This window comes from Vigna unguiculata, chromosome 3, assembly GCF_004118075.2.
Source record: "Vigna unguiculata cultivar IT97K-499-35 chromosome 3, ASM411807v1, whole genome shotgun sequence".
NCBI lineage: Eukaryota > Viridiplantae > Streptophyta > Magnoliopsida > Fabales > Fabaceae > Vigna > Vigna unguiculata.
In genome coordinates, this window is record NC_040281.1 from 2,104,146 (window position 1) to 2,171,954 (window position 67,809).

Here is a 67,809-nt window from a genome sequence, read left to right on the forward strand (position 1 = left end):
AACGGCTCAGGCCAAGGCTTTCACCGCATCAACACTTGTTCACATCAACACCTGTTCACATACGTGGCAAACGCAAACTCAACGTCTGTCACACACCAGCGTGGTGAGGGAAGGAAATCCCGCGTGAACTTTAACCGCAATGGAGTTCCGCTGGGTTCATTCATTTCGAAGCCAACCACGGTTAGAGTAAACCCAACCAGGGTTAAAGACATGTACTGAGGTAGTTTATAAAGAGACACTGACAATGCCGGAAGAGGCGTAAACATCTAATCCAAATAAAACCAAAACACCTTCAAGGGCACCACCACCACAACCACCATGATGTTGGGGGAGACCCACCGCGCAAATCCAACCGTACACGTGCCACCGTGGCCGCTCATCCACGAATCCTCGCCGGAGATCTTTTCACAGTACACCGCCAATGCCGATTACTCTCCGTACTCTCTGCAGGAAGCGCTCAGCGCGCTTCAGCACTACGACTCAACTGATGCAGAGTCAGATTCTGATGTCCCTTCCCTGGAATCGGATGTTCCCGTTGACGCCTACTCCTGCGATCATTTCCGCATGTTCGAGTTCAAGGTTCGGAGATGCGCACGTGGCAGGTCACATGACTGGACCGAGTGTCCGTACGCCCACCCCGGCGAGAAGGCTCGCCGCCGTGATCCCCGCAAGTATCACTACTCCGGCTCGGCCTGCCCCGATTTTCGCAAGGGAAGTTGCAAGAAGGGTGACGCATGCGAGTATGCGCACGGGGTTTTCGAGTGCTGGCTCCACCCAGCCCGTTACCGTACTCAACCGTGCAAGGACGGCACCAGTTGCCGCCGGCGCGTGTGTTTCTTTGCCCACACGCCCGAGCAACTAAGGGTGTTGCCGCAGCAGAGTCCACGCAGTGCTGACTCGTACGACGGTTCTCCTCTAAGACACGCGATCGAGTCCTCCAAGGCGGCGGCGCCCTTCGTGTCTTCTCCCGGGTCGGTGTCGCCGCCGGTGGAGTCTCCGCCTATGTCTCCGATGACTCGTTCCGGGTCTCTGTCTGTTAACGAGATGGTAGCTTCGCTGAGAAACTTGCAACTGGGGAAGATTAAGTCGTTGCCTTCTTCCTGGAATGTTATAGGGTCTCCCGGGTTCGGGTCACCCAGAGGACCCATGATCCGGCCCGGGTTCTTCAGTCTTCCCTCGACCCCAACCCAGGCTCCGGTTCGCGGTGGGGTGAATTACTTTGATCTCTGGGATCAGAGTTGCGAGGAGGAGCCTGTGATGGAGAGGGTGGAGTCCGGGAGAAACATAAGAGCGAGGATGTTTGAGAAGTTGAGCAAAGAGAATGTTCTTGACGGGTCGGGTTCGGGTGAGCCGGCGGTTCCGGATGTTGAGTGGGTGTCGGAGCTTGTGAGTCGCTGATTTGATTTTGCTACTGTTCCCTCGGTGTGTATAGAATACGGGGGAGAAGAAAACGAAGAATGGTAGTAGGAGATTTATTTTGGAGGAAGGATCCACTTGTGTTCTGTAAATAGCCTATTCCAAAGGTATGGGTGAAACCGAAGAAGTTATTAAGCGAAAGAAAGAGTATAATCGTTTTTTGCAGGGATGAACATCCTAAGCATTTGTATAGGTAGCAGCGGATGATGATGATGATGAAGTTATATAATTCCCGTGTCTTAACTACCGTGTTTATTTTCACTGATCTCATCTCATTCATGTATAAATTTCAGATATTTCTCATATCTTATGAACAATTCAATCCTCCAAAATAAAATCTTTACACATTTGATCTCCATTTAGTGTGTTCTAACATGAGATACATCGAAAATAGAGATTTGGAGTTTGCGTGGCAAGGGTGGCAAACGAGGAAACTAAACTAAACTACCATTCTTGTTGGATTGGTATCAACAATTGATGCAAAGGTTTTCCCTCATCACCTCTTTCAGCGTACATGGTCCCCATTTCCTTTTAAGGACCTCACCATTTTTCTTTTTTCTTCATCAAAGAGTATTTATCACTCTATCTGTAAAGATTGCTTCTGGTTTCTCATAAAGATAGTGTTTTTATATAAAATGAATCCCCCGGTTTGAGGGAAGAGTGTTGGTTGGATGGCAACAGGTTTTTGCTTAGAGAAGAAAAGATAGTGTTTGAAATGAATTATTAATGGGAGTGAAACAACAACAGACAAGATGATGGGGGTTGTTGCACTTTGGAGATAAGATTCTCATAGAATTGACTCATAAAATATGATACATACAATTGCAAGTGCATATTCATAAAACTTCAAACAGAATATTAATATCCTCCACATTATCCCAAACATCCAAGCCCACTGAGATAAAATCCACTTTCTTGTGTTTTGAATTGGATTCATACCTTCGTTTTTGTCTCCCCGATTTACTCTCCAACCCATCATTTTTCGACTCTATTCTTTAAATTTAAAAGCTACGTATCATCATGCTATGCTAAGTTTAATTAACAAAAATTACCGAGCTGTTTACTTGATTTTTTTAAATGCTTATACTCACTGATTCACCCTTTAAATAATAATTTGTAAATGTTTAGGATTGATATATATTGTATAATGCACTTCATTTCTTCGTCTTTTTTCCTTAACCTTATCCTTTTTCATTTTTAATTGTAAAGTCTACAGTGAAATCCCTCTTCGGATAAAATATAGAAAGAAAAAAAATAGTAAAGAAATCTGTTCCTTATCAAATCTCATTCTCTTGCTTTTCCCATTTAGGGAGGTTGGGAATGAGTTTTATGGAATTTTATCTAGCATAAGAATATCATCAACTTGGTATATGCAAGTTATAAAGATTTGTAATGGTCTATAAATTATTGATTTGAGTGACATTGTTTTTGTTATAGATTATCTTTGCAGATTCTGTGATGTTTGAATTTGGGTTGTGGATAAGAGGAGCATAATAACAAATGAAGCAATGTTACCATGTTTACTTCGGGTCGGGTGCGAACAGCTGGTTAGCATGTTCACCCATTTTTATTATTAAATCAAAAATCAAAATCCACAATTTAAAAATTAAACATTTTATATATTATTTTAAATTATAATTTAATTTATCAACACTTAAAAAAAGTTAGAATCAAAGTTTGCCTATATGTTGTATAAGTTTATTAGGACTTAGCAATAGGCCCAGCAAGGTTAAATAATCACAATCAATGAAAAAAGAAATGAGAGCTTTTTCTTCCTGCACTTTCAAGATTTTCTCTGTATCTTCGAAAAAATTTTAAATCACAAAAATATCCTTTCAAGGTTATACAGATCACATCTTCAAAAATCAATTTTCGATATATATATATATATATATATATATATATATATACCTCCAAAAATATCCTTTGTCTGCGTGGTATTGTTCAAATAATTAAAGAATGTTTTTGAAATTTGAAAAATTTTTGAGATGCAAAAAAAATCTTAAAGGTACAGAAAGAAAACCTCAAAAAAATATTGTACAATAAGTTAAATAAGTTTAGATTTATTTTTTCTGGCTATAAATTGCTTGACTTTATTAGTTAGTACTGTTTAGTGAATACGTTTTTTAAATAGCTTGTGTTGTGATGTAACCTTTTTCTAAGACAATGATGAGTCATTTTTTAAAGTATTAGTTTCTAATTTAATTTTTTATATTTATTTTCACTTTAATCCTTAAAATATTTAATTTTTTTATGTAAAACATGATCTTTATTATATATTTAATTCTTCATTTACTCATAATACATTCACAATGATTTATAATATTTTATATTTTGAACGTTATTGTTTTCATCGTGTCTTTAGTATTATATTTTAAGATATTTTATCTATTACATTAACAAAAATGTTATATTGTTCAAAAAATATGTTATTTTTATTGATTTTAAATTAATATAGAAATATTGAGATATAATATAATACTATAAAAGTAAACTCACTGTGTAAAAATCTATAACAAGTAGAAGTAAATAAATTATTTAACTATGAAAAAAATATTATAATAGCTTTAAATTAATTACAAATTACAAATTCGAATTAAAAATACCCTCCAAAGTATAGTTTATGTGTAATTAAAATTTAAGTACCAAATTATATAAGCGTATCCAATTCCATCATTTATATTTATGAACTACTTTAACTTATGAGTTTATTAAGCAGTAATAATTTAATTAGTCAATTAACGACTTCAACAGCCACTAACTTTTAAGTATCTGTCTAACTTAATTTTCAACTCATTTTACATTTAAAGGTTATATTATTTTAATGTAAGGATTAAATTAACAATGTGTGGAGGAAGATGAAGCATTTTTCCTAAAATGATCTCTATGTTTAATCATATATATTTTTTAATATTGTAGCTTTCCCTATACTTTTGAACGAGGATTTGTGTGCTTGTTTGGACTTTGACCTGATTGTTACACTAAATTTAGATGAAAAATAATAAATATATGTGGAATAGACGAATATCACTCTATAAAAACTACATTTTTAAACAGTTGATGTTTTGACAGTCATGTGTTGTGGAATAAATGATTCAATATTATTAAGAAGTAAATTTTCAAGTTTAATACACACTTGAAAAGTCGGTTTGGAAAAATAAAATATTTCTTTATATTTTTAGTTGACGTGAAACTTTTAACATATTCTCTCATGTTAAGATATATAAAGCTTGAACGTGAGACTATTTATTAATGGATAATTCGATAATAGGTAGAATAATAGACTCAACAAATAATAAATTTGGTTAAAATAGATTATAATTTATGACTCAGATAACATGTTATAATTAAAATGTAGACTTTAAGTCTAATTTAGTCTTATAAAATCAATTTATAAGTTGAAATTTACACTCATTTATATATTATAAATCTGTCTTATTTATTACTGATGTTATAATTAAAATGTAGACTTTAAATCTAATTTAGTCTTATAAAATTAATCTATAAGTTGAAATTTACACTAATTTATATATTATAAATCTCTTATTTATTATTGATGTGATATCTTTAACTACTATTTTTTATTTTTAACAATCTTTTATATATATATATATATATATATATTATGAAATTAAATATAAATAATTTATGTAATTTTACTATAAATATTTTTTATTTATAATATAAGTGGTTTTATATTTAAAAAATTATAGTCAAATTAAAAAAAACGGTTAAATTAAGAAAAAAACGGTAAAATTAATAAAAATATTTTTTTAGAAAAAAAATATATTTAAAAGATGAATTTAAAAAACAAAGATGAACACTAATTTCTTTATATATAAGGATAAATTTAAATTTTTTTATTTAAAGTTAAATTTGAGAAACAAATATCAACACAATATGTGAATATAGGTGAATATAGATAGATACTTACTTAAAATGATCATGAGAAAAAAATATACACTCTTAAAAGAATGATTTGTACAATTTTTTTTTATCATCGATGTGAGATCTAAAATAAGTTTTATGATCTATATCTTAAAAGTGTCTACACATATTAAAGTACAAACAAATATCACAACATTTCAAATTTATTTTCTTTTCCGGGGTGAAAAAGTTAAAAGTTATTTGTTACTTTCTACGTTATCTGTGTACTCGTAACGTAAAACACTTGTATTATTCTAAAATTTTTCGTGTACATCTTTCTTTTTATCTATCTCTTTCCGATATGTAATAAAAAATATTATACGGTTAAATATATTTTTTATTTTTCAACTTTTAATAAAAATTAAAACTAATTTTTTTTAGAATCTTTAACCATTTTAGTTTTTTTATTTTATAAATACATATATTTAATTTTTTTAATTAAATTTTATTAAATTTTATTAAATTTATTTAATGTTTCAAACACATTTTATTATATTATTTTAATTTATTTATATTATTTAAAATATTTTTATTTTAATATTAATTAAAAAACGTGTTTGAATTATGAAATAAACTTAATAAAATTTGAAAAGTTATTAATAACGTTACTAAACAATAACGGTATTTAAAATTTTGAGATGAATATGAAATGAAAGTTGTTGAAAAGGTGAAAGAGCAGGGACAAACTGCGACCAACAAGGTTGGTCTCTCTGGCATAGTCAGTGTTTTGATGATATGTTATAGTACACACTAGAACACTAGAACACTACAACACTGGACACTAACACTATAGAGCCAAATTTGCGTGTGTTTGGCAAAGTCCTTTGTCAGAGATTATAATAGCCTGCAACAACTGCATGGCATGTGGTAAGACCCAATTCCACACGTCCTTTTAGTGCATATATTTTATATAACACTCACCAACTTATTTTGAACTAGGATCACACCCTTCAAATCCTACACTCCTATCGATCGGTGTTTCATCGTAGGGTTACATATTCATACGAAGATTTATTAGAGAAATATAATATCAATGAGACATGAACTCAATTATATAAGGTATTGACATTATTTCTAACTAAAAATCTTAAGATAATGGATTTATAGATTTTCATCTTTATACAGTATCTCATTTTTTCATTCTAACTTAATGTGAAATTTAGACTCACTTAAATTTAAAAAAAAAACAATATACTTGCACAAATACACAAAAACAGAAAATGGATATCACTTTTAAATTTCAATCAACACTACATTGTAAAATCCTTAAAAGAACTAAACTACCAGAACATTGTTAAATTAAGATCAAATTAAAATCTTTAGAAATATGAAATTTGAATAGAAAAAAGAAATAAATAAAAGAACTAAAATACCAGAACATTGAGTGAATCAAATTGCAACACACACTACACAAACTCCCTTCTTGTGTAAATTGTTCTTCAACTACGATTGTATACATGGTACATTATATTTTTGGAGACCTCTTTTAAAATGTTAGCCAAGAAATAAAGTAAAAGGAGATGTGTAGATGAAAGAAAAAGAAGAAATGAAATGAAAATAGACAAGACAAAAATAAAATAAGTATAAAATGGATTATATTTATTTAATAAAAAATTCAATTTTAATTCTTGCAGTTAAAAACACTAAGTGAATAAAAATGTCACTCTCTCTATCTCATTTTATAAAGTCATGTAAACCTTTTTTTTTATAGTTTTGCAAATTGATGTCATTTAAACTTTTATTTTTTATATATATTTTCAAATTGATTTTCATTTACTTCTTGAAATATGATAACAATAATTTTATTTCAATACTATTCTTTATAAATCAACGTAACTTGTTCATTCTTAACCATGAACCAATTAGGCTAACGATAATATTGCTCAACGATTATTCTTGCATTGCAATATTATTCTAAACCCTGAACTATAATTAAGTGTACTTATTATTAAATAAAAATAATATTTTTTTTGTCATATTTTCATTAAGTAAATTTATGTAATAGTTAAAACACTTAAATTAAATTTTAAATCTTTCATAAATTTGAAATTTTTTTTAGCTGAATCTATTAAAAATTACTTATGTAGTTTTTTTAATGAAGTATATATCGTTTAATTTTTCTATTAATTAAGTGATGTGACTTTGATATTACATATTTATTCTTGTAAAATTTTGTAGTTAATATAAAATGATGTATATTGTTGTTAATATAAATCAATAAGTAATATTTTATTATCTTTTAAAAAACATATTTCAAAGGACCGTCATTATAATATTAATAATAATAACGATCTCTTAGGTGATGACATGAAAGTCACGTCACCCAGAAACATGACTACTTCGTTATATCAACATGTTTTTACTTAAAATAAATTAAAATCATTTTACATTAATCACAAAAACCTTAAAAACCTTATCTCTTAACGTATAGATACAAGTATATATATATGTGATAGAGTAATAAAATAGTCACTTCATTCGGCTAACAAAAATTTGGATAATAGAAACTGAATTGAAAAATAAATTTTGGATATTGAGTAAAAAAAACAATCAAAAAGAAACTCAATTAAAAAGAAGAGTTTAAAACTTAATTAAATTTAGTTAAAACCTAATATTTGAGTAGTATAATGATAAAAGTAAATTGAGTAAGAATGTGAAGAAACTTATTGTTTAGCAGCCGCCGGTTAGATATGATTTGGTCTGTCAGCATTTCATAATTAACGTTGTCGTTTTCATCCAACTAAGTTACATCATTAACACAATATCAAAATATTAATCTGTAGACCTAATTCCAAGCATATTGTAAAACCAAAACTTTGTAACTGCTGATACTATTAAGCACTCACTTTCAAAGGCTAAAACATCATATCTTTCAAATCCCTCTGAATTTTGTAATTCTACAGTGATAAAATTGAGGGAGAGAGAGAGAAGAAGAAGAGAATATGATATGAGTACTTTTTGTTGCATTCCATTACACTCATTGACTCAGTCTTTGCCTTGTTTCATAAGATAAGCAGCTCCATAGGTTACAACACTGAGCAAACTGGCTAGGAGTTAGGACACAACAGCAACAAGTAAAACAAAACAAATCATACAAAGGAAAAACGAAACAAATAAAACACCTCTATCACTGTCTCTGTCTCTGTCTGTGTCAGTCAGACAAAGTCAAACTTTTCAAACCCTCCACTTCCCAATCCATTTTATATAATACATTTCACTCTATTGTGTTCTTCACTTTCAAATCTTCTCTCTCAGTTCATAGCCATGGGAAGAGCTCCATGTTGTGACAAAGCTAATGTCAAAAGGGGTCCTTGGTCTCCCCAAGAAGATGAAACCCTAAAAAACTATCTCAAGAAGCATGGCACTGGTGGCAATTGGATAACTCTCCCACAAAAAGCAGGTTTTTTCTCTTTCCTTTTTCTTCCACTGTTTTCTTTCGATTAGGTCTTTCCTTATTTTTCTTTAATCATAGGCCTAAAGCGCTGTGGGAAGAGTTGTCGTCTGAGATGGCTCAACTATCTCAGACCTCACATCAAGCATGGAGGTTTCACCGATGAGGAAGACCAACTTATCTGCAACCTTTATTCAACCATCGGAAGTAGGCAAGTTCTTTCTTTCTTTCTTTATAACTGTGACAACATAGATTCTGCAGTGGCATTGTTTTACAAGGTTGTGGTTTTTGGGGTTAGGTGGTCTCTTATTGCGGCTCAGTTACCTGGGAGAACAGACAACGATGTGAAAAACCATTGGAACACTAAGTTGAAGAAAAAGTTTTTGGTAGCAAACACCAATGCCACTGTCGATACTGTTTCTCCACAGTTCACGACTTCCACTGCTCCTCACTCTCAAGTTGAAGACCGTGTCTTCGATCATGAGAACTTCATTCCATTACCTTTAGGATCTAATGTCTCAGGTTTTGGCAGCAGTTGTAGTGTACCAGTACCCAATGAAGTTTCAGTTGTTTCAAACTCAACATTGGTGAAACAGGAACACGAGACTCAATGGTTTGGCTTCCATGACGATATTGAAGGTGAAAATGAAGCACTTTTGCTTGATTTCGTGTACCAAGATCTCTTGCTTAATAATGGGTTTGTTTCTCAAGAAAAAAACAGCGAAGTTGCCCCATCATTTGGCTAACAAAAGCTTCTCTCCAAACAACAGCACCATTTCAGAAAGAAGAAGGAGACATCATGGCATATTGATTTCATATAATGTATGGTATTAATGATATATGATTGTGATTTGAATTTGATTGAAGTAGTTAGGTGTGTAAGAAATTATGCGAGGTTTTCAGTGAAGAATTCTACATCCTTTTTTAGTTTCTTTATGAAATCTTGATTGAAAAATGTTGATGAACGTGAATGGCAGTGGACATGAAAGTTGCGTTGGGTGTTGAGGAATTTCTAAGCTTAGAAAGAAACAAAAAGAGGGGTCCCCATCTGACAGTAACAATAACTACATAGATGAATCGTGATAGTGTGTCTCTTTCACCATTATCACATGTAAAATGGTGAAAAACAATTCTTTCACATAACCTTACGTTTAGTTGTTTACTGCAAAAGTTGCTGTGTTTTGTTGTTTTTTTTTTCAGTCGGAACATTATATTTTTGCATGTGGGGTTGGTGGATTGCATAAATAAATGCATCATTTGAACAAACATTGGAGTAATGAGTAAAAACTAAGTATTAATGTTTTTTATTCACCTACTTAGGCATGTATTAAGGAAGATAGCATTTTACAGGGAAGGTGGTTTTCAATGAATTATCACATAAAACTGTGCTATCACCTCTTTATTTCTTTTCACTGTAGATGAATTTTTTTTTTCAATTATTCAGGCTCCACAATTTAGTCCCTCGCGTTACAACACTTTAAAAATTACCAACACATTGGTTTGATAAAATGAAATTGTACCATATTCGGTACGATTTCGAGTTGTTTTTGTGAAAATTTTTGAAGTTAATTTCCTGTTTAAGATCTTTTTAATTTCAAATATGTGGTTTTTAATTTTCATTTCAGATAGAAACTACTACTTTTAGTTTTGGGAGATTTAAATTGAATTACAAGATGTGCAAATATACTGACAAAGAAATTAATCATTTTGAAGTTATAATTATTCGACATATATAAAAATAACGAATAATGTATTTTCTATGAAATACAAGTTTATAAATATAATAGTTTTAGTTTGCCCTTTATTAAACATCATTTATGGTTCAACTTAGGTCTTTTTTTCTCTTAAAAATAATAAGTATTTCTCTTATCGTCAAATCTATAAAGGTTATATTTCATAGATACTAAGTTGAAAAACATGAGCAAACATAACTTTTACGGCTAGAATAACAATATTCAGTTCTAATAAAAAAAACAATATTCATATTTTATAAGGTGAACTAATGTATTTTTAGCCAATAAAAGATAATTGTTTCAATTTTTCGCTTGTTTTAAAAACATTTTTTATTTTTAAGTCTATAAGATCTTATATTTGAAATATTAATTAATTCTTTCATAGTCAAATATTGGAAGTTTTTTGAATTGTTCAAAGCTAATTTGACTACCTAAGTGGCATGCTTACAAATCAGATTTGAATTTATTTTTTTCTATTATTTTAAATGTTTAGCATTTTTATTCAAATATCTTGTATCCTCCTCTGATTTTAAAAATTTTCATTTTTCTTTGACATAATAAAAAAATTGAAGTGTACACATTAACTTTTGGACATTCTCTAAGAAAATTCAATCCAATAAAAAAGTACACCGATAAAAAAAAACAAAAAAAACTAATGCTGATGTTAACCATATTTTTTTTATTAAAATTGTATTGGTTCCGATCAATTTTCCAGTGGGTATTTCAAAAACCGAAAAATTATTTTAATGTTAAAAGAACGTTTGTCTGCAATACGTATTTATTCACCTTGAAGAAGACTACTCGGTAGCTGCTGCGTTAATCTCTACGAATCCCCATGTAAGTATAGTAGATTATTAAGATTTTTTATATTTCATAAATGGACATTTCTTTTTAGCTTAAAATAAATAATAGGATTAAATTGAATGACACCAATTCAAAACCAAAATCTGAAATCAGAACCTCAACATAATGACGCATGCATATTTCTTGTTAAAATAAAAGTTAAATATATTTTTTATCATCCGTAAATTAGAATTAATTTTTCTCCAAAATTTTGAACCAATTCAGTCCCTTGTCTTTAAAAATATGTAGATTTAATCTTTTAAACCAATTCATTTTTAAAATTTATTTAACATTTCAAACACATTACTCAACTAAGATTGAAACGAACAGATGTTAATCTCGATGTAAATAAACTAAAATACTATAATGAAATATGATTGAAACATTAAATAAATTTAATAAAATTTTATTAAAAGAACTAAATCTACAATATTAAGAGACTAAATTAATTCAAGATTTTCAAGAAGAACTAAATCTACAAGATTGAGAGACTAAATTAATTTAAGATTTTCAAAAAAAATTAATTTCAATTTTCACTAAAAAAATATATGTAAACCTTAAAATAATATTTCCGTTTCTATTTTCTGATTAAAATATTTTCTTTTTTAGCTTGTGATTTTCCAATAAACTAAAGCATTGTCTGACCTAGATACAACCAAGATCGACTATTTTTCATTCATTATTGTCCACTATGACTTAAATCTGAGATATCCACGGATCACTCCGAAGAATAATATTTAAAGGTAACCAATGCATCAGCATATAACGAGAACTACACCGTATAAAGCACGACATTGAATAGGGTGACGCATCCCAGGAGAAAGTAGAAGTTTTAAAGGGTTATTGAATTTAATAACCTTTATATACATTTCTGGTCTGCTTAATAATTTCATAGATAAGCAAGCATGAGAGGGAGCAGAATTCTCCGTGTCACTGTTTTTACAAGATCATGCACGTAAATGCCTGCAAAGTTCTAGCTTAATCAAAGCCAGCAGCAAAATCAATAAGAAATGCGTAAAATAAGGTTGTCAAACTTTTCCTGAGAAGCAACTTTAGACGATTCATTCCAAACTATGATTATACAAGTGAACTCAACTGTGCAAAGGTTGATATCGAACTGGTGCACACACAAACCATTCAACTGCACATTGATTGCAATACCAACCAAACTGAAACAGATTAATGAATATAGCATAAATCAATAGTGTCGCAGCTGAGAAAAGGGACCTGCTCAAAGTGCCATCTCAGCCTGCAAAGCTGCCAACTCATCTTCCTCAGCAGTGGGCTTTGAGGATGCAGGGCGAGTGGGTTGTCGCCCAGCAGGAACATGCACTGGAGCTGCTGGAGCTGTAGTTGCCGGCTGAAGAAGCTGCTCTTCCAATTCAGCACCCTCCAGCTCTTCAAGTTCTGCTTCCAATTCATCCTGAAATGGAAAAGAAATTCAGATTTTAGAATGCTCCCCCACATGTGACATAATACATTATAACTACGCTCAACAACTAAACAGATCATTCTAAGTTGCAAAGAGGACAAATGCTTATAAAGGTAAAATTAGAGCAAACGACCTCGTCAAAATCAGCTGCTGCACCAATGGGAGTAGACAATGCTTCCTGAATTTGTTTCATGTTCTCTGTCTGTTCGTTGATCTCATCCATGGTCTTGTCAACATCATCAATATTCCTGAAAAATAAATACCGCAATTCAACAATGTCGCAATCAGAAGCCCATTAAATAAGACGGATGCACTAAACAAGACATCTCTGTAACATGCATAGAGATTTTCCATATTACAAAAAATACAGTAAACTTGTCAGGCTTTCGAAACAAGCCTAAAAATCAAAGATGTAAAATGTGGAAGAGTATATCAAGAATGAAATCACAAATGTACGTACGTTGCTTTTTGCATAGCCTTCATAGCAGCTGCACCAGTTCTCAATGCATCAACTGTTTCAGTGGTAGCCTTGGCACCTTCCAACATTATCATCTGTAACACATTGTCAGCAGAAAATATAAATGATACTCCATGCACTGAAACATTATCATACCCATAATTGTCAGAACTAGTGTGGACTGGCTCTTGGACAGAAAAAACCGGTAACTGATCCAACCAATCCTCAAAAATAAGATTTCAAAAAACAGACAAAAAAATAAAAAAGGAAATACAGGTCTTGAACAAGCTGACCCATGTAAACTAGTCATGCATGGTTCACATAACTGATTGAACAAGACCCTTCTACTTTCTTTTGAAAAAATTAGAAACTTATTTTACATCATATTGATTATTCAGTTCCGATTTTAAGACCAAAACTGACTTATTCTTTTCCTAATTTGCCAGATGAGAGACAAATAAGAGCTTGAAATTCAAAGAGTTTAACTCACTACTTATTTATTACCAGAAGTTTCACTTCATCCATCCACTTTTACCAATTCAATGACACTAGTATATTTTCATGTATTTTTATAAAAGTATGCTAATATTCGCATACGCTGTTAAATTTAATTCTTATTAATATAATAATAATAATATTTACACTTTTCAGCCTAAAACTTTTCCTTATAATGATTCAAATGACTAGGTCAGTTTCAAAAATATTTGTTGCAGCTGCTGAATTTAAAGTGCATTCACACACCTGGTCATGAATACGCAGCTGAAAATTTCCAAGCTGTTCTATTTGCTGTTCATATAGCCTCTTCCTCTTCAAACACTGAATCGCCGCTGCATAAAGCAGAAATTAAAAAACAAAAATTCATAATGGATTAATACACCATTATGAGCGAACTGGCTCGCATTTTAAAGAATCCTCAAGACTTGAGGACAAAATTTTATTTTCAGAAAAAATATGCATACAAGCTTATCCATGTAAGTTCAGTGAGAAGTGGTGATACAAATGGCAAGAGTATTGGGGTTCAAACATGCTGCATCTAGTGGAGTTGCACACTCCAGCTTATCAACTGCATTTCTGATTTTTTTTTTAAACAAAAGGTTCAACAAAACATTAATGGATAAAATAATTTCTTTTATTATTTTTTAAAATTAATCTGGCCTGTGCCTCTCATTTGTCACTAAGCTAATTTTATCAAAATTGCCTGCAACACATAGGATTTCCCAAATGACATGCACATCCACTGAAAAGCATTCTATGGTTGGCTTATGCCGTATCATTGCTCCAAATAGTGGAATTGTCAGATTGCCACACTTGAAAAAAATGAGGTTCCCGCAGCAAACAATCTGGGTGAGGTCATAGAAACCTTTTGAAAGAGACCTTATTATTTTGTTTGATTCCTAAATTGTTGTGTGTTGGTACAACCCTCAACTCACCTCTGCTGCCATCCTTTTACACTCCTCTGGTTCTTCCCTCGCACTAATGGTCCTTTCTGGTTATTTCCTCACTCTTCTATTTGGCCCCTATTTCTTTGGTTCCCTTTCTTTGCTGCATGATCTGTTTTGTTGTCAAGGAAAATGGATGTTTTTCTGTGTGCTCTTTATGAGTAACTGTTAGGTTTCTTAGAGCTAGAAACCCAAGCTACTCGGGCAGAACTCACTCACACCAACACAGAAAGAAACAGAAACAAACTTTTATTATTCTCTCAAAGAATGCGTCCAGGGAAAGACAACAATTCCCCCCTCACAGGATCTGTTATGACTCCTGTTTACACTTACAAAAACAAAACGAATACCCCCTTTTACAACACTACCCCCCTTCTTATTTATACTTTTCCTAAAACAAACTTTCATTCCCCAACAACCTACTAACAGACTAACTAACTAACTAACTCAGTTCTTATTTCTTCTCACATACACCTTTAATATTCTATCATTACTCCCCTCTGGCTGAGCAACCTTGTCCTCAAGGTTGAAGTCAGGGAACTGCTGTTGGATAGTTGTGACGTCTTCCCAAGTAGCTGCTTCTACCCCTTTATCCTTCCACTGAATTAAGACTTGCGGTCTTGCATCTTCCTTCCCTGGTATAGGTCCCCATCTGTTATCCAATATCTTCTCTGGAAACCAATTAGAGGTCCTGCCTTGCAAACCTTCTGGCAGGTCTTTCTCAACTTGATGAGTGCCTACTGCTTTTTTTAATTGTGAAACATGAAATACTGGGTGGATCCTGGCAGTTTCTGGAAGTTGTAATCCAAAGGCTACTGGACCTACCTGTTTCAGCACTAGAAAAGGACCATAATTTCTAGCAGATAGCTTTGGGTGCAGTCTGGTGGCCATTGAGACCTGTCTATGGGGGCGAATTTTCAGAAAAAACCCAGTCCCCTACTTGGATGGAGGATTGTTTCCTGTGTTTATTCGCATATTTCGTCATATGCTCTTGGGCTCTTGCGAGGTGGAACTTGAGTTGGCTCAAAGCTTCATCTCTGGTCATGAGATCTTGTGCTACTGCTTCCACAATGGTTTCTCCTGGAATAAATCTGCTGATGGAAGGAGGTGGTCTGCCATAAACTATTTCAAAAGGGGATTTTTGGGCTGCCCCGTGAAAACTGGTGTTATACCAGTATTCTGCCCATGAGAGAAAGTGAGGCCAAGATTTGGGTTGTTCTGAGCTAAAGCATCTCAAATATGTTTCTAAGGTTCTATTTAAGACTTCAGTTTGGCCATCTGACTCAGGATGGTACGCAGTGCTCATGTTTAACTGTGTTCCCTGCATTCTGAATAACTCCTTCCAGAAGAGACTTAAAAATGTAGGGTCTCTGTCACTAACAATAGATGCAGGAATCCCATGTAGTCTCACTATTTCTTTGGCAAACACCTCTGCTATGCTCTTGGCTGAATAAGGGTGTTTAATTGGTATGAAATGCCCATATTTACTTAGTCTATCCACCACCACCAAAACTGAATCATACCCATTGGATTTTGGTAGCCTGACAATGAAGTCCAAACTAATGTCCTCCCATACTGCATTGGGTATGGGTAAAGGTTGTAGCAACCCTTGTGGTGAAGATGCTAGGTACTTGTGTTGTTGACACACCAAACAAGCAGCCACAAAATCTGTTACCATCTTCTTCATTCCAATCCAGTATAGTGATTGGCTTATCCTCCTGTAAGTTCTGAACACCCCTGAGTGACCTCCTGTAGATGTGGTATGGTATTCAGCCAGCAGTCTTGGAATCCAAGCAGAGTTGGCTGATAGCACGAGCCTGCCTTTATGATGAAGTCTTCCATGTTCTAAAGTATACTGCCCCTGCTTCCCAGGGTTCTCTTTCAGCCCTTTTATGATCTTCTGTAATTCTGCATCTTCTTCCACTTCTGCCAATATCTTCTGGAAGTCCTGCCAGAATGGTATGGACATTATAGTCAATTCTTTGTCATCCTCCTCATTCTCCCCCCTTCGAGAAAGGGCATCAGCTACTTTGTTGGATGCTCCAATTTTATAAACAATATTAAATTCATATCCCATCAATTTGGCCAACCAATTCTGCTGGTTTTGTGTGGTGATGCGCTGCTCTAACAAATACCTTAGACTCCTCTGATCTGTATATACTGTAAATTTTTGCCCCAATAAATAAGGTCTCCAATGCTGGATGGCTAAAACTAAAGCCATCAACTCCTTTTCATAAATGGACTTAGTTAAGGAAGTGTCCGATAGGCCTTTGCTGAAGAAAGCAATAGGACGTTTGTCCTGTGTTAGCACAGCACCCAGCCCACTGCCTGATGCATCACACTCAATGGAAAAAGGTTGGCTGAAGTCTGGTAGTTTTAGAACAGGGGCTGTTGTTATAGCTTTCTTTAGAGCCTCCATAGCCTTAGTGCTTTCTTCATTCCAGCAGAAACATCCCTTCTTTAATAGACATGTTAATGGTTTTGCTACTTTTCCATAGTCTCGGATGAATCTTCTATAATACCCGGTCAACCCAAGAAAACCCCTCAAGGCTTTAAGATTTTTTGGCAAAGGCCACTGATGAATTGTTGCCAGCTTGTCTTGATCCATCTCTACCCCTTTTTTAGATATTATGTGGCCCAAATATTTCACCTCTTGTCTCCCAAACTCACACTTCTTTTTATTTGCAAAGAACTGTTGCTGCTGCAGTGTATGCAACACCTGTTTTAAGTGACCCATGTGATCCTCCCATGATTGGCTGTAGATTAAGATGTCGTCAAAGAACACCAATACGAACTTCCTTAAATATGGCTGCAAAACTGTGTTCATGGCACATTGGAAGGTTGCTGGCGCGTTGGTTAGCCCAAAGGGCATGACCAAGAACTCATAGTGGCCCTGATGTGTGCGGAAAGCTGTTTTCTGTATATCCCCTTCATACATCCTGATTTGGTGATAACCTGCCTTCAAATCAACTTTGGAGAAATAGGTAGCACCATGTAGTTCATCCAATAACTCTTCTATCACGGGTATTGGAAATTTATCAGCCACAGTGACCTTATTCAAGGCCCTATAGTCTATGCAAAACCTCCAACTCCCATCTTTTTTCTTTACTAGGATGACTGGACTGGAATATGGGCTATTGCTGGGCCTGATGATTCCCGATTTCAGCATTTCCTCCACCTGTTTTTCTATCTCAGATTTCAGCAGATGAGGGTACCTATATGGTCTCACATTGACAGGGTTTTCACCTACTTTGATAGGTATTTTATGATCAATCCCCCTCCTTGGTGGCAGCTCCAGTTTTTCTTGGAAAATGATCTTATGTTCCTGCAAAACCTCCTCCAATTCCTCTTGCTGCTTGGCTGACAATCCTTTCCCCCCTTCTTCCTCTTCGTGACTGATTAATCCCAACTCCCACACTAAGGAGACTGCTTCAATTTCAGTTTCCTTCAACAGGGCTTGTGGTGTCACAATTCTTTTTGTCAGAGTGGGATCCCCCGAATGTTCACCACTTTTCCAGCCACATTAAAACTCATGGTTAAGGTGTTCCAATTTACCTTAACTTCTCCTAAAGATGCTAGCCATTCCACTCCTAAAATCACATCAACTCCTCCTAATTCAAACAGGAAAAATGTCTCTTTAACAACATGATTCTCCAAATTAACTTCTACATCTTTGCAACACCCTTGTGTTTGCTTCTTGTGTCCATCCCCTAATCTGACACAGTAAGGAGGGGTAGCTTCCACCATTAATCCCAATTCTGTCACCAATTGTGCTGAAACAAAATTATGACTCGCCCCACTATCAATTAAAATTAATACCTTTCGCCCATTGATATCTCCCTGCAATTTCATGGTATTATTTTGCGTTAAGCCTCCTGCTGAGAACAGAGATAGCTCCATTCTTTTGTTTTCCAACACTCCAATTTTCTCCTCTCCTCCATCCTCCTCTCTACCCTCATTGTTCTCCTCATCTTCTGCTAGAATCACCACTCTCAAGCTTTTTTCTGGGCAGCGGTGGCCTGGCCCAAAAGCTCCTCCACAATGAAAACATCTTCCTTCTTCCCTTCTCTTTAGGTACTCTGGGTAAGGCAAGTTTCTGACTGCCCTGTTTATACTCCCTCCTGTTGTTGGATTTCCACTTGTCCTAGAGCCCATAGATGAGGTTCCCCCTCCTTCTTTCCTTGCTGTACTCATATTGCTGGGAGAAGACTGAGAGTTTCCAGCCCCTTTAAAAGTCTCAGTTCTTGATACCACACCCATTCCTCTCTGAAATCTGGTGTCTGCTGCTGATGTTGTTCGATAGGTGTTTGTTCTTCCTACCCCTGATTCATTAAGAGACTCCTCCACATCCCTAGAGATCTCCATTGCCCTCATTAAATCCCTTGGATCATGTGGCTTTACTTGGCTTCTGATCCGGCTTTGTAATCCTGCAAAAAAATACCCCAGTAGTTGTTCTTCTGATAAATCTGGAATTTGAGCCACCAATCTTTCAAATTCTTGTACGTATTCTTCTACTCCCTCATTCTGCCTTATGGATGCTAATTTCTCAAAGACTGTACTCCTATCCTTGCCTCCAAATCTTTTATTCAAAGCTTCGACAAAACTCTCCCAAGATGGGTTCTTGGATTTCTTTTTCCAGAAGCTAAACCAATGACTAGCGTTTCCTTCCATACTTATGAATGCTAATCGTAATTTCTCTTTTGGAGAAATATTTTGAATCTCAAAGAACTTTTCTGCTCTAGCAATCCAGCCCATAGGATCACTGCCTTCAAAAGTTGGTAACTCTACCCTTTTCATCCACTGCTTCTGGACCTCTTCTTCACTGTCAGAATCAGACTCCTCCTTTCTGATCATCTTTACAACTCCTTTCTTGTTGTTAACAGAATTCTCCCCATTTTCAGAACTCTTCTCAGACCCTTCTTCTGATTTCTTTCTATTCTTGATCATATTTCTGATTTCGTGAAGATTTTCTTGAATCTCCAAGATAATCTTCCCATTCTCGCTGGTCCACCTTTCCAACGCAGCAACTCTTCCCTCCATGATAACAGGCCCTTGGATCCGGCAGGTCGGACCAATTGTTAGGTTTCTTAGAGCTAGAAACCCAAGCTACTCGGGCAGAACTCACTCACACCAACACAGAAAGAAACAGAAACAAACTTTTATTATTCTCTCAAAGAATGCGTCCAGGGAAAGACAACAATTCCCCCCTCACAGGATCTGTTATGACTCCTGTTTACACTTACAAAAACAAAACGAATACCCCCTTTTACAACACTACCCCCCTTCTTATTTATACTTTTCCTAAAACAAACTTTCATTCCCCAACAACCTACTAACAGACTAACTAACTAACTAACTCAGTTCTTATTTCTTCTCACATACACCTTTAATATTCTATCAGTAACCTCCGATGTTATTTAAAGGTTATTTTTCTTATTTATGTAATCTTTTATGCATATACATAGATATACACATACGAACATGTATATAGTGCTGCATTTCAGATAAATCTTATTATTTTCATTACACCCCCTTTCAATACAACATTGAAACTCAATCTAGACCAAGCTTGGTGTTTAATGCATTGTAGCTCAATGTTTAAGTGTTTAATTATAAAATACTTCAATTCTGTTACAAGCAGTTAATATCTGATCTCTATGTTTAGAGAGATTCCAAATATCAATACACCTTTCTGCCAATTCTTAATCTCACTGATTCCTGAACAGTACCAGAGCTTTTAAGTCATACACATGACATTACTACCCTACTGACTGTGCATCTAAAATTGTGTCGCTATGGGTCAGACTACTCAGAGGACCCTGGATTCCACAAATCAATGGTTGGCAGTAGCAGCCCTGCGTACATTAATATTATCAGACTTGAGATTGGGTATGCTGTCAACGAGGTTTGTCAAATCGTGTTCGTAACCTCACTGGACAGTTGTTAAACAGATCCTTCTATATCATCAAGGTGCAACTAATTTTGGCCTTGTTCTTCAACCTTGCTCTGCTCAGCTGCCTCTCAGATTGCATGTCTGATTGGGGGTATTTGACATGGGTGACAGAGAGTCTAATTCCAGTATTCGTTTCTCAGCTTGCATCTCCATGGAGTAGGATATTTTCTTTGTTCAGGAGAAGGTTCTCAATAAGTCATTCATTCTGAATATGTTCCTGTTCAAGAGCAGGTGGCTGATATCCGTGCCAAGCCTTTTTGAAGGCACAGCTCTGTACTCTAAGAGACAAACTCAGGCATGCTCACAGCTCTCACCTTGAGTTAGTGGGGGTGCAATAGAGTATATGATTGTAAGTAGCTTTTTGTATTTTAGCTTCTGTAATGAGCAATAGGCTAGTTCAGTCACAGTTCAGCAGTTTGTTATCACCAAAGTGTTTATAAGGCTTGGGCATCCCTCATCTTCCAAATTGGTTGAGAGAAACTAAAATTATAAGTCAGAGTCTATCTTAAATCCATAGTTGAGTAACCTGCATTGACATTCTCCAGGCCCATGGTCCTGGTTGTGATAGGTGTGTTGGAAAGTTGCTTTAGTTGCAATCACCCATAGGTCACAAACAGTATTTTAGAAAAGGCTACCTACAGTGGGGCTAACAAAGCATCAGTGTGAAGCCACTAGGATGTCTACTATTACATAAGATATATGGCCTAAGTAGTGCTTAATAAATTCTATTGGGTTGTGAATCGTATAGCTTCTTTCCTTGGACATGTTGGTTGCAAGCACAGCCATGACCAGAAAAGAAGTTAGAATTCATTGCAATGAGATTTGTCCACTCTGGCAATCTTTTTTTCAATTTGGGCAACAAAAAGGTCCACTCCAGCTTGGCACAACAGCTCTTGAAGACACAGCAGGATGTCACAACTTTTGAGGCCTGACATAACTGTATGATTCTTCTCCAGATTGCGAATCTGGTCCAATTCATGCAACTCGTGATATGATTCAAGCACAAACATATTTCACTTATCAATTTGCGTTCCCAACAGCTTGAATCATATCAAACTGTATTCACCAATTCTTATCCCAGCTGCTCGGATCATATTGACACGTACATATTGCATTATGAATCATATAATACTAATAACCACCATGCTTATATCAGGAAGTCCTCACCTTACAAACTAATTTTATAAGACAGAGTTAGACTATAAGCCCAAATTGTGAGAGAATATGACGTAAAGTAATCGTTCAACGATAGCAGTAGGTGTGTCAATGGTGTCCATCAGTGGTGGCAGTAATAATAAAAGATCACGATAACAAAATAATTGGAGTGAAAAGTAAATCTAATCAATCTTGGTGGAATGAAGTAGTCACATTCTCTGAAGATAGTCCCATTCAAATTATAAGGGATCATCCAATCATAGAGTAGACTGGCTTTTCACATTCTAAAGTACCTACAGAACTTTTAGTTCATTTCAACTACCACCATGCAGATGTCAAAACAAATGAGACCGCAAGTCTTGTTGAGAAGCTTGACATTTTTTTTTTCTATGAAACTATCATGACAATTTTTTACTAATGCATGCAAGTAGTAACACAAATATAAGTGGAGAGTAGGGAGGCAGTGTATATATAATCGATAACAAGCATAAATGAATTTTGCTACATACCCCTTTTATTCTTTGCTCTGGTGAACTCTTTGGCCCTTTCAACTTCTGCTGCGGCCTTTTTAAGAAGTACTTTCTCTTTTTTCTCTAACATTTCAAGTGTCTGCAGCATTCAAGGAACAAATCACTCAAAATGAGAAAAAAGTTTCTTCAAACAGCAAGTAATTCACAAATTGATCCTTTTCTTTATCAAAGGATGTCTAGAAAAACTATGCAACATTATAGAATACCTGCAAATTGATGCACAGGTTTTAAATGAGGACAAATTAGATAACAGAAACAGAAACTTGGCTACTGAAGCAGTATCGCAACAATAATGTGAAAATAAATATCAAGCAATTTCCTTAACACTAACTGGATAAAACAATTATAAAAGGGCCGAGACGAGACTGAGCGCAAAATAAAATTTGCCTCTATTCCTCCAATTTGTAAATTGCTAAGACTTGACATATGGGAACATCCACCTCGTGAAAAATAAAAATGGTAAAACTACTCAGATTTCACAATATAAATATATGAAACGCAAATTCATCGACTATGCACAATTCTTTCTGTTGAAAAAAAAAATCTCCAATTTGGGAGATCCAAATCCAATTTACCTCGTTTAATTTGTCCAGGGTCGTCAGAGTATTGGCTTCTTGTTTAGGTTTACCAAAAATTCGGGTAAACATGGTTGATTACGAGACAACGATACCTTGCTCGTCTAATAGGAAAATAGATGGGACTCTGTGCACTACAATTCGCAACTCGAACTCCCTGGAACAGCAAAAGAATTGATTAAAATCAAATTCATAGAAAAAGAACGGTGTTGAAAGAAGAGTGGAGATGAAGAACCTCTTGAAAAACTTAGGGTTTATTTTAATTTTTGTTGAGGTTAGATGTCAAGATTATTAAGGTTGGAAATGAAACAGAATGAATAATGACAGATCTAGCAAGAACACCTACCCTTTAGAGGAAATTCACAAATTCAATTGAATGAAGAAAAAGAAAAAAGAAAAACTAAATGGAACTTGATCTGCCCTTTCTCGACTCCTCCACGTGGTGAGCAACTGTTGATTACAAAGTATGATTCCTAATTAATATATATATATATATATATATATATATATATATATATATATATATATATATATATATATATATATATATTATGGATCGGTTAACTGTTGGGTTGGTTAACTGCTTTTAATATAGATATAATTTTGGTGATTTTATTTTTATTGATATAAATTATTTTAATTTTTAAATTTAATAAATGTCATTTTAATTTAATAATTATATATAATTAAGATATCTATATTATATTATATTCATAATTATATAAAAAGAATTTATTTCGATTAATTGCTCTTTAATGACATAGATAATTCTAATTCTTATTATTTTATCTTTGTAACTATATTTTAGTTTACTTTTATAACTGTTGTGTAACTTTATGTTAAGGATTAAATATATATTTTTTTCATAATTTTTAGTAAATTTTTAAATTAGTTTATGTTTTGAAACACATGAATTTAGTAATTTTAATCAAATTTTGTTAAGTTTGTTTGATATTTAATATGCATTTCAGTATTATATTTGAGTTGTTTATATTGTTTGACACAATTTTATTTTAATGTTAAATAAAATACTATTATGAAACACGCTTGAAATATCAAATAAATTTAACAAAAAATTTGATTAAAATGATTCAATCCACAAATTTTTAAAAACAAATGACTAAATTGATTTTAAGTTTCAAAATTGACATTTCAAAAAACATATTTAACCTTTATTTTAACTAGCGTAAACACAGGCGTTATCGCGCTTGTATGTACGCATTTTTTGAATTATATTAATAATTGATGATATTGTAATGTTATTAAGTTAATAAACAAAATAAAAATAAAGTAAAATGTATGGAGAAAATATGAAAAAAATAACTGTTGATAATAGTAGGAGAAAAAAATAAGAAAGAGATAAGTAAATAATTTTATAAGGACTTGTAAAAATAACCATTAATTTTTAAAAATTTAATAAATAATTAAATTATAAAGGATAAAGTTAAAATTATGAAATGTGGACACAAAAGAGAGAATTTTCTTTTATATATAGTTTATACATAGTTATAGGTATAAACCATTTTTTATCAATATATTTCATTTTATTATTTTATATTTTAATTTTTTATAAATATATTTTGAACTCAGTTAACTATTAAAATTATACTATAATATTTTATTTTATTAGAAAAAAAAGCATATAATATATGTGTTTTTACTATTATGATTACCCGTAAAAATACATGTGTTATACATGTGTTAATTTTTATATCATGGTAAAGGTTTATTAGGTTATAAAAGAATTTTTACCAAAATTAATTATAAAAATAATTTAATTGTATTACTTTTTATTATATAAATAGATTTTATTATAAATAATTGTTTGAGTTTAAAAAAATAGTTATTCGTGAGATAAAACTAAAATATATTTTTTTTATTATAAATAATTGTTTACGGATAAAATTGAAAAAAAATATATATATATATAGACAATGTATATTGTTTTAATAATAATGACAAAAATTGTTTTCGTATTATCATAAACAAAAAACTTGATACACATATTTAATATATATTTCCACTATTATATTATAAAATAAATATGAAATCGAATAGTTTAAATTCATATATATTCTCAAAATCTTAAAATATGATTAATTTAAATAGTTTTTTAACGCTTATGATATTTTAGTTTAGATTTTAAAATAAATAAAAGGTTGAGTTTATAAGAATAAGTTAGACTTTTATTTCTTAATTTCTTTTAAATGTGAGGAGCATGAATCATATTGAAGTAATTTTGATTTAGTTTGGTAAGTTTATTTAATTTGATAAATGTTTCAAGTATTGTGCCTCTTCTTTTCTTGATTAATAGAAATTGTATTACTAGATTTCAATATGCTTTACTTGGGTTGATAGAATTGATTTGAAAGTTGTAAAAACATTTTTGGATGAGAATATTAATCCACGTAAAAACCTTACCTTTATTTACAAAATTATGGCTGTGTTGTTTGTTTACGTGAGTATATGATTTAGAATTGGTATTTTACAACTGTAAATACAAATAATATTATTGATTAGTTTGAAAAGAAACAAAAATCATTGTGAGACTGGAGAATCTTCTAACGAATATTTGTTGATCATTGAGATTAATTCTATATGCTCCCAATCGAATGTGTGTGCATAGTATTTTAAAAGAAAATAACGGTGAAATAATTATTTTAGTTTTAAAAACAATTAAATTAAATGTGAATTTAAATGAATAGAAATTAAAAAAATAAATAATTTGAAAAATAATTTAAAATTAAATTAACGACCATTTAAAAGATAAAAATAGAAACATAATTATTTCAGATTAAAATTATATTTGTTTAAAAAATAAAAGATTAAAGAAAACAAGTACATAAAAGATAATGTATAGATAGATGTATAAATAAATAATATATATATATAGTCATGCGAACTCATACGAATAATATTCATATGACCATAACTATAATATGGTATGATTATGATGATATGTTGTAGTCTGTAATTATATTTAACTTATTCTTACATGTTTAATATGTTATTATGATTCTGTATTTAGTGTGAACTCGTTCGAATAATATTCATATAACCATGACTATAATATGGTATGACTGTGATGATATGCTATAGTCTGTAATTATATTTAACTTATTCTTACATGCTTAATATGTTATTATGATTATGTATTTAATGTGAACTCATACGAACAATATTCATATAACCATGACTATAATATGGTATGATTATGATGATATATTGTAGTCTGTAGTTATATTTAACTTATTCTTACATGCTTAATATGTTATTATGATTATGTATTTAGTACGAATCCATCTTTGTTGTAAATAATGGAAAAAGAAGGTGATTTTTAAATAAATAAATAAATATTTATAATATTAATACTTTAGGGTGGATATATATATATATATATATATATATATATATATATATATATATATATATATATATACTCATTTTATATGTAATATTTATGTCTGTAATCTTGCATACAACTTTATAGTTACATCTAACTAATATAATAAATAAACATTTTGATGTGTTTGACCGTTTCTATATTGAATTGGTAGATTAAGTTTCCTTCTTTATATTTTGTAGACATTGGAGACCAGTGAAAGTCTCCAAGTTTATGGTATTCACTTATTTCACTTATTTTGAATACGTCAAGTGTTTCCAAGTTTGGTAACTTTATAGTAATCTTATTATTTAATAACAAATAAACATTTTGATTGGTTTGACTGTAACATTATTGAATTGATACTTAAGTTACTATTTTTATAATTTGTAGACATTAAAAACTAGTGAAGTATATAAATCTATGATATTCACCTGGCTATTTTGAATATGTCAAATATTTACATGTGTGATAACTTCAGTAATCTAATTATTCATAATACATGAACATTTTGATAGGTTTAATCGTTTCCTTATTGAATTAGTATTTAAGTTACCTTTTTTATATTTTGTAGACACTGAAGACTAATGGAAGTATATAAATTTATTATATTTACGTGAATATTTTGAAGGTGTCAAATGTTTGCAAGTTTGATAATCCTAATAATCTTATAATTATAAATAATTTGATTTTGGTTGGATGGCTATGATTAAAGAAGTGATTAATAATAATACTGATGCTTTTTGTATTGATTATTAAGTTTAATATAAATATCCAAACATTTAGATTATTTCGGTTATATAGAAATCTCCTTTTATTAAAATTGTTAAGTATATTTTTAAAGAGAATAATGAATATGTTGATTGTTTACGGGTCTCGGAATGAAATATAAGAACATATGATTCTCGATAATTGGAATCTTAATTTAATTAAGATGTCATATTCTTAAAATAATCTTAAAGTGATGTTTTTTTATGAAAAAAAAATCGATCAAAATTTAATATAAAATATACTAAAATTGAATTAAAAAGTTAAGACTTATATATGTATATAAAACCCTTTATTCTTTTATAAAAAACTTTTATAACTACAAAGAGCAAAGAATTGTAATACTTTCCCATGAAAGAATACAAAGTTTTAAGAATTTATTGTGTAAAAGACTTATAGATTTACTAAAATACCCTAAATCACAGCTTATTTTATTTCATGTCTTCTTTCTAAATTTAGTCTTTAGAAATTTTTTAATACGCGTATTAGGGGATGACATAAATGACTGAAAATGTCAATTTAGTACTTGAAAAAATGATTTCTATCTCAATATTAAACACTACAAATTAATCAGTTTTTAAGCACGACTAAAAAAATGGAATTTACAGTTTTATGTCAAATTAATTCTTAATATATATATATATATATATATATATATATATATATATATATATATCATCAAATACCTCTTTAAAATTATTAGTCTTTAGAAGCAGATGCGTTTGAATAAACTTTTACATCATAATTACTAAATAAGCAAATATTCTTCGCTAGAAAAAGTTAGAAGACGAAGAAACAGAAAATAAATTAAAAAATGCATATAATTATTAAAAACCTTAAATTATTTCATAAATGAAAAGGATTTCCTAAAAATTACTACATAATCAATTTTATTTTTAACAGTTAATTATGTTATAAATATTAATACAATATTAACAACATACTTTATTTTAACATAGTTAATTATATTACTATAATAAAATAAAAATATTAATAATGAATAAATATATATATTTTTTCTAATTCAAACAATTTTTTTTTCCATCTATAACCGTCCAAACAAAAGCATCATCGTACAATGAGTAAAAGCTAAAACCTGTCCAGTTATTATTCGCATTAATAAAAAAGAAGAGTTAACAGTAGACACATCAGAATTTCACACTCCAATTTAGGGTTTACCTTTCGCACTTCTTAGTGCGCCACCCATTTCCTCCGCCGCCGCCGTCAGCTGCAATGGCAGACACATCTTCTCCTCCGACGGACCAACTCGCAGTCACCACTCTCGACGACGAGGTACCAAAGGCGCAATTCTCGGACCGCGTCCCGATCCGCTCCATCATTTCCCGTCCTGACGGCGGCTCGGGTTTGGCCGGCCGGAAGGCGCGCGTTGGCGGCTGGGTCAAGACTGGTCGGAAAGCTGACAAGGACGCCTTCGCCTTCCTCGAAATCAACGACGGCAGCTGCGCCGGTAACCTCCAAGTTATCGTTGAAGCCTCGCTCGGCGAACTCGGTCAACTCGTCCCCACTGGAACTTGCGTCGTCGTCGATGGCCACCTCAAGCTTCCTCCCGCCGGCACCAAACAGAAGATCGAACTCCGCGCCGATAAGGTCCTCCACGTAGGCCCTGTCGATCCCGCCAAATATCCTCTGCCCAAAATGAGACTTACTCTTGAGTTCCTCAGAGATTTCGTTCATCTTCGTTCTAGGACCAACACGGTACCTTCCATCTTTTTGTCATAAACTGTTATTCTAAAAGTGTTAATGAATTTAGTTTTTATGGCATAATCTTACTCTGAGGTTTTATAGTGTTATCGTGATTTTGTGACTTAATACGGATTCTGATTGTATGAGGGCAAAAACCTTTACCTATTATCTCGGTTTGGGAAATTGTGGATAGATATTGTGAGAAATTGCTGAAAAATGAGATCTCAATTGTTATAGATACACTTAATTGATTTGGTTGTTATTACTTTTTGTAGTTATAATTATGTTGTATGTGATTGCAGATATCTGCGGTGGCTAGAATTAGAAATGCTCTTGCATATGCTACGCATACTTTTTTCAACAAAGAAGGGTTTCTTTACGTGCACACACCGATTGTTACCACGAGTGATTGTGAGGGTGCGGGTGAGATGTTTCAGGTGACGACTTTGCTGAGTGAGGCTGAGAGATTGGAGAAGGAGTTGTTGCAGAATCCGCCTCCTACGGAGGCAGATGTGGAAGCGGCTAGGTTGGTTGTTAAGGAGAAAGGGGATGTTGTGTCTCAGTTGAAAGCTGCCAAGGCGACTAAGCCAGAGATTGGTGCTGCTGTGGATCAGCTTAAGAAGGCGAAGGAGAGTTTGGCTAAGGTGGAGGAGAGGTCTAAGCTTAAGCCTGGGATTCCTAAGAAGGATGATGGAAAGGTGGATTATGGGAAAGATTTCTTTGCACGTCAAGCGTTTTTGACGGTTTCGGGTCAGCTTCAAGTTGAGTCTTATGTGTGTGCACTTAGCAGTGTGTATACCTTTGGCCCCACTTTTCGCGCGGAGAATTCTCACACTTCAAGGCATTTGGCTGAGTTTTGGATGGTAGAACCTGAGATTGCGTTTGCAGAGTTGAAGGTATATTAAATTTGAACTCACTCATAAATGACCATGATTATGTTCAGATGCAACATTATTGTTGTTAGTCTTAGTTCTGTTATAGTTATCTGTTGAATGTTGATACATTTTTTTTAGTTTGGGGCTGTGAACTATTTAATTTGTCCAGTGCAAACCTTCCTACTTTACCTACTTTTATAAGATTTGATGTTTTTAATTTTTTGTGCTGGAAGCAGTAAAGTCCATGGTTTTTGTGTTTTCTGTATAGGATGATATGAACTGTGCCGAGGCGTATGTGAAATTTTTGTGTCAGTGGTTACTTGACAACTGCCTTGAGGATATGGAGTTTATGGCTGATAAGTTTGATAAAGGTTGCATTGATCGTTTAAAGTTGGTTGCTTCCACCCCCTTTATTCGAGTTTCGTATACAGAAGCAGTGGAAATACTAGAAGACGCTGTGAAGAATGGTAAAAAATTTGAGAATGAAGTGAAATGGGGTATTGACTTAGCATCTGAGCATGAAAGGTACTTTGTAATCTCTTTTTCACCTTTTGATCCAGCTCTTGTTCGTATTGATTTGTGTTGTGTGATATCTTGATGGAATGGTGTTATGCAGATTCCTGACAGAGGTAAAATTTCAGAAGCCAGTCATTGTCTATAACTATCCAAAAGAAATCAAAGCATTCTACATGCGGCTCAATGATGACTTAAAAACAGTGGCTGCTATGGATGTGCTTGTACCAAAGGTGGCGTTTTGTGTGTTTTATCTTGAACATGTTTTTGGTTTTTTTGGCATAATAGAAGCTTGTATTTAAGTAAATGCAAATTTTCAGGTGGGAGAGCTAATTGGTGGAAGCCAAAGAGAAGAGCGTTATGATGTCATTCAGTCAAGGTTCATAATATATATATATATATATATATATATATATATATATACTTATAATATGTTTACTGTGTTTTCCTGATTTCATTCCTTGGAAGTTATTTGACTTGTATTTTTGGGTTGCAGAATAAAGGAAATGGGTTTGCCCCTTGAGCCATACGAGTGGTACCTTGATCTGAGGCGGTATGGAACAGTGAAACATGCGGGATTTGGGCTTGGCTTTGAAAGAATGATTCTCTTTGCAACCGGCCTGGAAAATATTAGAGATGTGATTCCCTTTCCACGATATCCTGGCAGAGCAGATCTATGATCTTCCTCTTTCTGATATTTAGTGCTTGTCATTCTCTTGCACTAGTAGTTAAGTTGAAAAGGGAAATGTAGTAATTATATATAGCATTTAATTTTTTTATTGTGGTTGCAGACACCACGAGTGGGTCTTGGAGATTCCTCTTTTTTGCCGAACTAATTTATTTTTAAAGGATTCTGGGTTTTGATCTGTTATTTCATTTTTTTAATATCTACTTTTATATTTGTTTAATTCTACGTCAGACCAATTGAATCCAGGCTCTGCCAGAGGATACAAATAGTTGCCTTTGCATTTTTTCATTAAAATAATGATATGTATACATTTTAATCTTGTCAAAAACTATATATATATATATATATATATATATATATATATATATATACATTTGTTTTCATCAAATCCTACAACTCAAATCTATTATTTTTATCTTTCTAGTTGTATATGTGCTCTTTTAATTAATCCGGATTACACACATCTTAGAAAACTTGTCTTTTGTCGGTACCCAATTATCTAATATATTAAAATGTCTAATTCTAGTTTGATTTTTCATATTTCTAGGAATATATATTATGGATATGTTTGAATAAATATTTCAATATAAATAAACTAAAAAAGAAGTAAAAAGTTTTTTTTATAAATTAAAATTAATTTCAATATAAATTAAGAAAATATGATTTTCAGAAATGAGTATAAAAATATTATAATTTATGATTTTTTTTTCTAGAAACAATAGTGAAAATATTGTTAAAATATATTGTAAGTCAAATAGTCCAACTTAATTAGACCATTACAGCTGCTTTAAATTATATTGAAAAACTAATTTTAATTTTTAGATTATGTTGTTTGTTTCATAAATTATAATACATTAAAATACTATTACTTTCCAACTTTTTTAAAATATAATTATTATTTTAAAAATTGAACCGACTCACCATCCTAGTTCGATCCATTAAAAAGACTTATTTGGCAATCCTAGTTTAAAGTATAATTTTATTAAAATTTGAGGTTGCATAATGGAAAAAGAGAAAGTTTTAAGCTGATAACTTGAAATAATATCTGAAAAATCCAAATAAAATTGGTAAAATATATACCCACTTGGTAAAATTTAAAAGCAACCTAAATATTTTGGTGAAACTAATATATTAAATAAAGTATAAATGAATTTAAATAACTCTCGAAACACGTACTTGAAAAATTACTTGAAAAAGCCTAAAATATTGTTCTTTCAAATCTCCCACAAGAATTTTCTTCACAATAACAAGTGATAGGAATACACTTTTGAAATTCTATCCTTTGTAAGTATCATTTCCGAAAAAAGGGGACGAGTAACAGAAAACAAGACTGATGTAACAAAACGAATCCTAAGTAATGAAATTCCACCTAGTAACAAAACGAATCTTTATGCAATTTTTCCAAAATCAGAAGTTTTTACTGCAATCTGTAAATCTTTTGTAAATCTATGCAAACAAGCACACACCCTCCTACAACCATCATGCTCCCCGAATAATCATGACACTTTTCACCAAACTCTTCCGTTATCTTTGGGCATAATAGAAAACAAAATTGATATGTGCTTTCTTTACCCATTGATGCAGTAAATGTTAAACTGATCTCAAGTACACGACACCTAAAACTCCTCACAAAAACAAATGATATACCTTCAAATGTCACCTTAACTGCTATTAGCTGATCTTTTATTTGGTGAAAGTTCCTATCTTCACCCATGATTTTCATCCAATCAAAGGAAATACAAAAAAAGTAGCTGAACCCACAGAAGAAATCATCACCGTTCCAAGCCGTTGCTGATAAGGATATTAGAGGCCAATCCATATCATAGAGGGAAAATATTCTTTAGTTTGTCTCGTCATGATGCTCCAAAATGATTCTCATGCACATTTCTCCATCACTAAGCAGATATCTTTCTAGCTTGCTTTGTAGGTATACATGTATCCCCGAAGCTTTCTCACCTCTTCTAATGACTCGGTTAGTAAATGATCCACATAGAGGCAGAGTGCAGATGCTCTGGATCACAGTAAGAAGCAATGCACTTAAACCAGGTTGATTCTCACAAAACATAACAAAACATAACAAAACTAAACAGATGAAATGCATGGCCTACCCAAGAGGACCAAATGGTAGCCAGATTACTTCCCAACGAAACTTTGGCAACCTACAAAAAAATTGTTATTATTATTAAATAGATTATAATAATTGAATGATATATAAAATAATATTAAAAATATAACATCACAATTCTATGATGTTAAAATCTAAAACAAACATAAATTTGTTGCTTCTTAACATTTAAAATACATATAGAAATTTGCAATATATTTCATTTCACTTTTCTACATTTAACAATATGCAGAATCCTGTATGGAATATATGTTAAATGCATCAATCATGCTTATCAAGTAACTTTACCTCAACATGTAATATAACCAGAAAACTGCCAGGATAATGGCAGTATACCATGAGTACTTGATCCATCTCCTGCTATTGTTTGATTCATGTAGCAGTCCTATGATGGCAAACAAGCATGCTAAAACAGCCACCGAGTCTGTAAAATTTATTCAATTAAATAAGTTCACAGCAATGATCCACATAAATTGTGATATGTGGAGAACATGTATTTCATCGCTGCAAATCAGTATACGCAGATAATGCGAATAAGGGCACAAAGGGACTAAAATCTACAATTTTATAGAACAGAATAATACAAAACGAATCAATGAAACAGTTCCTGATTAAAATAGGAAACAGAAATTCAGATGCGAGAAGTGAACCTGCAGATATAATACTCCATGAGTAGATCTCCTCCATAAAGTACGCATGATACCGCTGTTTATCAAAGAACAAAGAGAGACGTAGCATATTCAGTAAAGGCAACTATCATGAGATTGAAAAAAAAAACAGCTAAAAAAATACTTCAATCTTACAAATCTGGAAAAGAGTAAAATGCAGAGCCTTCCCACTATGTCAGATTTTAACATACCTCCTATTTGAAAAGGTTTTTCCACAAACACTAAAAGGAGAAGAAAATAAGAAGGTAAAATGAATTGAACTTTTCTCATAAGTCAAAAATCAAATTGTACACTTGCAAAAAGCTCAGTTGTACAAGTGATTTTTAACTAACGGGAAACGCTTAATTCATTTTTTGTCTTCTTAATCTATTCTTTTACAAGTTTATTGAGAGTTTATCCAATCGAAGAATCCACCCACTACTGACTGAATATGTCACCAAAATAGATGAGACATAAATTAAATAGAAAAGAAAAATGCTTATCAAATCCCATAAGACCCAGATGAAAATATAAAAAATAATTGCTCTAACAACAAAACTCTACTTTCTCAAATCACAAGCAACCTAGACAGATACGAGATAAATAAACCTCCTTCAGTATATACTCTCTGTTTCTATTTTCAACGATTCTTCCAGAAGACAGTAATTCACAACTTGGAAATTTTCGGTGCAAAATATAGCAAAGAGTCTTGAAAATACCAGTTCCCATGGTGTTAAAGCCTGGTGCAAAATGGAGTACAAAAGAAACACGATGTAACAGAAGAACAAAGTTGCGAATACCATCTATATAATAAAAAAGAACACCAGGTTAGCAGGAGTCCAATATGTTAAAGAATTCAATGATATTGTGTTTAACAAGAAAGAAAGGTAAGATTGTGTTGTGAATGTACCCTCCATAAGCGACTCTGCTGAGCTTGACTTCTTTCAAGAGAATGAACTAACTCTTCTTGCTCTGCGCATCAAAATCTAAGTCTTCATTAATTAGACACGCAATTCGAATTTAGAAAACAAAATCAAATATTTATAATTTTAATTTTTCTGCAATCGGAAATAGTCGAGGAAGATCGTACCATGAGATTCTAAGGGACGTGAGTCTCCGTCGTGCACCGGAAGAGAGAGGTTTTCGTCTTCCGAATTGCGAAATTTCCTTGCCAGCTTCTTCATTGTTCGAATTTACCGATTCCTCTCTCTCGCCAACCAAACTACACTTTCTCTCGTCGCAGATTTGAAACGGTTCTTGGAAAGTCTTGTTCTAATTGTTAATTATTTCGTTATATTTATTGGTCAATCTATTCTATGATTAACTATTAAGAAAATCAAACACAGTTACTATTTTGTAAATTATACTACGAGAAAATGAAGCTTCCATGTTTTTTTTTTTCAAATAAAATAAGGGAAAAATTGGAGAGTCTAAAAGTTTAAATAAAATATATGGAACATATCTAATTAAAAGTTTAAACCATCTACAATGTATTCATATACAAAGTTATTTTTCTTTATCATTCTTTATTTGAGTAAAGATTTAATTTATAAATATTAATTTATATGCAATTACAAGCGTTGTTTTGTGGGAGAGTTAAAAATCAAGGATCAATTTAATCACACGAAAAATTGCATAAGGTTTAAATAAATTTCAAGTTTTTGATATATGAGTATTTGATTTATTTAGTATTTAATATTTTATTTTAAAATGAAATGTTTAAAATTTAATATTTTAGATTGAATATTTTGTGTTGTTTTCTCCAGTTTTGGTGTATATAAAAATGACATATTACGACATGAATTAATAAGATGTCATTATGATATAAAAATATATAAAATATTTCAGAGACAAAAACAACATATTAATATATATATATATATATATATATATATATATATATATATATATATTTGTTACATTAAAATTTCAAAATTTATTAAAAATATAATTTCCAAAAATATAAATACTAAAAATAATATTTTTTAAACTAATTTATATATATATATATATATATATATTCATATTCATATTGTTACTAATTTTTAATGTACTCCAATCTAGACTTTTTCCAATAATAAAAAATAAACAATTAATTAATATGATATCTTTCTTCCTTCTTATTTATTCTTCCACCTTTACGCTCAAAGCAATTTAAAGTTTAAAAGTATAAGAATGTCTTATTGAAGTACCTCATAAAATTCCATTATAATAGTTATAGATAGAGTTCAACGATAATACTTACGAATGATTATGCGAAGTACTAACAATAAATATTATTTTTAAACCATTAAATCAAATTTACGACAATTTTAATAACTTTTTACAGCACTATTTCTGATAAACCGTTAATTTTAATGATTAATGAATAATTTGTTTGGGTTCATTTTATTTAAAAATTTTCCGTTTAGAGAACAAGAATATGAAGTTTATTTCGCATTTTTGTATCGATAATTGTCATCTCAATAAATAAATATATCTATAAGAATCATAATTTTAAAATCAAACTAAAATTTATGTACATCAACTACAATTTATTTAAAAAATCATAAATTTAAAATCAAACTAAAATTTAAGTACATTAACTACAATTTACTTGGGAGACCAATAAATGCCAGAATCTAATTGAATGGATTGATGAACCATTAAAATTAAATATAATCCAATATAATTTAAGCATTATAATGGTGTATTATTATCATAGCAATTTATTTTTATAACAAAAAAGATTATAATGGTGTATTATTATCATAGCAATTTATTTTTATAACAAAAAAAATTATAATGGTGTATTATTATCATAGCAATTTATTTTTATTCATTTATATTTTTACTGCTTATATTTATTAACGTTGTTTATAAAACGTAATGATATTAATAAATGGATATTAGATTTTTAACCTAACCTGCCTAACAATGCAACGAGGACAACCAAGAAAGCCAGTGGTAGCTTCGGTACAAAACACAGTACAATGTCCACAAATTCATTGGGGGATCAGAGGATGCAGAAAGAAAAAACGAACCATACTGATTCGGATTCGGAATACATTGGATCCATAATATTCCAAGGTGTTCAGTTCCGTTGCTTTGAGAAATAAAAACTGATAACGTGAATTTTACAATCCAAACCACAATATAAAGGATTTACAATCCAGTTCGATTTTAGAAAACCAATTCAGTTCAAATATTTCCATATCACCTTAAAACCGGTTCAATTTAATCCAATTTTTTCAGAAAGCACCGTCTTATGCACTCAATAACACTGTTTTGGGAGACAGGATGGGGTTTGCAACAACAACAATTAAACTGCAGCAATTTTTGAATTCATCCACACCAATGTGGTAATGCCAATTAGGAAAGCTAGGTTTATAAAGATTGTTTTTCCTTGACAAAGTTACGAGGAATTCTAATGAAACTCCAAAATTCATTATCCACAACTCGATCAAACCAAATATAGCTTCTTACCAAGCTTAATACCACTCTAAAATGCTTATTTTTTTCATAGGAAGACTCAGCAGAGATGTTTCTAGATGTATTACCACAAAGGCTCAAGCTACCCTTTTCTAATGTTGTTAAATCCTGTTCTTTAAGCAGTATTTATTCCCTTCACTATCCTATTATGAACCAACCATAGCAAGGGAAAAACTGTGTCAAAACTCAAATATGTTATCATTTTTCTAAGGCAATCAAAACTGGGGCAGAAAATCAATATTCTCGCACTAAATATTCCCCATGTCTCAACAAGTTAAAAGATAAATATAAAATGCGCAAATATCAATATTCTCAAACTAAATATTTCCAATGTCTCATAAAATACGCAAAATCAACTATAACCAACAGATACATCAAAGTAGATAATCAATCCTCGTCATCAATAACCTTAGTGCCCAAACCTTTAAGCTCCTCCTTGGGGATCTCGACGACGGTAACAAGAGAGTACAACTCTTCTTTGGCATCCTCGTCATCATTCCTCTTGCGAGCAATGCAAACCCTAATCCTCCTGGGAACACTCCGGATCCCCTGACTCCAGACATACTTGTTCAGCTTCACATCCACCCTCACGTCATTCGTTCCCATCGCCTTCTGCGCAAATTTCCTTATCTCCTTAATCGCATTAGGAGCCTTCTTCTTAAACGTGCTGTTTATACAGTATTAAAAACATCGGAAACAAAAATTACATACTTAAAATATCAATTGATTATCAATCTAAGAAAGAAGGATCGAGAAAAAAAATATTACCAGCCATGCAAGCGTTTGTGGAGGTTGATGGTGTACTCTCGAGAGACGACCTCCTCTTTCCTACCCTTGGCTTTCTCCACCATTGTTATTCACTCACCTATGCATGTAATATATACTCAAGATTTGCTTCTCTCTGAACGAATACGCAGATAGAAACATGTATTACTGGAAATCGAGCAGAGAAGATAACATACCTTGCTTCCGATTCGGAAAATGCAGCGATGCCGAGAGAGGGGGAAGAGACTGCGGCACAAGAAGGAAATATACAATGGGGTTTTCACATACAATAATAATAAAACCCAAACCCTAATGGGCCTCATATGCGTAATGGGTAAAATCTACGGGCCTCCGCATGGAGTATTTTGTTAGGGAGAAAAAAACCAAATTTGTTTTGAGTTTTTTTTTTTTAATTGCTTTTTGATGGATAAGTACAAATAACTGAACTTAACTGTCTAATAGGTTAACTATTTTTTTAAGCTTAATAGAGGGGTAGGTTATTTTCTTTAAATAAAAGACTATTTTCTATTAATATATACTAACACTAACACTGTGTTCACATATTTTAATTTTTAAATTATTTAAGTTAAAATTAATGACAAATATATAATTAATTTAAAATAGTTGTTAAATGTATATTAAAAAAAGTTATGTACAATTTTTTTTAAATAATGATTTAAAACAAAAGAAGTGGCTAGGATAACGTTTAAAAATAAATTATTTATAAAATAATTAATTTTTAAAATAATTAAGGATAAAATTAATATTATAAAATGTGGAAAAAAAAGAATTTTTTTATATATTGTTATAGATTTGTTTTATATAAATTTGTTTTAATAATTCTTTTATAAATTAAAATAATTACTTTACCACTTTTATTCTTTAAGTGATTTTTTTAAAATTTAATAATTTTTCTGAAACAAATTAATTATCTATAATAAAATTGTAAAACATATTTATATTTAATTTTATAGTTGTAGTAGTAATAAATATTTTTTTATAATAAAAAGTGGATTAAATATGGTTTTTAAATTATTTTTTAATCAAAATTTAAATTAGTCCACCGGAAGAAAGTGGTTTTGGTCTTCCGAATTGCGAAATTTCTTTGCGAGTTTCTTCGTGTGAATTTACCGATTCATTTCTCTCGCCAACCAAACAAAACTTACCCTCTCGCAGATTTGAAGCGGTTCTTGGAAAATCTTGTTCTAATTGTTCACTATTTCGTTATACTTATTCGTCAAACACAGTTACTATTAAAAAAAAAAATCAAACACAGTTACTATTTTGTAAATATACCAAGAGAAAATGAAGTTTCCATGTATTTTTTTTTTCAAAGGGAAAAATTGGATAGTCTAAAGGTTTAAATAAAACATATAGATTATAGAACATATCTAATTAAAAGTTTAAACCATCTACAATGTATTCATTATACAAAACTATTTTTCGTTATCATTCTTCATCTGAGAAAAGATTTAATTTATAAATACTAATTTATATGCAATTACAAGTGTTGTTTTGTGGAAGAGTTAAAAATCAAGGATCATTTTAATCACCCAAAAATTGCATAAGGTTTAAATAAATTTCAAGCTTTTGAATATTTGATTAATTTAGTATTTAGTATTTTATTTTAAAATGAAATGTTTAAAATTTAATATTTTAGAGTGAATATTGTGAGTTGTTTTCTCCAGTTTTGATGTATATATGATCCAAACTGATAAAAATTACATATTACAACCTGAATTAATAAGATGTCATTATGATATAAAAATATATAAAATATTTCAGAAACAAAAACAACTTAATAATAAATATATATATTTTTTTTCATATTGTTACATTAAAATTTCAAAATTTATTAAAAATATAATTGCCATAAATATAAATACTGAAAAAATATCTTTTAACTCTTATTTAATCCTTCAAAATATTTGGTAAAAATATGTTGGCCAGTGAAAAATTAATTCAAAAAAATGGTACTGCGATAACTATAATAGATTTTTTTTCGATATTAATATCCAGAACTTACCTTTTAATATTTTGTACTAATTATTGCCATACATTTTCTAAAAGGGATGAGGATTAAAATATTTTTCTCATACAATATTGATATATTTTAGTATACATTCGATACATTAAAGCCTATTTAATCACTACAAACATTACAAATTTGTTTTCCAGTGCATTTATTGCTATATATTTTAAGCATTTTAAAGATTAAGTTTATTTATTTTTAAAAAGATTTAACCCAATCTAGACTTTTTCCAATAATAAAAAATAAACAATTTATTAATATGACATTTATCTTCCTTCTTATTTATTCTTCCACCTCTACGCTCTAATAAAGAATGTCTAATTGATGTACCTCAAAATATTTCATGATAATAGTAGATAGAGTTCCATGATAACACTTACGAATGATTATGCAAAGTACCAACAAAAATATAATTTTTAAACCATTAAATCAAATTTACGACAATGTTAATAACTTTTTTTTTAACAGTAATATGATTTCTTATAAACCGTTAATTTTAATGATTAATGAGTAATTTATTTTTCAGTTTGTTTAAAAATTTCCCGTTTATAGAACAAGAATATGAAATTTATTTAGCATTTTAGTATCGACAATTGTCATCTCATTAAATAAAAATCTATAAGAATCATAATTTTAAAATCAAACTAAAATTTATGTACATTAACTACAATTTATTTGAGGATTCATAATTTTAAAATCAAACTAAAATTTAAGTACATTAACTACAATTTATTTGGGAAACCAACCATTGTCAGAACCTAAATAATTGGATAGAAGAGCCATTAAAATTAAATATAATAAAATATAATTTTAGCGATAGATCCAAGGAATAGAATCAGAACAGAATAGGTGAGATTATTATACTTACTTTTAATTTTAAAATTAAAAAGATTAGGACGGTGTATTATTATCATAGTAATTTATTTTAATTAAAAAGATTAGGACGGTGTATTATTATCATAGTAATCTATTTTTATTGGTTTATATTTTTACTTCTTATATTCACTAACGTTATTTATAAAACGTAATAATATTAATAAATTAATAAATAAAATACATAACGTGAATGGATATAAGATGTTTAACCTAACCTGTCCCACAATGAGACGAGGGAACCAAGAGAGCCACTGGTAGCTTCAGTACATTGTCCACACATTCAATAGGGGATCAGGGATGTAGGAAAAAAAAAACACGAGCCATACTGATTCGCAAAACATTGGATCCATACTATTTCAAGGAAGTTCTGTTACTCTAAGAAATAAAAGCTGATAACGAGAATCTTACAATCCAAACCACTATATAAAGGATTTACAATCCGGGTTCGGTTTAACTGAACCTCTTCGGAGTCCAGTTCGCTTGAAACTAAACCACCGTAGAAAACCGTAGAAAACCACTTCAGTTCAAACCGGACTATTTCCATAGCACCTTATAATCGGTTCAATTTAGTCCAGTTTTTTCAGAAAGCACTCGTCAAAACTGTTTTGGGGAGACAGGATGGGGTTTGCAACAACAACAATTAAACTGCAGCTATCTTTGCATTCATCTCCATCAATGTGGCAATGCCAATTATGACAGCTAGGTTTATAAAGATTGTTTTTCCTTGACAAAGTTACGGGAAATTCTAATGAAACTCCAAAATTCATGATCCACAACTCGATCACACAAAATTTAGCTTCTCATGAAGCTCAATAGCACTCTAAAATGCTTATTGTCTTCATAGCAAGACTCAGTAGAGCTGTTTCTAGATTTATTATCACAAAGGCTTAAGCTACCCTTTTCTAATGTTGTTAGATCCTGTTCTTTAAACAGGATTTATTCCTTCACTATCCTATTAGGAACCAACCATAGCAAGGGCAAAAGTGTGTCAAAACTCAAATATGTTTTCATTTTTCTAAGGCAATCAAAACTGTGGCAGAAAATCAATATTCTCAAACTAAATATTCCCAATGTCTCAACAAGTTAAAAGATAAATATAAAATACGCAAATATCAATATTCTCAAACTAAATATTTCCAATGTCTCATAAAATACGCAAAATCAACTATAACGAACAGATATATCAAAGCGAACAGATATATCAAAGTAGATGATCAATCCTCATCATCAATAACCTTAGTGCCCAAACCTTTAAGCTCCTCCTTGGGGATCTCGACGACGGTAACAAGAGAGTACAGCTCTTCTTTGGCATCCTCATCATCATTCCTCTTGCGAGCAATGCGAACCCTAATCCTCCTGGGAACACTCCGGATCCCCTGACTCCAGACATACTTGTTCAGCTTCACATCCACTCTCACGTCATTAGTTCCCATCGCCTTCTGCGCAAATTTCCTTATCTCCTTAATCGCATTAGGAGCCTTCTTCTTAAACGTGCTGTTTATACAGTATCAAAAACATCGGAAACAAAAATTACATACATAAAATATCAAATGATTATCAATCTAAGAAAGAACGAGAACAACTCGAGAAAAAAAAGATTACCAGCCATGTAAGCGTTTGTGGAGGTTGATGGTGTACTCGCGAGAGACGACCTCCTCTTTCCTACCCTTGGCTTTCTCCACCATTGTTATTGACTTACCTATGCATGTAATATATGTAATATATACTCAGGATTTGCTTCTCTTTGAACGAATACGCAGACAGAAACAGTTATTACTTGAAATGGAGCAGAGAAGATAACTTACCTTGCTTCCGATTCGGAAAATGCAGCGATGCCGAGTGAGGAGGAAGAGACGGCGGCGGAAGACTGAAATATAGAATGGGTTTTCACATGCAATAATAAAACCCAAACCCTAATGGGCCTGTAACAGGTGCAATCTACAGGCCTTAAAAAAACCTAATTTGTTTTCAGTTTGTTTATTTTAATTGCCTTTTGATGGTTAAGTACAAATAACATAACTTAACGGTCTAATAGGTTAACTATTTTTTTAAGCTTAATAAAAGGGTAGGTTATTTTCTTTAAATAATTTACAAAAGACCTAACAATTAAAGTTGTTGCCAAGAATCTAATTAATATGATTTTATTCTTTTATTATGGTAATTAAACTTCTAATTGTCTGGCTTCAAAGAAATCATGACATTAACCTATTTTATTTTTAACAAATGGATTTTGAAGTTTTGAATTCAACGATTATATATCATAAAAATAAAATTCGTAAACCGAACGAGTAAATTTATTAGATTAGTGCCATTGTCAAAATTGTTTCCTAACTGTGATCTAACATATCTAATAAGAAAATGTTATTATGGAAGAAATTTTCAGCAGTTCAGATATACTTTCTATATTATATTATCATATAAAAGACTATTTTCTTTTCATATATATTTGTTTTAATAATTGTTTTTTAAATTAAAATAATTACTTTAAGTGATTTTTTTTAAAATTAAATTATTTTTCTGAATCAAATTAATTATCTATAATAAAATTGTAAAAAATATTTATATTTAATTTAATAATTGTAGTAATGATATATATTATTTTCTATAATAAAAAGTGGATTAAATATGTTCTTGTTATAGATGTTCAATAATAATACTTACGAATGATTATGCGAAGTACTAACAATAAATATATTTTTAAACCATTAAATCAATTTTACGACAATGCGTATAACTTCTCCTAGTAATATGATTTATGATAAACCGCAATTTTTAATGATTAATGTATAATTTATTTGAGTTCAGTTTATTTAAAAATTTCCCGTTTATAGAACAAGAGCTTGAAATTTATTTCGCATTTTTGTATCAATATATGTCATCGTATTAAATAAATATATTTATAAGAATAGAATCTGAACAGAATAGTTGAGATTTATTGTACTTATTTTTAATTTTAAAACGAGAAAGATTAGGAAGGTGTATTATTATCATAGTAACTTATTTTTTTGGTTTATATTTTTACTTCTTATATTTATTAACGTTGTTTATAAAATGTAATAATATTAAGAAATTAATAAATAAAACATATAACGTGAATGGATATTAGATGTTTAACCTAACCTGTCTAACAATGCGACGAAGGGCAACCAAGAAAGCTAGTGGTAGCTTCAGTAGAATGTCCACACATTCATTAGAGGATCAGAATGTAGAAGAAAAAAAACACGAACCATACTGATTCGGAAAACATTGGATCCATACTATTTCAAGGTGTTAAGTTCCGTTACTTTAACAAATAAAAACTGATAAAAGCACCATGTTATGCACTAGTCAACACTGTTTTGGGGATACAGGATGGGGTTGCAACAACAACAATTAAACTGAAGCCAGGCTTATAAACATTGTTTTTCCTTGACAAAGTTTAATAGAACTCTAAAATGCTTATTTTTTTCATAATAAGACTCGGTCCAGCTGTTTCTAGATGTATTATCACAAAGGCTCAAGCTAACCTATTCTAATGTTGTTAAATCCTGTTCTTCAAGTAGTATTTATTCGCTTAACTATCCTATTAGGAACCAACCATAGCAAGGGAAAAAGTGTCAAAACTCAAATATGTTTCATTTCTCTAAGGCAATCAAAACTGGGAGAAAATCATTATTCTCAAACTAAATATTCCTAATGTCTCAACAAGTTAAAAGATAAATATAAAATACGCAAATATCAACATTCTCACTCAAACTAAATATTCCCAATGTCTCAACAAGTTAAAAGATAAATATAAAATACGCAAAATCAAATATAACCAACAGATACATCAAAGTAGATAATCAATCCTCATCATCAATAACCTTAGTGCCCAAACCTTTAAGCTCCTCCTTGGGGATCTCGACGACGGTAACAAGAGAGTACAGCTCTTCTTTGGCATCCTCATCATCATTCCTCTTGCGAGCAATGCGAACCCTAATCCTCCTGGGAACACTCCGGATCCCCTGACTCCAGACATACTTGTTCAGCTTCACATCCACTCTCACGTCATTAGTTCCCATCGCCTTCTGCGCAAATTTCCTTATCTCCTTAATCGCATTAGGAGCCTTCTTCTTAAACGTGCTGTTTATACAGTATCAAAAACATCGGAAACAAAAATTACATACATAAAATATCAAATGATTATCAATCTAAGAAAGAACGAGAACAACTCGAGAAAAAAAAGATTACCAGCCATGTAAGCGTTTGTGGAGGTTGATGGTGTACTCGCGAGAGACGACCTCCTCTTTCCTACCCTTGGCTTTCTCCACCATTGTTATTCACTCACCTATGAATGTAATATATACTCAGGATTTGCTTCTCTTTGAACGAATACGCAGACAGAAACAGTTATTACTGGAAATCGAGCAGAGACGATAACATACCTTGCTTCCGATTCGGAATGCAGCGACGCCGAGAGAGGACGAAGAGAAGGAGGCAGAAGACTGAAATATAGAATGGGGTTTTTACATACAACAATAAAACCCAAACCCTAATGGGCCTCTATGCGTAACAGGTGCAATCTACAGGCCTCAGCATGGATAATTTTTTTTAGTGAGATAAAAACCTAATTTGTTGCGTTTTTTTTTTAATTGCCTTATTTTACTAACAAACTGATGGTTAAGTACAAATAACATAACTTAACTGTCTAATATGTTAACTTTTTCTTTAAGCTTAATAAAGGGGTAGGTTATTTTCTTTAAATAATTTACAAAAGACCTAACAATCAAAGTTATTGCCAAGAATCTAATTAATATGATTTTATTTTTTTATTACGGTAATTAAACTTCTAATTGTTTGGCTTCAATGAAATCTTGACATAACCTATTTTATTTTTAAAAAATGGATTTTGAAGTTTTGAATGGAACGATTATATCATAAAAATAAAATTCGTAAACCGAGCGAGTAAATTTATAAGATTACTGCCACTGTCATTAATTGTTTCCTAACTGTGATCTAACATATCTACATAAATTTTCCAGAAATTTTTCTGACGATTGTTAAAGTATAAGAAAATGTTAATATGGAAGAAATTTCCAGTAGTTCAGATATGGATAAACCTTCCATTAGGATCGACTTAGTCTATACCTTCAGCCGAGGCTAACTCACTCAACATTTTTTTTACGGAAAACATTTTCCAAAATGTTTTGACGGGTGAAAGGTGAAATTTGATGGAGGTGCAGGAAGGTTTAGCCCAATTAGAATATGCACAACGTAAATTTCGAAAGTACATTTTGCACACTTTTTTAGCTTAAATCATTAGTTGACAAGATAGATTATCTATTTAAAAAATAATAATTGGTGTGAAATATCGCCATAAAAGTGTTCCATAATTGATACCTAATAACATTTTGTGATAATTTTATATTAATTGTAGGATAATACAATTATAACAAGTAATACTTTTGTGAGAAGACATCACATTGATTAAAATTATTCATAAGCTATATATAAAAACTATTTCCGATAAGAAACTATTTTTCTTTAAAATTGAGCGTGCATAATGTATATACATACACACACACAATATATATATATATATATATATATATATATATATATATATATATATATATCCAACATAAAATTACATTTTAGTATCTACATAAGATTAAATTTTCAAAACTTATTGAAACATTATTTCTAAACACATTTTTATAATATAATTTTTCAAAAGCAATATTTTAAATGAATTTAAAACATTTTTCATAATTAATTCTACCAAAATCTAAACCAAGTGCATAATCCTAAAAAATAAAAATAAAAACATATTTCTGCTGTTTCCCAACAGTTAACAAGTATAAAAAAGGTATAAAAAAAAATATTAAAAGGCATACAGGTGCAGCTGCAATGCAACCCTCTTATTATTCTGCAGATTTGTCCAGGAACTGTCAGTCAGCCAAAACTAGTACTTTCTGAGAGATTAGAAAAATAACCAACATGTAAACAATGTCGCAACACCTCACCATCGAGTTCCCATTCTTTTGTTATGAAGCTGCACGATACCCTTCTCTGCAGCACAAATAAATGTACATATATGTTTCATTTCAAACCTTCATATTGGGGCTACGTAAACATCTAATTTGCCACCTAAGTCATCACTAACCAACAATTTACATAATCTATTCTCACAATGTTATGTACGTTTTGTGCCTTAAGTCAAAAAACGAATTACGGGAGTTGGAAAATTTCTAAGTCACGGTTCTGCTAAGCAATCTGCTATTACTTCGCCCATGTCTCCACAAACTGAATGCTAAAACTGCAAGGCTAGCAACTCCTGCCAAAATCTGTCACAAAAAAATGTAATATATGGTTGTTTCCTATACTTCCAGGCATGTATATAATAATTTACCTACAAGAGGCCTGATGTCACTAACCTTCGCTTCTTTGCCATAGTTAGTTCGAGCAGATTGGAATACTGATTTCAGTAATTTAAACGGAGAAGACTTGGGCATTAGAATCACAACAGTATACTTGTTTTTGCAAGGAAAAGGTAATATTCTTTTGAGTGCCAATTGTGCAGTTGATGGTGTAAGGGTTGATCTAACTTTTGATCGCCCTTCATCTTGAACCTGCAGCAAAGATAATTGCACGACTAGTAAGATTCATGTATATGAAAATGAGTAAACATGACCGTAACCTATAAAAACAATATAATAATAAAAAAATAAAAAAAAGAACAGATCATCATTTAATTTAAAGAAACGCAGCTTATGTCAGGTCAGGATCCATACATAAATTTTAATTTATAACAAGATTATGGAAAGGGGAGAAAATAATGATTATTTACTTCTAGATCATAATAACTTGCAAGCAACATCTCAATGTTGCAGTCATTTGTCATAATCATAATCAATTAAAAGAGACAGATATTTACATATATTCATGTGCTAAACTTCATTCCAAACTCAACACTCGTTATAAAGTAACGGAACTGGAACTAGAACTTATGATTAATTCTTTTCTCATAATCTGAGGAAAACCAAATGCAAATAGCAATTATCATGACACATGGCATTTCATGACATTGTAATAGTCACCCACCTCAAAAGAAGTCCCAACATCACCCGCATAGGCTCTTGATTGATAGCTATGCAAAATCCTATCCAGCCAGTAATAATTTTCCTGAAATACGTGTTCCAATAAGTAAAAAGAAAATATTCATCCACGATTCTGAATGCTTTTTTGGATAAAGCTTACAAGAATTCGTGTGTCGGTGTATATATTTTTGTTCAATTGTGACTCAATTGTAAAGACTACAATGCTAATAAGACAAACTTCAAAACCAAATTAACCTGCAGTCCATTCTCATGAGCTCGTTGCTCAATTTCGAGTATGGTTGAAACGTCCTGTTCTGAAGGCCCTTCCTCTTGAAGACGTAACATTTCATCCAAAGCAATATCTACCTGTAAATGATTTTATAAGACAGTAATTCTCACCAAGTAATATATTGAGAAGTTCACTTATTTTACATATGAAGGAGACTTGCCAGCTTGGAAGATATGTCTGGATCACAAGAAAAATTTATGCTTACGTCTCCGCGAACATCACCTATTCTTGAGGGTTTATTACCACCAAGAAATACTGAAACGCCTACAGAGTATATCTGGTGGAGGGAGGTAAAGTCTTAGATATAGTAGAATACCATATATGACAACTGAAGGAAAAAGATAGTAACACATATACACCTGGCCATGCTTGAACCGGAGAACCTGCATTATTTTTGTTTCAAGAAGCTTGCTCAAGAACCCAACAAAATGAATCTCCTCCACCTGTCAAATCAAGTCCCGAAACCCCATGCAGGTCGAAATACAGATTATCATGTTATTTATAATATTCAGTAAACACAGGTTTTAATATCTGTAATTTTTTTCTCAACAAACCATTAGATTAATCTGCTGAAATGTAGACAACACCAAAGTGGGTCTTACCTCTCCTAACAAAGTCAACATGCACAAGGAACTTAGTTATTGACCACTAATCCTTGTTAGTTCAATTTATAATTTTATATATTTACATAAATTCAGAAACTAGGGGAAAAAAGAACACACACCATGGTCCCATTCCTCAGCTCTACAGGAAAACATATCTGCACCAAACATTGTGCTTCCACCATGGGACTCCGAACCACTTCTCTACAAGCAAAGTGTAGTTTATTTAGAAGATGCATCCACTGAATCCTTCAAAGGTATATCGGGCATCCATACAGAATTCATAATGTGGAAAGATGCTTGTAACATCCAGATTGTCAAAAAGATGCAATAGGGAAGCAGTAGTACAATCTTTCCTAGAGATGATGCCTACAGAATATTTTCCTCATTTGAAAAGCCATACAGTTCATTTGAGAGCTTAAGAAAACACGCACATCTTTTCCTGGTGGTACAACGCCACACAAAAATTATCATAACACCTTTTGTTTGTAGATGCAGTGCATTGACATACCTATGGATTTCTGTTGGAAAAGTGAAAGGCAATCCTTTCAGTTCATCACGGTTAAAATTCATAATAGGCTCGGGAGGTTTTGGTATCCCACCCTGCATGGAAAGAAATCAATTGGTATAGAATAGTTCAAAAGGTCTCCTGGCTTTTGTTTAATGGATTCACACTCACTAGGTACTGCAATATCAAGGGCATTGCAATAGCAGGATCAATGTTTCCAACAATCACAACAGTAAAAGTTGATGGATCTTTGAAACATGTACTGAAGAATTCACAAGCTTTCCGTGGATCAACCTTTTGTAGGTCACTTTTTCTAATAGGCTGCAAAACAAAGAATATGCTGAAAGTCAAAAGTAGATCATTCAGTCAATGGTTTAATTATTGACAGAAAGTAGCCATACCCGGAAAAAATAAGAGTTGCCATAGTTAAGCTCTTTTACACGGTTTGTAAAAGCAGTGTATGGATCCCTATCTTGAGCAGATACTGCTTCTTCAGCCATCTGCATAACTATTTTGACATCTTCTTCACCTGGTGTTAAATTTGTTGTAAACAGCTGATAGACAAGCTGGAATATGTAAGAAATAAACAAATGTCATCAGAATAGGTAGAAAGAAGATTAGCGTGCGTAACATATAATAGTGGAATCGGTGTATTAGTTAGTAATACAGAATAGAAAAGAAATAAAATATTAAGGCCTACTTACTTGTTATTTAATTTTACTTTTTCACTATTAATAACAAAACCGTCAAATTTTGTAAATCAATTTGCTGTTTTCAAAGCTTTGTTTTCACTATTTCCCAAACAACTTTTTGAAACCATGAAACAAACTGAAAATAAGGTTTCAGTTTTGTAATTAAAAGTGAAAACAAATAATGGAGTTTGTAATTAAAAGTGAAAACAAAAATTAAAATTGAAAGTGTTTTCTCAAAGTAAACGAACCCTTGCATTTCTTGACTGAATTATTAGAACAGGGAAAAATAATTCTTTTCCTAGGGTTCTTGTTTTGAAAAAGTTCTTCTAATTAAGGCATCTTCCATCGTCACTCTCTCCTGTTTATGAATTAATTAGCATTAACTATGAATGGCAAAAAAAAGCACATTCACACCCGTAGATACTCAGTGGACAGTGGGTAACACATTGCAGGTATGTCGTACTTGGATTTTTATACAGGTATCCGCAGGTGAAAGTAAAAATCTTATATTTCCCTAATTTACCAAATATCTTTACAGTATCTCAGCAAATTCTATTACTACCAACAGAATCAAAAGCAGAAAAGCCTTTTAGTAAAAATAGAAGTTAGCTGGAATCACATGGCATTAGGGCATATCATAAAATAAGAAAATGAGAAAAAAATCCTTTCATAACTTGAAAAAAAGAAGGTATTGATATATTGAAGTTAAATCCAAAATTATATATACATATGATATGTCCAGTCCATATTATAAATGGATGAAAAAAAAGAGAAATATTATCAGGAATTAAGAACAAGATTATTACTACATACTAAGTTAAAAGTAAAAATACTTGCTTCCAGCTTTAAAACATAAACAGGTGATGTATGATTTAATAATAGTTTTTTATGTGCTTGCATTTTTGTGAGCAACTACATACTGCAACATTAAATTGCCATAAATCAAGAAAGGAAAGGAATTTTTTTGTTAATTATATCAAATGTACCTGCAAAGCTGTTTCTAGGTCCGAAGGTGAACAATCACCATAAAAAGTTCTCATATATGCACCAATCTTGGTACCAACTTCAGCTCTCTTGCCAGCAAGCATATCCATTAGGACAGATGGTCTATAACCAAACACACCAATTTCCCCAGCAATGGTTGGTCCCATCGAACAAGAGAAGTATTCACTCTCTGGGAGTTCAGATAAACCCCCATATGAATACCCAGTGAAGATAACCTGTTAAATCACATCTATATATTAGAAATGATAATTATTAATGCTAAAATTCTAAATTCACCGTTAGCTGATGCCTAATAAGTGCATGTGTATGCTAATTTAAATTTTGAATTAGTAAAAGGCAGGAAACTTAAATCTCTTGGACTACATGCAGCATAAGGCACTTCAAAAAATCAATTATTTGTTTAGGGCGTTTTGCGTTGGAATTTTTTTGTGATGTGTTGAATTAGATCTGTAGATGAAAACCCTAGGTTTAAATATCATAATTATACTCTATTAGGGTCATGCCATATAATTTAACAAAATCTGAAGCGAGCTGTCAATCGATAATGTAACCAGATTGGTACAGAAGTAAGTCAATGTCTATTATGAATTATGAAGCATGATAAATTTGATAAGCAATGCCTAAGAGGATTGGAACCTGGTCATCAAGAAAGTCTGTACGCTTGTAACATATCCGCATGCCATTTGACAGTACCAGTTCAGTAGCTCCAATATTTGAATATTCCAATTCCTGCACAACATGCCTAATTTGAAGACAGGGGAGGGATCAAGATTTCGAATGTGATTTCCTAAACATAATTTAACTGGAAGAAAAACCAGAACAGTCATAAAAATTGTTACACAGAATAAGTCACATTTCAAAAGCTATAATGAAAGAAATTGTATCCATATGATAGGTTAATAACTGGTATACAAAACCCTGCCTTACATAAATAGTAGCAGCTGGTTAAACAGATTATATTGGCTATCTCAACTTAGAAAAAATAAAGATTTTAATGAAATATGGTTATAGTCGCAAGGTAAACAATAAGACCTAAAATCATAAAAAACTGAGCCCTACATGGAAAACCATTATTTTCAGTTTTCTCTAACCATTCTGAAATTTGGAATTCTTGTTATTATAACATATGGGCAGGTAGGATAAAATGTATGGCCACATAACCATGACACTTATCATGGAAAAGGAATTTACTTTGTTTTCTCTGAATAGATCTAAGTAATAGGAGTTAAAAAAGAACCATCAAACCTTAATGCTTTACAAATTTGTATGATCTTTTGATAACGAATTGCAAATGTTCTCATAGGAAGAAACATGTCATTGTCAACCACTCTTTCATAAAAGGATAAAGATGCAACGTCTACCTAAAACAAGCTACCAAGGAGGTACTTAATAACAGCAGCGCTGAGACTTGATTCTACGGATTAACAATGATGATTCGAAGGACACATTCACATGTCATTATATAAGGGCGGGCCAGAAATCAGAAAATAAAGAGCTATATTGGCAAATGAAAATGTAATGCACAAAAAAGAGAATGATTTCATGGTCGAATCAAACTCACCCCATATTTGGCTTTGTAGTGACAATTTCTTCTGGAACATGTTCATCGTCCCAATAAGAGATTATCCCTTCTTCCTCCATAAGATTGACTTTCTTAACAACATTTTTCAGATCATCAAGCACAGCAAATGGCTGGGGCTCAATAGTCTTTATGACACAGCTACATGATGTCCTTAACTTCTCAGAACACTTAGAGATTTCTAATGTTGATATATCTGATGGGTATAAATAACACAACATCAATTACAAGGCTTCACAAGCTTAATTATCCAGAAATTTGATGTCAAAAGAAAAAAAAAAAAAAGTAGAAGATAATCGACTCACGTGGTAGAAGAGTCTTTTGGAGTTGAGCCTCATACTCAATCCCAACAACAGGTTCCCCGTGGAGAAAGTGCTGCATGAACAAAGAAAAGATTATCTCCAAAGCCACCTATAGTTTGTTATGAGATCTTTTAATGTGAAAAAAAAAAATACTTGTAAATATTCATCTCTCAAGCTGGTAGATTGAATTTGATCTCGCTCCAAATACGCAGATTCAATCTCTGACATCAGTAGGGCACGGACTACAGATATTTCACGATCTGAAAAGCCATGAAGTCTTACCCTCGCAACCTGAAATTTGCTGTCATAAATATCAAAATAAAAGGGGAAAAAATAATGGAACTGGAAGAAAAAAATGAAAGAGAGAAAGATGAAGAAAATGCAACTCAGGTCAAGATGAAAGGCACCTCTATTAACATCGATTCCAGGGCTTCAATAGTTCCTTTTCGTTTACAAGAGGAAGTCATTATATTGGCCTTTAATGGGCGAACTAAAACATCAGCAGCGGCAGAACAGGAGAAATAAGGTGGATCATTTCTACGAGCTATTTTAAAGAACCTCTGGTTTAAAGCATAGAGGAACATGGATTCTGCAAGTAAATTACGGTAGTCTTTCACTGTCTTAAGCTCATCCACTGGCGTCTTATAGCTGATCATCACTGCAGACTGTTATTAGGAAAGCCCATATTAAAGTGTTAATTTCAAAGCAAGATAAAATCACTAACAAAAATCCTGGAACTTGAATTAAAAGTTAATGGTTCGTTACCTACTTACCCCAGCAGCTTCGGATTCAACAAAACACGAAAATCGTGGCTCATCATGTGATGGAACCTGGAATGTTGGCATAAGTGGAGGATCAGGATCTGGAATTTTCTGGCCAAAATGAGTCTTTATTAACTCAACTACATCCTGCAATTGTGTGTGAGTGGTTAAGGAAATCACAATGACAACTAAACAGCACAGTTACTTTACCAAACAAAAATCAAATGTGAATAAATAAAGCACCTGCGTATCAGAAAAATCTCCAACTGCTATCACTGCCATATTGCATAAATGGTACCACTTCTTGTAAAAATGCTTCACAGTCTCTGAAGAAACCGTCCGAATCACTTTCTCTAGGCCAATTGGCAGCCGTTCAGCATACTGCAATCCATTCAACACTTCATGAAATAACACCAATCGATATAAAACAATTCCCCAAACTGCAATCACATGTTCTAACCATTTTAATCAACATTGGCTAATAATATAGCAAGTAGCAAGTGTTGAATACAGGCACCTTTGAACCTTCCATCATCAACATCCAATGAGCATCCTGCAGCCGCCCCGTGGCATTTCTGCTTCCCCTGTACTCTTCCAAGACAGCTCCTCTCTCTTTCGCCAAGTCATCCTTCGAAACTCGAATCTACAAACACAGAACAATCCAATTACAAAAAACTAGAACAACAAAACAGAGTTATGCAAACAGAGCATAACACAATTCTAATCGAGACCTCTGAACTGAACTCCGCCAAGACCGAAATGGCCTGAGACAGCAGCTCCGGCTTGTCGACCGGAACCAAGAGCTCGTAAACTGTGTCGTCGGCAGAGGTCACGGCGTTCTGACAGGCCCCGAATTCGGCTCCAATACTCTCGAGGAATTTTACGATGTCGTGATTGGTGTATTTCTTGGTGGCACTGAACGCGAGGTGTTCAACAATGTGAGCAATTCCGCGTTCCTCCTCCTCTTCGAGAACTGATCTGTCGTAACCGATTTCACAATCAGCAATTCAGCATTGAATGATTCATAATACACGGCATATATGAATGGATAATTAGGTTAGGTTAGGTTATCGGTTACCCAGCCCTGACGGCGAGAGCGAGAGCGGCTCTCATGCGAGGCTTGGAATTGCAACGAACGTAGTAGCGAAGGCCATTGTCGAGAGTGCCGTAGTCGACGCCGACGGGTTTGTCGGAGAGAAGCTGCTCCATGTCGGCGTTGACGAGCTTAAGCGATCTGAATCCTTGTTTCTTCGAGATCGGAGGTACAACGGCGGGAAGTAATTCCATTCTTTTGTTTTCTTCACTCTTTGCCCAGTCTCAACGTGATATTGATATTCTGCGCCACTTACCACTGTCACTCACGATACTACCCACTCACTCTCCTCTCTCGTTTCTTTCTCTTTTTCTTTTTCCTTGTAATTTCTTTTTGCACTTAATAGTTTCTTTGAAACCCACCTCACCTCGGGAACACAAGGGTTAAATTATATTTTTGTCTTTATGTAATTTTCTAAGTCAGAAATTCAAGGATTGGAGTAGGCAGTTTCATGATGTAGATTATATTTTTGTCTTTATGCATCCTTTTCAATTTTCACATTAATCAGAAATTTAAGGATGGGAATAGGATGTTTTACATTGAATTAGATGAAAAATATATAAAAAGAAACATAAAAAAATTCATGTATTAAAATTTTAGATAAAAATTATTTATGACTATTTTACTTACAAGTCTCCCATATTAATTTCATTTGTAGAAGCCAAAAATATTAATTTAGATACAACTCTATGTATTTTCCCCAATTATATCTTCTTCTTTTTTATTCTAGGTAGATTCAATGTCAATTTGTTTATCAAATGAACTAGTTTAGAATTCATATTTTGAATAGTGAAATTCTTAATTGTACTTATTATTATTCTCAATTCCATAAATCTGCTCGGAATTTAACCTATATTTTTTCTTTACTTTTTTAATTGAGAAAAAGAAAAATATAATTTAAAAAAATAAATAAAAGTTAAGAAATGAAAATGTTGATATTGAATTTTATTTATTTCAAAATGAGGGAAAAAATAATTTAAGTGTGAATAAAATTTTATTTTGTAAGATAAGATAATTAAAATATTTTTAGACAAGGCATACAAATATACATGTAAGACACGATAGATGTGTAAAAAAAAAAAAAGTCAATACTTTTCATAATTTTGATAAAAATAAATACAATGGAACAACATTTAAAAATTAAAATTTCTGAGACTGTAAAACTGTGTCAAGTAAATACAAAGATACCGTTTTTACACAATAAACCATTATGTCTATTTTTTATCCAAAATTTCAAAAATAGAATTATATTTTCTATTATAAAAGTGTTATTCTTTATTCTCTATTTTCGTTTCAGGAAAACTAAAGTACTATCTAATTTTGGTTTTCATGAAACAAATTATGAATCGTTTTTCAACAATAAGATTAGGGTCGAACAAAACATATTCATCTTATCCGAATAAATATAAAGTAAAATTTAACATATGATTGAATTAGATGAAGTAAGGGAATAATGTTAAACAAATAAAGTTGAGTAAAATAAATAATATCAGTCGAGTTTTGATAGTGTGTTGTATTTTGTGAATATTTAACTCAATTCAAATACATATTTTAATATTTATAAATTAGTAAAAATATTTTAATTTTAATTTTTAGTATGATATTATTTTTGTTAAAGTTTATTAGTAAGTTATTTAAAATCATAATCTATTATAATAATAATTATTATTTATTAAAATATACAAATTATAGTTAGAGATTTACTATATTTCTATCATTTATTTAAAATAAAAATATTTGTTTATTAAAAAAATAGTTTAATACGTTGTAATCTGAAAAATAAAATCAAAGTAATCTACAATCAAAATAGTCTTGATTAAAATAATCTTGATTATTGTAATCCGGTAAATTAAATAATTAAAATATTAAATATGAATTATATATATATATATATATATATATATATGGATTTTAAAAAAATCACGAGTTTTTTTTAAAGAGATATCCATACATAATAAGATAGATAAGGGTTAGATTCTTTTTTTCAAGTTAAGTAGTAGATAAGTATTATCTATGCTCAACCGACTCATTGTCATTCCAAATAATGTCAAAAGATATTAATTTCAACACAAACATGTTCATTGCACTTGAGCAAATATTAACATTGGTGTATAGCATGAATTATTTAAGCATGTAAGTTTATTCTTGTACTTAGGTAAATATTAGCATTGGCATATAACATGAGCTATTTGAGCATGTAAGTTTCTCATTGTACTTAGACAAATATCAACACTGACATATAGCATGTGCTAATTGAGCACATGGGCCTTTTGGTCTTATGCCTCACGAAGCGGGATTGCGGGTCTGAATTATTGAACCTAGAGGATGTTTAGGCAAACTACGAGGTTAAGGCAAAGGCGAGTGTTTTCAACATTATATATTTTTTCTTTGGGTTTGATAGTTGTTTGAGGATAAAGAGGATGAAACCAAGTTAGTGATTGTTGCATCGGTTAACAAAATTATTCCCAATAAATTGCTTAGTCGGTGAGGTTTACAATAAGGAAGAAGGATTGCATAATGAGTTTGGAGGATACTTAAGATGGGGTGTGAAAGAGCCTTTGACTATTTGAAATGTTTTAGTTGACACCGACTTAGGTTGTGATAAAGAATACCTGAAATGGACATGACTCTTAGAGCGAGAATGCAACAGAGAGACTACCACCTTATCTTTTTAAAACGAATAGGAGAAACTGGATATGTTAAAGTTTATAAAACGATTATTTGAGTAATTTATTATATAGATAATAATTAATAATTAAACTATATAATTAGTAGTAAATAATTAAAAAAAGAAAATTAAAAATAATTGTAAAAAAACGTTAGTGGGTTAAGTAGGTCAACTCACCTTCAACCCGATTCAAACCCATTTAACCCGTGAGTTAAGGAGGTCAACCTATCTTCTTTCTGCCGTCTAAAGATTATTGGTCAGACGAATTTTTAACTAAAATAAAAGTTGTTTATTTAATACATTAATTTATTAAAATATAAAAAATAAAAAACAAATAATTATTAATAATTAAAATAAAATACTTAAGTTTATAAATAACTTAAAATTCATCCGAACTATATTTTCATATAAGTTAATTTCTTTTACGTAAAACAGCATATTTAATAATTTAAAAAATATTTTTAATATGTTACATCAAATGTCATGTAACAACTTTACAAATAATAATGCTTATAAAAAATTATTATTTATATTGAGTAAAATATGTTTTCTATTAAAAGTATAAAAAAAAACATTTTAATAAACTTTCATAAACACGTGCCTCACTTCTTAAAAAAGAAAAATTTTCATTCCCTTTTCTATCTTTTCCTTCTTTTTCCGTGAGGTAACCTAGCCTAACCCGGACCTAACCCATTGAATTCTTGTACCATAAAATGCAATTAGGCGGCAATAATAAGTTCCCTGAAAATGTGGATATAGCTAACATGGAACAAGTTTATAAACATGGCATGGCCTAAGACGGTAGGTAGACTTTGCCCTTCCACCCATGGAAAATTTTTAGCCATGACCTGCATAAAACTATGCGATAATCATAAAATAAAGATTTGTACTTTAATAGATCTCCAAATATACAAGTAATAGAAATACAGGAATGAAGCACTGACTCGGTGAGTCCATCTAAACTTCAATCCACAAAACAACAACAGGGATGAATAATACAAGAATATACATATGCTTAAAAAAAGGAGCAGTGCAAAGATATGTACAAAGATAATACAACAGCAAAGATCTATATACAAAGAGATTTGACGAGGGGAGGACTTTTCACAAGGTGGTTTCTTCTCAACAGTTAACTATAGCCATGATATTTTGTAAAGCTGATCCACAGTTCATATACAAATCCAAAGAAGAATGCTACTTCCAACTGCATCCAATTCGCCAATACAGTTTGGAAAAACTTCTCCTGATACTAATGCCACCATAGTTCATACTCCCCTTTCTGATCCCTCATCTAGTTTCTTTCAACTTTTTAACATCGGAGATAATTTTTTGATCGACATTCTGGGTCGTTAACGTTCATTTATGCTTACTGGAGTTGATTCAACAAAATATATTCAAAGTCTGACAATGTCCTAACATGACTCGTCTATTCGTAAACCTATGATACAACAAATCAACGAGAACCCCCCTTTTTCATAACCAAGATAGCAGCCACCAAACTAGATGCCATCAGAGACCCAAGTATCCTTGATTCCTTCTTTCCATATTCCCCATCTCCATCTCACTCTTGGGAATTTGCTTCTGCATGATGAGATCAGGCCGCCAGCAACATATGAATCAACATCGCGATGGATAAGAAGCGAAACATCAGACAACTGGGTGCTTTTATCCAAAACAGAAGAGATAAATGCAAGAGTAACCTCCACTTCATGGACCACTAGATGTGCAATAAGTTGTTTTATCATCTTCATCCCAATCCCATCTTTCAAACCTCCCCGTCTGAAAGAATTCTCCATCACATGCCAGGCTCCAGGACCTAAATTAAGACATGTTATGTTCGGAAAACAATCCAACAAAGTATCAATCCCAAACTCTGCTGCTTCAACCTGTTCTCTTCTTCCTACTAAATCCAAGGTAAGTCTCTTTACCGTGCCGCAGTGACGAAACATGCTAAACAAAAAACAAAGAGAGAGGCATTCTACACTGAGCTGAAGGCATTGTATATTAGCACAATTTTTCAACCTGAGCTCATCAGTATTCTCGAGAGAGAGATTAAAATTCGTCAAGGAAGGGGCTTCAAGGACAACCAACCTAGGTTTGATGCATCTGAGATCAAAATCAACAAGGCAAGGTGCACATATGATCAAAGAAAGTGGAGCATTTGAGACCGACCATTGAAAAGTGGTAAGGTGTAAGAAATTAATCTTAGGCTCCTTAAGTCCACCAACCCCAATAAGACTGAGTTGAGTCAAATTAGGGAAACAAGCATTGATCCTGCTTAAGTCCTCATCATCCAGTCTCACAAACTCAAGGGTCAAATATCTCAACGTTGGCATCAAACACAGACCATCCACGGATAACCATGCATTCCTCACAACCAATTTCACAAGATTATGACCTGAATAAGACACATTGCAAATTTCCATGAGAGACAGACAAAACTTCGACGCATATTCTTATGGTATGTTTGGATGCACAGAAAGAAGATATAAATGAATACAATACATTTTTTTTTTGCTTGATTTGAGAGAAAGTGTTTTAAAATAAGAATTCACGAATTTCTTTCCTTCATATTTCCCTTCTACTCAAATTTCGATATTGTTGGTAAGTTTAACAGGGAGGAAAGAACTTTGATGAAAGAAAATAGAGTACTGATGTATTTTCTTTGGTTGGGGAGAAAATGAAAGGATTTTTTTTTTTTTAGAAAATGTAACTAACAACAGTTCAAATATTACATTGTTATCTTCAATTCTACCTTACAAACATACCATTAGGATCTTTTAATATTATTTTTCAACCAGAGTTGAAGTTTCACATTTAAACATATGTTATCTTAATCTTCAACACAAATTGAAACACCAATTCTGACGGAAAGAATACGAACACAGGCAAGAAACCGCATTATTGTAAGAGAAGTAAAATAAGAATAAAGGAAATTTGAGAATCGAGAAGCTAACAGGTGGAAGAGATGAGGGACAAGGCTTCGGATCGGCGCCAACAAGACTGGACCCAGAAATCGGAGACGGAGAAAGATTTCAGAGCGTGGGAAATGGATGGAAGCCACTCTCTGATGAAGCTCATGTCGGTAAGGTAGAGATCGTCGGACTCATCCTCGACGTCGTCGAAGGAGACGCCACCGAGGGCGCGATCGACGCCCAGCGAGACGGAGTCGAGAGTGGAGGTAGAGCGAGAAACGAGGTGAGAGAAGACGGTCTTGAAGGGGGTGACGTGGTGCTTGGTCTCCGGCGAACGGGACTTGAGGTAGCGCGACATGGAACAGACCAGGTTCAGCCACCGCACCTCGTATGACGCCGCGTTTAGACCCTTGGACACCGCCCTGCACCGCGCCACATCGGTGGTGTCCGTTAAACGACTCACAATTTCCACCAACAGCGACTCCGGAAGCTCCTCCATCATCGCCAATCGAATTGCGAAATTGCATTCAACATAGAGAGAGACAAAGGGAGAGATAGAGAGAGAGAGAGAGAGAGAGAGAGAGAGAAGAGTTTGTGTTTGTGTTTGTGTTTGCGTTTTGTTTTTCGGGTGACCGTGGAATTTTGACTATTTACGTATTTGACGTAAGCGAAATGTCGAATATACCCCTGCCATAAAATTCACTATATTTCGAAAACCCTAGAGAGAGAAACAGGGGGTTTGGTTAGAGAATTTAGAGAGATGGGGAGGAGGATACTGAACGATGCCTTGAGGAGTATGGTGAATGCAGAGAGGAGAGGGAAAGCTATGGTGGAACTCAAGCCAATTTCCACCGTTATGTCTTCATTTCTCCGAATCATGAAAAACCATGGTATCTTTTCTTTCTTTTGTATTTCTTTTTTCTGAACTCGAAACCCCTTTTAACTGCTTCACAATTTCAAATCTGGCAATGATGAAATGGTATGATTTCGCTTTTGAAAAGTGATTTCAGTCTCTGAAATTTATGTCATTATTCGTCGTCTATCTCCTCTCTCCTTCATTTATATGTTTGGAGTTTGAATGACTTTCGTTGTTGATTTGATTACTGTTATCATCTTCCATCTGAGTCTGAGCATGAATTTCCGTGTGAGAAATATCTTGTTGCTTAGGTAGATGAAAATGAAGGGTCCATGAACCGAAATAAAGTTCTTTAAGATTCTGACAGTTACTCTATATTGCGCCACTGTTAGTGTAGCTAATTTGGCTTAAATTCCTAATAGGTTATATCAAAGATTTTCAAGTCTATGATCCGCATAGAGTGGGGAGGATAACGGTTGAACTACAAGGTAGGATCAACGATTGCAAGGCCCTTACATACCGAAAAGATATCAAGGCAAGGGATGTTGAAGCCTACAGATTGCAGACTCTTCCTACGCATCAGGTTCGTTTATGTTAATGATTCGTTTTCATGTTATAGCTTCCGGCAGCTGTTTCTGTCTGATTGTGGTTGTTATAATTTGTGTTTTAAGAATAATATTTAATCGGAAATCAAAGGAAAAGGATAATTGTGCCTTTCTTTTTCTGTGTGCAGTGGGGTTATGTTGTGATTACAACTCCTGATGGTGTTTTGGATCATGAAGAAGCCATTAAGAAGAATGTAGGTGGCCAGGTTCTTGGTTACTTTCACTGAAATGATCGTTGTCATGCTATTTTGGCTGTGTATTACGTTCAGTTATGTTTCCAGATAAACATTCAAAGAAATTTTTTTTTCCTGTATGAATGTTATAAGATAGCAGCTCATGCATGGAGAGTATGATGAATTGCATTTGATGCTTTGTAGAAATTAGTCCTGTTTTGGTTAAATGGTATATTAAACGTGAAGGAATGCTATGCCTCCTACTTCTTAATCTACTTCAAATTCCAAGTTCATGTAGTCCAGGGTTAATTCTATCATTCTACGCAATTGTTTCCTATTTCTCAAAAATTGCAGTTTTGGATGAGAAGATATTTCTTGTAAACGATGTCAACGTTTAAATTAATGTCCAACCCTGTTTCTCAGTAGTCATTTATGATATGCTTAACAAATTCAAGCCCAATTATTTTGCTACATTTTTCAGCTCTTGTAAGTAAACTACGAGTGTTGAAATAGACGTGTACAAATGCATTTGCCATCCAATTTAGGGTGAAAAATAAGAAATATCTCTGCTTGTGAAAATTTTGGCTCCAAATTTCTTAGTATTACAGTGTTCTGATATTTCATGGAAGAAGAACGCAGTGAACAACAGCAGCATCATTGATATTTACTAGTTAAATTAAGAAATTGTCAAAATAGTAAATTCATTGATATTTTAATTTTAGATGTGTGCAGAAACATTTATGATGTGTGGCAGTTCATCTCAATAGAGAAACTATTACCGCTTATGCGATTACTTCACGCTTTGAAATTTGTAAAATGTGTAAATTTTCAATTGTACCGTTCGATCTTTGCGTAGCTGTTATAAATTCCTTCTATCCTTGCCCTTACATTGTTACATATATAATAACATTACTAATTTTTTATCTACCAACATTAGTGACCGGTTGTTATCTACCAAAAGTCACTACATAGTGGTTTCAAAATTATATTTAGCTTCATCTTATAATCTTAAGAAATTCAATGATTTTTTTTCTTGTGAGATTGAAGTGTCCTCGACGTTGTTTTTTGTACTAATTTAGGTATCCACCTTATTTCTACCAAACATGACGTTCCTTGTAGATAAAGAATCACACGTTTTATTTTATTAATAGTAAATAGCAACACTCGGTGATTCGCATTACAGTCAAAATCATAAGCCCCACAGTTTGAGGGAAATCAATTTTAACCACCCACAGAAAAAAGCAGAATGAAAAACCAAAAACATAGTACGTCAAGTTAACTTGGATCATAGTACGAAACATTCTGAAATGGTGTTCATTGAACACGCCTGCAAATAGTGAAGCCATCACCAATTGAAACAACAGAAATTTCAACACGAGAATCATCTGCAATGGCTTTGTTGAAAGCTACAACAGACTGTCTGTATTTTCTTCTGGGTATTGGAACATCCTCTTCAGGCCATGCAACAGTTCCACCCCAGAGGGTGTTATCATAGATTATTAACCCACCAATCTTCACCAGTTTAAGAAGCCGCTCGTGGTAATTCCAGTAGTTATCTTTATCAGCATCAACGAAAGCAAACTCAAAACTATCCTTATTTGAATCCTGTAGCAGAACAAACACAACCAAAATATCAAACAAAAACTACTATAAAGGAGTTAGATCAGTAACATGACAGCAACACAGAATGATGCTCACTTCTTGTAATAGTTTATCAAGAACAGGTAAAGCTGGTGACTGTATGAAGTCGATCTTGTGCTCTATACCAGCCTTCTTAATGAATGGTAGTCCTATCTCATAAGCTTCTCTATCTGGATCTAGGGCTATAACCTACACCACACAAACAATGGAGTTGGTGACATAGAACAGACATATTATTAACTGTACCAAATAACCTTCAAAAGTGCAAACCTTTCCATCATCTGGAATGGTGAGTGCAGTGAGGAGAAGAGAGTATCCTGTAAAAACTCCCACTTCAATGGTCTTTTTAGCATTCAACAGCTTCAAGAGCAAGGCCATTAGCTGACCCGCATCAGGATCAGCACCCATGAAGCCCCTGGTCAGTGAAAATGGCATTACGTAAACAGTTTCATTATGATATGGTAACTAAATTTATAAAACAAAGCCCTTTATTAATGTTTACTAGTTGAGCACAGACACTGCTATCACAAATATTCAGATGAGTGAAAAACTCTAGGTAGATCCTGAGAATGGGGACCCCGATCAACACAATAACCACACCACAGATTCATTAAGACGATGCAGAAGCTAAAAACAAGAAACATAGAAAAGAAGCAGATGTACAAGATGCAATGTAAAAGTAAATAGATTATAATTCTGACCAAGCCTCGTACCAAAAACTGAAACTTATAGCAGTCTTTCGAATTTCAACCAAGACCTTAACTTAACTATGTTAACAGACTTTGTTTTTGTTGTTTTTAATAATGTCAACCAGGGCGGATCTTTGTTGTGGTCCCTCAAAATTTTTAATTTTTTTTAAAAAATATATGTAGTATATAATATAAATGAAAATTAGATTAGATGGATTTTTATTTTTTATAAAGTATAATATATAATGTTAATGAATAATAAAACATAAAATTAAATATCATAAAAGTGAAAAAAATTTATAGAAATATTTTTTATTTTCTCTTTCACTATGGTGTAAGTTTTTTACAGTACTCATTTTTCACACTTTGATGTTTTTTTTTATTGGCGAAATAACCATTCTTTCTATTTATATTTTTCATATATTCTCTTTCATTTTTAACACTCCTGTATATTGTGAAAGTTAAATATTAGTATAATAGTTAGTACTTTATTAATCGTATTATCATGAGTTTTTTTTTATATCTTTTTTCTATAAATATAGAAAGAAAGATATGTATTATATATTTATCCATACCAATTTTTAGTTATGACTTAATTATTATGACTTTTTCTTTCAGTGTTAGTTCTTCCAGTGGGAGAAAGAATAATTACCAAGGGTGTGTTGCAGTGGCATTCCTGAGCTCTTTGAGAGTCTCTGCTTCTCGAGGGTAAACGCTAGTCTCCAGTATATACTGCCACAACATTGTTGTTGGATTGAACAATTTATGAAAATGAAATCCAAGGAAAAAGTAATGTTTGTACGACAAACCTACCTTTGTCAACTTCTCACTCTGCAGTATTATTGGATTAGAGGACATTTCTATTTCTCTTTGTTTTTTTCTTCTGTTGGACTTACAATGCGTCTCCTGTTTAGGTTTCGGCCATTTAAAAGAAGTGAAGCGGAGGTTGCACGTTGCAACGTTGCAACCCCCGTTCCTTCATCTGTTCAACAAACAATCAAGGGGGTGTAAATATGTATTTCCTTTTATGTGGGTGTTTTGAAGTTATAAATTTTACCAAATTTTTTCAACAATAAAACTTTCTTAAAAAGTTAAAATTGCTGTCACATTTAGTTTTATTTAATGTTTGTTCTTGGAGGGAAGCCAGTATCTGACGAAGGTGGCCGTTACATTACAAAATTTTGTTTTAGTTAATGATCTCAATAATGGAAACTATCGAATCAAGTTTTTTAATAACAGTGATGTGAGAAGGTAGACATGGTGGGACTCATCACCATAACCACCGGAGGTCGTTGTTGTTCCCTTTCGCAATCATAGGACGCCGCTAACGGGAACCCCACAGCCTGACAGTAACAGCGACAACAACAGCGACCCACTTTTTCAACACAGCTACCAGATTCATTTATTGAACTCTTGATTTGGTACTTTTCTTTTTTGACTTGAACATTTTGCACGTGACAATTGCTTCCTGCACTCCATTATTTTCTTTATGCACCTACAATTATAAAATTTTACCTTTTTGCCCTTAGGAGTTTTATTTGAAACATTTGGGTAAGTGGATTAGTGTTGTCCGGATAATGGATTCCATAAGGTACGTGGCTGACCAGAAAATTGATTCGAAGGGAAAAAATAATGACGGGAAAATGAATTCCGGAAGGAGAAAAATGATATCCAGAAAATAGATTCCAAAAGGGAAAAAACATTTTTCGAGAGAGATTTCAGAAGAGGTAAGATTCGGAAAAAACAATTCCAAAAAGAAGAATTGCTGAAAAAAATTCCGAAAAAAGATTGCAGAAACATATTTTTCTTTTCCGAAAACAAAATTTCCAAATAAATTTTCTATTTTTGGATTACATTTTTCGAATGTAACTTTCAAATAAGGACAAAATCGGAAATTAAATAAATTCCATAGGGTGCAGAAAGAGAATGATAGGGTGCAGAAGCAATACCCTTCTCCCTCCCATACTATTATTGATATAAGGCTTTTTTTTGTTATTTGTTGGTAGACCACCTATATTCATGATGGGATAACAATATAGAAATATTTAATAATTTTTTTTTCAAAAGTTTATTCAAATATAATTATTTTCTACGCGGTAAATGTGTCTATGGAATATACATTCTTTGATAAAAAAAATTTAAAATTTTATGAGAGTAATTGAACTAATGAAAAATAAAAAAAATTTAAATTTTATTTTAAAAAATAAAAATTTAAAATTTTTCATGGTTTTTACTTTATATATTTAGTTTTCGTATTTTCTCTTCGGCTTAATTTTAGTTTGGGAGATCAAAATATAATTAAGATGACTACTTATTTTTCTAATATTGATACAAATTATTTTTTATATAAATTGTTATGACATTGTTTTTGCAAATTAGTTTATTTCTTATTTGATATACTAAGAATTTATCGGCCAATGTTACGAAAATTATCTTTTGACATATGTGAATTAGACTTTTTTTTTATATAAGCCAGTCATAATTATTGTTTTTGTCAACGTTTACATTTATTATTTTTTATTACTAACATGAATGTTAGGTTGTTTCAATTTTATTAAATGTTGACTACAAATTATTTTAGTCATTAAATAGTGTTATTTGATATTTAAATAATTTTTAAATTAAATAGTAATTGAAATATTCAGTTAAATGAGAAAATTTAAATTTAATAAATTTGAATTGATTTACCCAAACAAAATATTTAAAAACAAAATACTTTCAAATAATATTAATTCAAATCGAATGGATTTGAATGTCCCATATATTAAAAAAAAAAATAATCCAAACACAAGTTAGAATTTGGTTGGCTTTCTCATGTGATTTATATTTATATGTTTCACATGTTTAGTTAAACAAATACTTCTAGGTGATATTCAATTGGTTAGAGACATTGAGTTTTCTCAGTATATAACATGTATGCAATAATTTGAATATATTGATAGTTATACCTATAATAATGTGTTGGCTTTTATATATGCAATTATACATTTTATAAGTGTTCTATAAGTTGTTTATCCTTATATTTGATTTTTTTTCAATACTTATATATTTAGTATTTGTATAACAAGTCTACTTGAAAGTTGTACATCACTTTATATAGGATTTTTAAACAATTTTTTCATTATTGAAAAAAAAAATCAATTTTTTTAAAACATTGAGATTCGTCATAAATCTCTTCATTATGTTGCTCTCTAACGATTGGAAATTAATTATTATAAAAAGTTGAGTTTGTTGTGTTGATTTTTTATCCGACATAAAAAGTTTATTATACTTTGTCCATTCTTTAATAACAAAACTTTTTTTATAACAGTGCATGTTCGTAGATCATGGTGAATCCAGCCAAAGGTGGAATAATTAAAGTTTATGCGATTAATGTGGTTACAAATTGTGAGTGAAAGTGCATTGAGAATCAAGTTATGCGCCTGCAGAAAATGATTCCATCACCAATTGAAACAAAAGCAATTTCAACACGAGAATCCTTTGAAATTGCTTGGTTGAAAGCAAGCGATAAGAGTCTCCACTCTTGTTTATCCTCCGAAACTGCCTTTTCAGGCAAGGCAACAGTTCCTCCCCACAGTGCATTATCATATGCAACTATTCCACCGATCTTCACCAATCTCATAAGTCTCTCGTGGTAATTCCAGTAATTCTTTTTATCAGCATCAATGAAAGC

The 67,809-nt window shown here is 32.1% G+C and overlaps 13 protein-coding genes and 1 long non-coding RNA gene across 20 annotated transcripts in view; 5 read left to right on the forward strand and 9 right to left on the reverse strand.

The window, feature by feature from the left end:
- Positions 1-237: 237 nt before the first annotated feature.
- On the forward strand, positions 238-1,774 carry LOC114178707 (zinc finger CCCH domain-containing protein 20-like). Its single transcript, XM_028064762.1, has one exon. It carries the CDS (start codon positions 319-321, stop codon positions 1,396-1,398), a length of 1,080 nt encoding a protein of 359 aa, XP_027920563.1. The 5' UTR covers positions 238-318; the 3' UTR covers positions 1,399-1,774.
- A 6,636-nt stretch (positions 1,775-8,410) lies between these two features.
- Positions 8,411-9,747, forward strand: LOC114179874 (transcription factor MYB87-like). Its single transcript, XM_028066358.1, has 3 exons — positions 8,411-8,743; positions 8,816-8,945; positions 9,033-9,747. The coding sequence occupies exons 1-3, from the start codon at positions 8,608-8,610 to the stop codon at positions 9,478-9,480; spliced, it is 714 nt and encodes a 237-aa protein (XP_027922159.1). The 5' UTR covers positions 8,411-8,607; the 3' UTR covers positions 9,481-9,747.
- Positions 9,748-12,134: 2,387 nt separating this feature from the next.
- Positions 12,135-23,310, reverse strand: LOC114177084 (vacuolar protein sorting-associated protein 32 homolog 2). Of its 3 annotated transcripts, XM_028062320.1 has the most exons (8): positions 23,087-23,211; positions 22,852-23,008; positions 22,256-22,355; positions 13,941-14,026; positions 13,203-13,294; positions 12,876-12,990; positions 12,538-12,733; positions 12,135-12,451 (listed from the first exon to the last, which is right to left on the reverse strand). In XM_028062320.1, the coding sequence occupies exons 2-7, from the start codon at positions 22,921-22,923 to the stop codon at positions 12,542-12,544; spliced, it is 657 nt and encodes a 218-aa protein (XP_027918121.1). In that variant the 5' UTR covers positions 22,924-23,008; positions 23,087-23,211; the 3' UTR covers positions 12,135-12,451; positions 12,538-12,541. The 3 variants fall into 3 exon arrangements, with proteins under 3 accessions (XP_027918121.1, XP_027918120.1, XP_027918119.1); XM_028062319.1 differs by having other exon boundaries at positions 12,135-12,733; positions 23,198-23,310; XM_028062318.1 differs by having other exon boundaries at positions 12,135-12,733.
- On the forward strand, positions 14,041-20,043 carry LOC114177085. The gene is made up of 2 exons (XR_003603097.1): positions 14,041-14,810; positions 19,721-20,043. It is a non-coding gene; the product is annotated as an uncharacterized LOC114177085 (long non-coding RNA).
- Positions 23,311-28,119: 4,809 nt separating the features above from the next.
- Positions 28,120-30,964, forward strand: LOC114178364 (asparagine--tRNA ligase, cytoplasmic 1-like). Its single transcript, XM_028064211.1, has 6 exons — positions 28,120-28,717; positions 29,008-29,601; positions 29,849-30,105; positions 30,197-30,326; positions 30,414-30,472; positions 30,590-30,964. The coding sequence occupies exons 1-6, from the start codon at positions 28,235-28,237 to the stop codon at positions 30,771-30,773; spliced, it is 1,707 nt and encodes a 568-aa protein (XP_027920012.1). The 5' UTR covers positions 28,120-28,234; the 3' UTR covers positions 30,774-30,964.
- A 1,213-nt stretch (positions 30,965-32,177) lies between these two features.
- Positions 32,178-34,832, reverse strand: LOC114176840. The gene is made up of 7 exons (XM_028062021.1): positions 34,644-34,832; positions 34,464-34,525; positions 34,273-34,356; positions 33,557-33,611; positions 33,195-33,330; positions 32,890-32,940; positions 32,178-32,792 (listed from the first exon to the last, which is right to left on the reverse strand). The coding sequence occupies exons 1-7, from the start codon at positions 34,735-34,737 to the stop codon at positions 32,693-32,695; spliced, it is 582 nt and encodes a 193-aa protein (XP_027917822.1). The 5' UTR covers positions 34,738-34,832; the 3' UTR covers positions 32,178-32,692.
- Positions 34,833-37,205: 2,373 nt separating this feature from the next.
- Positions 37,206-38,129, reverse strand: LOC114177639 (60S ribosomal protein L31-like). The gene is made up of 3 exons (XM_028063065.1): positions 37,987-38,129; positions 37,793-37,889; positions 37,206-37,691 (listed from the first exon to the last, which is right to left on the reverse strand). Exons 2-3 carry the CDS (start codon positions 37,873-37,875, stop codon positions 37,412-37,414), a joined length of 363 nt encoding a protein of 120 aa, XP_027918866.1. The 5' UTR covers positions 37,876-37,889; positions 37,987-38,129; the 3' UTR covers positions 37,206-37,411.
- Positions 37,247-42,678, reverse strand: LOC114177640 (60S ribosomal protein L31). Of its 2 annotated transcripts, XM_028063067.1 has the most exons (4): positions 42,503-42,678; positions 42,300-42,396; positions 41,870-42,191; positions 37,247-37,387 (listed from the first exon to the last, which is right to left on the reverse strand). In XM_028063067.1, the coding sequence occupies exons 2-3, from the start codon at positions 42,380-42,382 to the stop codon at positions 41,912-41,914; spliced, it is 363 nt and encodes a 120-aa protein (XP_027918868.1). In that variant the 5' UTR covers positions 42,383-42,396; positions 42,503-42,678; the 3' UTR covers positions 37,247-37,387; positions 41,870-41,911. The 2 variants fall into 2 exon arrangements, with proteins under 2 accessions (XP_027918868.1, XP_027918867.1); XM_028063066.1 differs by lacking the exon at positions 37,247-37,387 and having other exon boundaries at positions 41,729-42,191.
- A 1,618-nt stretch (positions 42,679-44,296) lies between these two features.
- LOC114177642 (60S ribosomal protein L31) lies at positions 44,297-45,236 on the reverse strand. Its single transcript, XM_028063069.1, has 3 exons — positions 45,104-45,236; positions 44,910-45,006; positions 44,297-44,801 (listed from the first exon to the last, which is right to left on the reverse strand). Exons 2-3 carry the CDS (start codon positions 44,990-44,992, stop codon positions 44,522-44,524), a joined length of 363 nt encoding a protein of 120 aa, XP_027918870.1. The 5' UTR covers positions 44,993-45,006; positions 45,104-45,236; the 3' UTR covers positions 44,297-44,521.
- A 1,322-nt stretch (positions 45,237-46,558) lies between these two features.
- Positions 46,559-54,924, reverse strand: LOC114178884 (zinc protease PQQL-like). 3 transcript variants are annotated; one of them, XM_028065019.1, is made up of 21 exons: positions 54,575-54,924; positions 54,228-54,474; positions 54,014-54,139; positions 53,740-53,877; positions 53,509-53,643; positions 53,143-53,400; positions 52,889-53,026; positions 52,739-52,808; positions 52,416-52,629; positions 51,491-51,596; positions 50,836-51,069; positions 49,559-49,723; positions 49,329-49,478; positions 49,161-49,252; positions 48,772-48,853; positions 48,407-48,490; positions 48,208-48,324; positions 48,014-48,124; positions 47,763-47,843; positions 47,096-47,290; positions 46,559-47,005 (listed from the first exon to the last, which is right to left on the reverse strand). In XM_028065019.1, the coding sequence occupies exons 1-21, from the start codon at positions 54,781-54,783 to the stop codon at positions 46,910-46,912; spliced, it is 3,048 nt and encodes a 1,015-aa protein (XP_027920820.1). In that variant the 5' UTR covers positions 54,784-54,924; the 3' UTR covers positions 46,559-46,909. The 3 variants fall into 3 exon arrangements, with proteins under 3 accessions (XP_027920820.1, XP_027920821.1, XP_027920822.1); XM_028065020.1 differs by having other exon boundaries at positions 54,228-54,469; positions 54,575-54,701; XM_028065021.1 differs by lacking the exons at positions 54,228-54,474; positions 54,575-54,924 and having other exon boundaries at positions 53,957-54,030.
- A 3,205-nt stretch (positions 54,925-58,129) lies between these two features.
- On the reverse strand, positions 58,130-60,782 carry LOC114177778 (F-box/LRR-repeat protein At4g29420). Its single transcript, XM_028063297.1, has 2 exons — positions 60,215-60,782; positions 58,130-59,655 (listed from the first exon to the last, which is right to left on the reverse strand). The coding sequence occupies exons 1-2, from the start codon at positions 60,672-60,674 to the stop codon at positions 58,757-58,759; spliced, it is 1,359 nt and encodes a 452-aa protein (XP_027919098.1). The 5' UTR covers positions 60,675-60,782; the 3' UTR covers positions 58,130-58,756.
- Positions 60,783-60,864: 82 nt separating this feature from the next.
- Positions 60,865-65,001, forward strand: LOC114177779 (40S ribosomal protein S15a-5). 2 transcript variants are annotated; one of them, XM_028063299.1, is made up of 4 exons: positions 60,885-61,062; positions 61,451-61,611; positions 61,762-61,827; positions 64,755-65,001. In XM_028063299.1, the coding sequence occupies exons 1-4, from the start codon at positions 60,933-60,935 to the stop codon at positions 64,758-64,760; spliced, it is 363 nt and encodes a 120-aa protein (XP_027919100.1). In that variant the 5' UTR covers positions 60,885-60,932; the 3' UTR covers positions 64,761-65,001. The 2 variants fall into 2 exon arrangements, with proteins under 2 accessions (XP_027919099.1, XP_027919100.1); XM_028063298.1 differs by lacking the exon at positions 64,755-65,001 and having other exon boundaries at positions 60,865-61,062; positions 61,762-62,097.
- Positions 62,923-65,042, reverse strand: LOC114177780 (probable caffeoyl-CoA O-methyltransferase At4g26220). Its single transcript, XM_028063300.1, has 5 exons — positions 64,950-65,042; positions 64,789-64,868; positions 63,718-63,862; positions 63,505-63,636; positions 62,923-63,411 (listed from the first exon to the last, which is right to left on the reverse strand). The coding sequence occupies exons 1-5, from the start codon at positions 64,992-64,994 to the stop codon at positions 63,121-63,123; spliced, it is 693 nt and encodes a 230-aa protein (XP_027919101.1). The 5' UTR covers positions 64,995-65,042; the 3' UTR covers positions 62,923-63,120.
- Positions 65,043-67,464: 2,422 nt separating this feature from the next.
- LOC114174890 (probable caffeoyl-CoA O-methyltransferase At4g26220) overlaps positions 67,465-67,809 on the reverse strand; it is a 2,218-nt gene continuing 1,873 nt past the window's right edge. Inside the window, exon 6 of the mRNA XM_028059624.1 lies at positions 67,465-67,809. This exon is cut by the window's right edge and continues 27 nt beyond it. Coding sequence (XP_027915425.1) covers positions 67,546-67,809 — 264 coding nt within the window. The 3' untranslated portion in view covers positions 67,465-67,545.

Bases quoted from the DNA above. Each gene is read 5' to 3' on its own strand.
- LOC114178707 (XM_028064762.1), top strand. From the start codon at position 319: ATGATGTTGGGGGAGACCCACCGCGCAAATCCAACCGTACACGTGCCA.
- LOC114179874 (XM_028066358.1), top strand. From the start codon at position 8,608: ATGGGAAGAGCTCCATGTTGTGACAAAGCTAATGTCAAAAGGGGTCCT. The intron at 8,744-8,815 runs GTTTTTTCTCTT...CTTTAATCATAG, and splicing joins AACTCTCCCACAAAAAGCAG to GCCTAAAGCGCTGTGGGAAG. The intron at 8,946-9,032 runs GCAAGTTCTTTC...TTTTGGGGTTAG, and splicing joins TATTCAACCATCGGAAGTAG to GTGGTCTCTTATTGCGGCTC.
- LOC114177084 (XM_028062319.1), bottom strand. From the start codon at position 22,923: ATGTTTACCCGAATTTTTGGTAAACCTAAACAAGAAGCCAATACTCTG. The intron at 22,356-22,851 runs GTAAATTGGATT...TGAATGCTGCAG, and splicing joins CCCTGGACAAATTAAACGAG to ACACTTGAAATGTTAGAGAA. The intron at 13,295-13,940 runs GTGTGTGAATGC...AATGTGTTACAG, and splicing joins AGCTGCGTATTCATGACCAG to ATGATAATGTTGGAAGGTGC.
- LOC114178364 (XM_028064211.1), top strand. From the start codon at position 28,235: ATGGCAGACACATCTTCTCCTCCGACGGACCAACTCGCAGTCACCACT. The intron at 30,106-30,196 runs GTACTTTGTAAT...GGTGTTATGCAG, and splicing joins TTAGCATCTGAGCATGAAAG to ATTCCTGACAGAGGTAAAAT. The intron at 30,473-30,589 runs GTTCATAATATA...TTTGGGTTGCAG, and splicing joins TATGATGTCATTCAGTCAAG to AATAAAGGAAATGGGTTTGC.
- LOC114176840 (XM_028062021.1), bottom strand. From the start codon at position 34,737: ATGAAGAAGCTGGCAAGGAAATTTCGCAATTCGGAAGACGAAAACCTC. The intron at 34,526-34,643 runs GTACGATCTTCC...TTTGATGCGCAG, and splicing joins ACGTCCCTTAGAATCTCATG to AGCAAGAAGAGTTAGTTCAT. The intron at 33,331-33,556 runs GTTCACTTCTCG...TAAATTTTACAG, and splicing joins ATGGAGTATTATATCTGCAG to ACTCGGTGGCTGTTTTAGCA.
- LOC114177639 (XM_028063065.1), bottom strand. From the start codon at position 37,875: ATGGTGGAGAAAGCCAAGGGTAGGAAAGAGGAGGTCGTCTCTCGAGAG. The intron at 37,692-37,792 runs GTAATATTTTTT...CTGTATAAACAG, and splicing joins CACAAACGCTTGCATGGCTG to CACGTTTAAGAAGAAGGCTC.
- LOC114177640 (XM_028063067.1), bottom strand. From the start codon at position 42,382: ATGGTGGAGAAAGCCAAGGGTAGGAAAGAGGAGGTCGTCTCTCGCGAG. The intron at 42,192-42,299 runs GTAATCTTTTTT...CTGTATAAACAG, and splicing joins CACAAACGCTTACATGGCTG to CACGTTTAAGAAGAAGGCTC.
- LOC114177642 (XM_028063069.1), bottom strand. From the start codon at position 44,992: ATGGTGGAGAAAGCCAAGGGTAGGAAAGAGGAGGTCGTCTCTCGCGAG. The intron at 44,802-44,909 runs GTAATCTTTTTT...CTGTATAAACAG, and splicing joins CACAAACGCTTACATGGCTG to CACGTTTAAGAAGAAGGCTC.
- LOC114178884 (XM_028065019.1), bottom strand. From the start codon at position 54,783: ATGGAATTACTTCCCGCCGTTGTACCTCCGATCTCGAAGAAACAAGGA. The intron at 53,644-53,739 runs GTGCTTTATTTA...ACACAATTGCAG, and splicing joins GAGATTTTTCTGATACGCAG to GATGTAGTTGAGTTAATAAA. The intron at 48,854-49,160 runs GTATGTCAATGC...CTTTGCTTGTAG, and splicing joins TTTCCAACAGAAATCCATAG to AGAAGTGGTTCGGAGTCCCA.
- LOC114177778 (XM_028063297.1), bottom strand. From the start codon at position 60,674: ATGATGGAGGAGCTTCCGGAGTCGCTGTTGGTGGAAATTGTGAGTCGT. The intron at 59,656-60,214 runs GTTAGCTTCTCG...TGTCTTATTCAG, and splicing joins GTCCCTCATCTCTTCCACCT to GTCATAATCTTGTGAAATTG.
- LOC114177779 (XM_028063298.1), top strand. From the start codon at position 60,933: ATGGGGAGGAGGATACTGAACGATGCCTTGAGGAGTATGGTGAATGCA. The intron at 61,063-61,450 runs GTATCTTTTCTT...AATTCCTAATAG, and splicing joins CCGAATCATGAAAAACCATG to GTTATATCAAAGATTTTCAA. The intron at 61,612-61,761 runs GTTCGTTTATGT...TTCTGTGTGCAG, and splicing joins AGACTCTTCCTACGCATCAG to TGGGGTTATGTTGTGATTAC.
- LOC114177780 (XM_028063300.1), bottom strand. From the start codon at position 64,994: ATGTCCTCTAATCCAATAATACTGCAGAGTGAGAAGTTGACAAAG. The intron at 63,863-64,788 runs GTAATTATTCTT...TTCACTGACCAG, and splicing joins GCCACTGCAACACACCCTTG to GGGCTTCATGGGTGCTGATC. The intron at 63,637-63,717 runs GTTTGCACTTTT...TGTGTGGTGTAG, and splicing joins CCATTCCAGATGATGGAAAG to GTTATAGCCCTAGATCCAGA.